This window comes from Magnolia sinica, chromosome 6 (genome assembly GCF_029962835.1).
Source record: "Magnolia sinica isolate HGM2019 chromosome 6, MsV1, whole genome shotgun sequence".
NCBI lineage: Eukaryota > Viridiplantae > Streptophyta > Magnoliopsida > Magnoliales > Magnoliaceae > Magnolia > Magnolia sinica.
This window is the reverse complement of record NC_080578.1, coordinates 7,241,024-7,313,112: the sequence shown is the minus strand read 5'-3', so window position 1 is coordinate 7,313,112 and position 72,089 is coordinate 7,241,024. Positions and strand designations below refer to the sequence as shown.

At 40.4% G+C, this 72,089-nt stretch overlaps 3 protein-coding genes across 6 annotated transcripts; all 3 read right to left on the bottom strand.

Moving 5' to 3' along the window:
* Positions 1-15,128: 15,128 nt before the first annotated feature.
* Positions 15,129-27,685, bottom strand: LOC131248124 (probable purine permease 11). 3 transcript variants are annotated; one of them, XM_058248190.1, is made up of 3 exons: positions 27,557-27,685; positions 16,485-16,666; positions 15,129-16,395 (listed from the first exon to the last, which is right to left on the bottom strand). In XM_058248190.1, exons 2-3 carry the CDS (start codon positions 16,500-16,502, stop codon positions 15,229-15,231), a joined length of 1,185 nt encoding a protein of 394 aa, XP_058104173.1. In that variant the 5' UTR covers positions 16,503-16,666; positions 27,557-27,685; the 3' UTR covers positions 15,129-15,228. The 3 variants fall into 3 exon arrangements, with proteins under 3 accessions (XP_058104173.1, XP_058104175.1, XP_058104174.1); XM_058248192.1 differs by having other exon boundaries at positions 16,485-16,711; positions 27,557-27,634; XM_058248191.1 differs by lacking the exon at positions 27,557-27,685 and having other exon boundaries at positions 16,485-17,288.
* Positions 27,686-29,155: 1,470 nt separating this feature from the next.
* On the bottom strand, positions 29,156-39,058 carry LOC131248123 (probable purine permease 11). Of its 2 annotated transcripts, XM_058248188.1 has the most exons (4): positions 38,938-39,058; positions 38,169-38,244; positions 37,878-38,011; positions 29,156-30,449 (listed from the first exon to the last, which is right to left on the bottom strand). In XM_058248188.1, the coding sequence occupies exons 2-4, from the start codon at positions 38,183-38,185 to the stop codon at positions 29,362-29,364; spliced, it is 1,239 nt and encodes a 412-aa protein (XP_058104171.1). In that variant the 5' UTR covers positions 38,186-38,244; positions 38,938-39,058; the 3' UTR covers positions 29,156-29,361. The 2 variants fall into 2 exon arrangements, with proteins under 2 accessions (XP_058104171.1, XP_058104172.1); XM_058248189.1 differs by lacking the exons at positions 37,878-38,011; positions 38,938-39,058 and having other exon boundaries at positions 38,169-38,241.
* Positions 39,059-43,540: 4,482 nt separating this feature from the next.
* On the bottom strand, positions 43,541-58,809 carry LOC131248122 (ras-related protein RABH1b). Its single transcript, XM_058248187.1, has 6 exons — positions 58,451-58,809; positions 57,545-57,615; positions 55,994-56,082; positions 55,009-55,120; positions 44,091-44,181; positions 43,541-43,978 (listed from the first exon to the last, which is right to left on the bottom strand). The coding sequence occupies exons 1-6, from the start codon at positions 58,568-58,570 to the stop codon at positions 43,832-43,834; spliced, it is 630 nt and encodes a 209-aa protein (XP_058104170.1). The 5' UTR covers positions 58,571-58,809; the 3' UTR covers positions 43,541-43,831.
* Positions 58,810-72,089: the final 13,280 nt, after the last annotated feature.

The window sequence follows — 72,089 nt, the reverse complement described above, 5'->3', positions numbered from 1 at the left end:
GGCCACTGATCAGTTTTTAAGTACAGAGGCCTAACCCCACAGGATCAACAGTCCAAATCAGCGTACCTGTTTGCTACCACGAATGTTTGGGTTGTGTAGGGTGTGGAACCAGTTGTTTTTTTTCTTTTTCTTTTTCTTTTTTTCCACACACCCAAACACCCCCCACATGCCCGTGCACTCACATCACAATGGGTGCCCGAACCTGTGACCTCAGGTTGAAACTCATGTGAGTCTACCACCGAGCCATAGGGTCGCAGGCAACACCCGTGACCTCATGTTGAAACTCATGTTCATAGAACTATGATGTGAGCTGCATGATAGCACTAATCTTTGGAATGAGGGCCCCAGGTGGCGGAACACTTGTTGGATATCTTAGCCATTCATCAGATAGAGTACATTGTGAACATTCCATGGGCCAAAATTAACGGTGATCCATGCATCAGAAAGGTCTTTCTTGTCCGAGAAAAATGGATGTTTAGATATTTAAAAAAATAAATAAAAAGCCCAATGGAACATGTGCGGCTGAGTTGCCGCTGTGTTACTATCCTCATTTTTGGTTTATGGCATATTCACATTGCCAACTACAGTTCTCTGAAAATCTTCTGTCTAGGTGGCAAGTCGTTTTGCTTCAGCTACTTAGTAATTGAACTTGTTACTAATTCAGTATATGAGTATGTTTGATAAATAACATGGTTACTAACTGATACTTAGATAAAATCATTTAAAAATAAAAATCTTAAAACTTGGGTTTGTTTTTTTTTTTTAACTCTAAATTGAAATCCTAATCCTAGAATCATTGTTACAATCTTAAAATATTTCCCCATAGAGCCACAATCACTATAGTAACTATTCAGTCATCTACTTTCTTCAATCAAAACCACTAAAATAAATTGAAAAGTCCACGTAAGAAAGGAAAGAGGGGAGGAAAGAGAGGAGAGAGATTATAGAGGGATGCATTTGGTTACAATGGCAGAGGAAGCCTTTCCTCAGTAGAAAAGCAATTTTTGTTTACTTAATTTATTGCTTATGTTAATCAAATCAATAGGTTATCATGTCAATCAAATCAATAGCTCATCAACGTATATCCAAACACGACATTTTTCATTGTACTACACATTATTATTTATCTATTATGTGGACCTTTTTCTCTGATGAGGAGTTATTTGATGCTCTGCCTTTACTGTTGTTGTTAATATGCATGCACTTTAAAAGTATTCACGTGGCTTACAGTCACTTCAATTATGCATTTCATAGTCACAAATAACCCCAAAATCTAGACATCTGATTTCTGATTGATTGACATTTTCCGGTGGAATCAGGACACTTGATACGCATGGATTGGCAAGTTTGGACGCCATTGTTGTTGTCTTTTGTTCTATTCCCCATCTAAAGAGAGGTCCATAATTTCAACGGTCTTATTTTAGCCACATGCATGCCTTTGTGCAATTGGTTAATGCACACGTATGAGCCACCATATTCTGCCAGAGTATGAAGTTCTTAATCCATTTTAACTTCATTTTTTTTTTGCCGATTGCTGCAATCTTCCTCCAGTTGTATGACAGCTATACATACTGTTTCTATTTTTTTAGATACTTTAGTTGCAAAATCTTCCAGAGTTGTCTATTAGCACTATTATGTACGAGCAAATGACCATTTTAGCCCTATCTTCCATACAGCTACCTGTGTTATGCCATCCATCCTATTGTGATTCTGGATATAGAGGAAAAAAAGGGGAGGAGGAGAGAAGGAAGTTTCAATATAGAGGATTTGTTTTTTTTTTTTAAAGAAGGACAATAAACATAAAGAAGATGAAAACATGAAAAATAAAGTTTTTGTTTTATTGAATCCCATTAGAGCTTTTTTGTTTTGATCACTAAAATAGGACTAAATCTAATATAAAATGATTTTGTAAGATTTCTCCTTAGCTTAAATGCAAAATGAGTGAAAATTGAAAAAGTATAAAATTGGGCATTGTAAGCATATTGTCAATCGGACACTTGTCAAAGCCGATGCACCCCAAATTGACTAATACAGGTGACCTGGCTCCTCTCTTTTCTTTTTTTCTTTTTTTAGGGTGGGTCGATTCGGCTTGTGTCACCTGATTCTGTGGCTGTATTGATAATATAATCCTAATATTCAAAACTAGCTTCACATCCCTCTGGGTCATCCGCCATGAAAATGGGACATTGTAAAATTCGGGCTGATCCAAATGTTAGTCAGGCCACAGTGAGAAATCAGAAGCTTTTGGGTGGTTGTCCATTGTTATCTATAGTGCAGCTCTCGTAATGAATTTTTGGAATAGTTTGCTGAGATACAATGATATAAAAGGGGTGTCAATGGTCCACGCCCAGCCAAGCAAAATGGAAATTTTGAGTGGTCTTGGTCTAAAAGTCCTGCTTTAGCAGTTTCAAAAAAACCAAAATGGAATTTTTTTTGAATAAGCCTGGTCCAAAAGGCCCGCCTAAGTCGCTTAAAATCTGAGCCAAAGCCAAAGATCGGCCTAGCCCATTGACAGCCCTACATATAACTGAGACTAAGTAGATGCGAATAATTTTTATTTTTATTTTTTCACTTTGTTGCTGCACAACTATAATGCATGTCATGTTTAAAGCAAAAGGAAGAAAGAAAGAAAGGTATTTATGTCTGCTAAGTTTGGAAATCTGTCGACATGGCATCTTTTTGAATTAGTGGCCTTTTTCTATTGTGTTTTCCTTGTCATTCATATCTTCTGAGTGGAAGCGCTGAGGCTTGACGTGGCGAGCTTTGATTGGTCAGCACCATATAAACTACTTTCAAACATATTTTGCATATCTTCATCTTTAACAGCAGCACATGACACAATCAAATCTCACCGCATTAGAGCTCACCCGCCTCAACTCCCCTCCCACATGTGCAGTGGGTCAATAACAAAAATGGTTGGGTTGGTTGAAAAATACCCTCATAATTACAATTATGATCCTGTAGATGACATGGAAATTTTCAACGTGAGAGAGGGAGCTGTTAGTGGACTAAGGAGGTGGCTGGCCTATTCAAAGCTCTTACAATGATTAGAGATATGCTTGGGTTACGAGGCATACATAATCTAAGAGGAGTTATATGATGCTCTGGCTCCATACTACGCTCGATACACATGCACTGAGAAATTGTATACGTGTGGCATATATTTAGCTCAAGTTCAACCGACTATATTGTCGAACCCGTTGTTGCTAACTCATGGTTGCAAAATCAGAACAGCTCAAATATCCTAACCTCTGATTCGTAGACGCTTATTCAAGGAAATAGGACCATTGGATGTCTTTCATTTTTGACCCTCTAATGAATGTCCAACAACCCGCCATTAAAATAATAAAATAAGTGTAGCTTCTGGAGCATGGTACTTCTGAACTTTGTAAGCAAATTCCAAGTGCCTGTGTATCATCCATGACAGTCTGCCAGAGTATCAAAGTTGTTCTCATAGTTTAATCTGGAAGAGTCGGAAGAAAAGTATGCCTTTTAAAGACAAAGTCAACATTAGATAAAATAACGAACCTATGAAGAGTTATTTGATACGATAAGCAGCGTACGAAGGTTGATACTCCGGCACTCAAAAATTGTACACGTGGCATACCCAATAAACTGTGGAGCCCACTCTAGCTAAGTCACAATCCCAAAATCAGATTTGTTGAGCAAAAAAAAAAAGAAAAAAAAAAGGATTTGTTGAGCAATCCTAACTCTGATTTGTGGACACTAGTTTATTGAAACAGGATCATTGGATATTTTTCACTTTGAACCGTTCAACCCACGTCAGCTATCACACTCTGCTACTAGAGTGTCAAAGTTCTCCTCTTATAATTTTTATGCTATAAGTGGGCCCACATGGTTCAATAATCTAAACAGTTCGTACAATGGGCACCCGTTTGGATGGACTATGCAACAGATATCCTGGACATGAAGACCCTGAATCTCCATTCCCATCCGTTTACTCGTTGACCACCTATTGAAGGGTTAGGATTTCTTTGACTGTCTAATTCTTTTGGTGCATTGGACGTCCATTGGGGTGGCTGGATCAGTGATACATGGGTCCCACTTCCTAGCAAAATGCAAATATTAAATGATGAGTGCTATGGTAAGCTTTGAGCCGTGCATCAGATCATGGGACCCTCCTTGTAGATGACCTGGTCCAATAATAATCAGGCCAGTCAACTGACCAAGTTGGCCCAGATATTTTAGAAAATAATGGCTGTTTTAAAGGACTGCCAACGGTCCATATTTGGAGTGCGCACGTTAGACTGGGTCATTTAGATGGTGGGGCCCACTTGATGCATTTCTCAGACATCTCTGACACATGTTTAGCGGCACGTGCAGCTTTTATCAAGAGATGCACGTGGAGAAGCACGTTTGGCTTTGGATGCCACTATATTTGCTTTTTGGGCCGTGTGGCCCATTCATTAATCATTACTATGATGCTATTCCAACGACTCTCTGCACGCCTCATGCAAGCGGCACACGTGCTAACTAGCACATGTGCGGGACATATGTAAGGTGGACATTGTCATAAATGGTATGACTCAAAAATCAAGCTTTGTGCGAAAACAATAGATAATTTAAAAGACGCTAACACGTGGGGCTGATGTACACCGTTCAGGTTTTCCATTCGTACGATTTTGGGCACGCTTGAGTGATCCAAACCGTTAATATTATAGGATCTTTAGGGATGGCTGATGTACCAACATTTCTCCTGTGGGAAAGTAGGGATGCCTCAATAGATGATGGTCAAGAAATGGATGGTTGAGAAAGAAGAATGTACTGGTGGTGAATATTTCGGCCCGATTTTTGGGCCTGACGATCTTCAAGATGGGGCCCACCTTTTTAAACGGCCGGGGTTTCTTATGCACACCACACGTAGGTTGTACGCCCTCAGTGGATGTAACCTGGTGGGCCTGAAATGGAAGCGGATTGGCTGGTGTACCACACATCAGCTATATGGCTGGTGTAGGTACGTGTCGTGCGAAGACGAGCGCTGACGCTCCTCGGGCTCCGAGTTGTACGAACAGTTCAAAGGAGATCAAAGTTACGTGGGCCCCAATGACGTATTTATTATATCCATACCGTTCATTCATTTTTCGAGATCATTTTAGAATAATAAAAAAAAAATGAGTCATATCCAAATATCAAATGGACCACACCACAAATACAAGCCGAGATAATGATTTTCACCATTAAAATTTTCGTAGGGCCCATCATAACGTTTATTTTCCATCCAATCTGTTCATAACGTCAAAAATACCTGGATGAAGAGGAAAAACAAATTTTATATTGATCCAAAACTTCTGTGAACCCAAAAATGGTTTCAATGGCAGACGTTCAATCCCCTACTGCTTTTTTCAGTGTTGTCCACTTGATCGTTAGATCTTTTATCTTTTTTTGAAAGCCTTATGACGAGCTCGCAAAATGCATGGACGGTTTGGATATAACACATACCTCATGATGGGATCCACAGAACTTGCTGACGTCAAGTTCTGGGAACATTGCTGGTGTGGTACACCAGCAATCCGCTTCCGACTGAAATGGTGGGAACATTTCTCAAGGAAGAATGATAAGTCTTTGCATAGTGTACATGGCTTTTTAAATCTAACCAGTGCGCCGACGGTTCAGTAATCCAGACCGTTGGTCTATAGATCCGACCGTGGATGGAGAATGTTTGGTGGGCCATTGGTCTATAGGAATGAGGAAGATCTTTTGCTTTTAAAAATTTTAAAAAAATTTTTAAAAAAAAGGAAAATAAACGTAAGTGCTTACTCAATTTCCTATTTTCCCATAATGGTCAATTCTGCCTTGGTTCATTGAATCCGATTCGGTGCTTTTGCTTGGATCACTAAAATAAGCTTGAATCTAGTATAAAATGTTTTTTTTATATAACCTTTCTCTTTAGTTTAAATGAAAAGGAAAAATAAAATTGAGTGAAATTTGAAAAAAAAAATTCAAAATTAGGCATTATAGGCCGTACTTTTCTAGGATGGACCGATTTGGCTTGTGTCGCTGATATAATATGGCTGTATTGATCAATATAACACCGATATTCAAAAATAGCATCACATCCCACTGTGTCATCCGCCGTGAAAATGGGACGTCTCAAAAGTCAGGTAGATGCAGATGTTTGGTGGGCCACAGCGCTAATTCGGAAGCTTTTGGGTGGTTATCAATTGTTCTACAATGATATATGCTCTACAGTGGACCCCATACTTAGCTAATGTTTTTGTATTTAAAGCAGGGTATGTTGGAGTGATAAAATCCCTTAGGGGTGTTTAGAGCATGGGATAAGATGGGTTTAAGTGGGATGGAATTACCCAAATATAATGATTACACTGTGCTTGGGATTGTCGCCTAATCCCGTGGCTTGGAAGCAATCCCACTTCATGTTTGGGAAACGAATTAGCTACTCATCTTCTTCACTACCAGTCAGTGCTCTGTGGGCCCCACCATGATGTTTGTGTTTCATCCATGCTGTCCACCCATTCTTCCATGTCATTTTATGGTATGAGCCTAAAATTGAGTTTGATCCAAATCTCAAGTGGACTGCATTGTTGGCCCTAGGAGGTTTTAATGGTGTGATTCAATCACTATTGTTTGCCCATGGTGTGGTCCACCTGAGATTTATATCTACCTCAATTTTGGGATCATGCCCTGAAATTATATTTTAAAATGGATTGACGGCATGGATAAAACACATACATCATAGTGAGGTCCACGTGGCACTGACCACTAGTCACTCGAAACCCAAAGTAAGATTGCATAAACCCTTGCCCCGGTGCTGATTCCAAGAAGGGGCTTTACAACCCATACCTTATGTGAGTCCCAAACAAGACATATGTGAGTCTCGAACTAGACATCACAACTATCCATAGGATTTTAAAACCCACTCTCACCTAATACCATTTAAACTGGTGTGCCAAACACCCCCTTAATATACATTAATACACCACACTCTAACAGCTTAAACTTTTAGGGCATGTTTGAATTTCCAAACCAATGGTAAATACAGGGAAAATGGGTAATAATGATTTCCTCAAGTAATTACAGCAGCAGTACCGATACTTGATTTGACACTAGCTTTTTTGGCACAAAAACTACTGGTGTTGTGAAATATACGTGGGGCCCACAATGATATATGTGACTTATCCACACCGTCCATCCATTATCCCAACTGAAATTAGGGCATCATCTAAAAAGATGAGGAAGATCCAAAGCTCAAGTGGGCCACACCACAGGATTTTAGGAAATCAAATACCTACCTTTAAAAAAAATTTGGGGCCACTGTTTCCTTTGGTGTGGGTCACTTGAGTGTTGGATTGGCCTCATTTTTTGTCTCACACCTTAAAATGTTATGCTAGAATGGATGGACAGCACAAATACATCATATATATCACAACAGGCCCACAAATTTAAACTAGTCCATTTGGACCGGTTTTCCAAGCAAAATTACACATGAATTTTCAAACGGATGTAAAGAGTAATCATTACTCCCTATAATTGAAAAATCAAACATGCCCTTACGGTCAATGGTTGTTTGACATAATATCAGAGCAAAATGTATTGTATTCAAGGTGAAGAGAGAGAGCTGAACGAAAATGTACCGAAGGCATACACAATCGGCATACAACAAGGGCTGTCAATGGTCCACACCCATCCAAGCAAAGTGGAAATTTTGAATAGGCCTGGTCCAAAAGGCCTTCCTGGGGCAATTATAGTATATGTCATGTTTAAAGCGAAAGGAAGGAAGAAAGAAAGGTATTTATGTCTGCTAAGTTTGGAAATCTGGCAACATGGTATATTTTTGAATTATTGCCTTTTGCACTATGGTCATCTTTCAGTGATCCAAACCGTTTATATGATGGGCCTTAATATAGATGGTGTATGAACAAAAATAAAAGCTCTGAATAGTCATTTGGTTCTTTCCCTTAAACGTGGGCGGTCTCATTGAGCTTTGAATAATTAAAGGATGAAAACATTTCCGTTGTGCTTTCTTTGTCATCTCCTATCCAAGAGTTGATTCGGTGAAAACCAGACATGGCCAGCTTTGATTGGTCCAGCCCCATGTGAACTACTTTCAAACAGGAGCGGATTAGCTGTACGTTGCTGGGTAACAGCTTGGTGGGTGTTACCCTTAGTCTGTTAGGCCTACAATGATTTTATTTTTTTTCATATCCAAGCTGCCCACCTGTTTTTTCAGCTCATTTAAGGACATTATTCTAGAATGTAAGTGGACCACATCACTGGAAAAAGTAATTAACGACAATTAAAAGTTTTTTGTAGGCTACAAAGATTTTGGATCATGTTAATCTTTGTATTTTCCCATCATCCCGTTCTAGTTGACATTATCAATGGGTTGGATGGCAAATAAACATTACTACTCTGCTTATAGTGTGCCCTGGAAATTTTTTAATGTTGAGTATTCAATTATCATTGTTTCTTGTGGTGTGGTCCATCTGAAGTTTGGATAGGCTTAATTTTTTGGAAAATGTCTTAAAATTAGTTGTGAAAAAATAGATGAACAGAATGGATATATAACATATAATCAAGGTGGGCCATGCGGCAAATGTTAGTAAAACTTAATCCATGCCCCATTCAAACATGATAGGCATACTTTCATCTTTAACAGCGGCACATTACCTAATCAAATCTCACTTTACACCACACGTTGGCCTCATCCCCTCTCCCATCTACGATGAGGCCTATCACCAAAACCAAAGAGTTGGTTGAAAATTGCCTTAATAATTACAATTATAAGAAGTAGACGACATGGAAATTTTCAACAGAGAGAGGGAGCTGTTAGTGGATTAAGGAGGGGGCTGGCCGATTCAAGGCTTTTATAATGATCAGAGATTTGCTTGGGCTCCAAGGCATGCATATTCTAAGAGGAGTTATATGATGCTCTGGCTGCATATCACACTTGATACACAGGCACTCAAAAATTATATATGCAGTATACATTTAGCTCAAGTTCAACCACCTATGTTGTAGAACCTGCTGTTGCTAACTCAATGGTTGCCAAATCAGAATAGCTGAACAATCCTAACCAATTTGATTCATGGACACTTATTTGAAGAATTTGGACCATTGGATGTCTTTCATTTTTTACCCTCCAAAAAATGCTGAACAATCCGACAGTAAAACAATAAAATAAGTGCAGTTTTTGGAGCATGGTAAAACTTTTTACGCAATTTCTAAGTGCCTGTGTATCATCCACAACAGTCTACCAGAGTATCAAAGTTGTTCTCCGATTTTCACGAGGAAGACTGGAAAGAAAAGTATTCGTTTTAAAGACAAAGTCAACATTAGGAGAACCTCCTACTTTATCATCATTTGGGGAGTTATTTGATATGATTAGCAGAGTATGAAGCTTGATACTTGGGCGCTCATAAATTGTACACGTGGCATACCCACTGGCTCGAATCAAACCGACTAAACTGTGGAGCCCACACTGGCTAAGTGACAGTCCCAAAATCAGATTCGTTGGGCAATCTTAACCTCTGATTTGTGGACACTTGTTTGTTGAAATAGGATCGTTGGATATTTTTCAAGGCTTGAGCCGTGCATCAGATGGGACCCACCTTGTAGATGACGTGGTCCAATAATCAGGTCAGTCCATTAATCAAGTTGGCCAAGACATTTTAGAAAACAATGGCTGTTTTAAAGAACTGCCAACCGTCCATATTTGGAGTGCGCAATCTCAGATGGTGGGGCCCACTTGATGTATTTTTCAGACATCCCTGTCACGTATATGCTCAGCGGCACGTGCAGCTTTTATCTAGAGATGCACGTGGAGAAGCACGTTTGGCTTTGGATGCCACTATATTTGCTTTTAAGGCCGTGTGGCCCATCCATTGCTATGATGCCATCCCGGCGCCTCTGCACGCCTCTTTGCAGGTGATACACATGCCAACTAGCACGTGTGTACATTGTTATAAATGGTATGACTCAAAAATCAATCCTGTCCACTCATCAGGCGCCCAGCTTGTGCGAAAATAATAGAAATTTAACAGACATTAACACATGGGCTGATGTCACAACACGGCCTGATAGAGGAAAATCGGCCAGCAGCATGACCTTGCACGGCTGTCAGGCTCGGCACGGTAAAATAGTCGGCCGTGTTGGGGTGATTGACAGTCGGTTCAGCACAGCCCTTAAACGACTACTTTCGTGAAATTGATAATTTTGTCCTTTTACCGAATTGATTTTGCATTCGCATAGGTATGTTGGAAAATTTTCATTTGAAATCCATTAGGCCCAAGGGCTTTGAATCGGGTGTTGTTTCTTCTTTTGATGAAAACTTTATATAATGGCATGAACACTTGTTCTTCTGTTCGTTGAAAAACGATTATTATGTCAAAGGCGCTAGCACATTTTACATAATAAGTGCGGAAGGTATCCGTAGCGGACTCTGCCAACGAAGGATTGATTTTCCTCCGGCAACATGAAAGCCCTTGTTTCAAAGAGAGTAGGATAGGTTATTCACATTTCATTTAATGGTTAGAGACAAATTGAAAGCTAAGCACTACCTAAATTGACTGAATTGGTTGCCTATGTTAGTTTCCGGATAGATGGATAGAGACTGATCCCTTTCTACATACATAGCCCCCACGTCTGAGTTTCCCAACAAACATAGACATAAAACAGTTAGCTTTGAGGCAAAAATGATCATTTGGCATTTATAAAAAACTATAAAAAGAGACTAAGATGCACTAATAAATGAAATTAATAATGTATAAATTTATGGTTTCTTTAATTCGGTATTATATATAATACTTTCTTCTTAGTTATATTTTTTTAAAATTTTTTCATACAAATAAAAAAAAAAAAGGATGTAGCTATTATTATCAAGTAATCTTTCTTTTTTTCCTGTCAATGGTAATAATTGAGTGTATGCCAACCTAATTGAAATGTACTCAACCAATGATAAATTTTGTATCATTTATTTTAACATTTGATTCATATATTAAATAAAGCGTAATTTTTCGGTATATCAATATGTTTGCCTTCATTTTGAATGGACAAATAACAACAGCCCATCAAATACAGTCCGGCATGACACAGCCCATTACGAATGTTAGGTCCATTAGGCACCTTAGCAAGTTGGGCACGTGGGCTGTGCCGGGCCTTATTTTCCCAAAAAAAGGTACGGCAAGTCATTCGGCATGGCACCCTACGAGGCATAAGGCACGGTCGGGCCCAAACTATTTAGGCTCTACATGGCCCATTTACACCCTTAACCACACTTGAGTGATCCAAACCATTAATATTATAGGATGTCTAGGGATGGATGATTTACCAACGTTTCTATCGAGGCAAAGTAGGGATCTCTCAATAGATGGTGGTCAAGAGATGGATGGTTGAGAAAGAAGAATCTACTAGTGGTGAATGTTTCGGCCCGACTTTTGGGCCTGATGATCTTCAAGATGGGGCCCACCTTTTTCAGCGGCTGGGGGTGTCTTATACACATCACACGTAGGTTGTATCCTCAATGGAATGTAACCTGGTGGGCCACTGAAATGCTGGGAACATTCATCAAGGAAGAACGATACCTCTTTGCATAGTGTACATGGCTTACTAAATTCTAACCAGTGGGCCCATGGTTTAGTAATCCAGACCATTGGCTTAGTAATCCCACCACCGTAGATGGAGAATGGCCCAAAAGTAATTCAGATCATTATTCCATGTGGAATTTGAGAGGAAGCCCCACATGCAGGAATCGCAGGATAAAAGCATACCAAAAGAAAAGAAGAACTGCCAGTTCCTCCTCTGCACATGTGGGGCCCACTGGGGTGTGTTTCAGTCCACTTGGTTGTGTTTCTCTATCCAATTAGTACAGCAAGTTCACATTCTCGTACTCCTATTGGGTACTACCCTGCCTGTACCGAGCTCAGCACAAGCAGGGGCTCTAAGGGGCTATTGTGATGTATGGGTTTCATCTACACCGTCCATCTATTTTGGAATATCAATTTAGGGTATAAGCCTAAAAAATGATGCAGATCCAAGTCTAAAGTGGACAACACCGTGCGGATTAAATGCATACCGTTGAAAACTTCATGGGGCAGAGGAGTTTTGGATCTAGCTGATATTTGTGGTGTCCCTTCATCAAGATCTATATGACCTTATGAACAGGTTGGATAGTAAATAAACATTACGGTGGCCCCAACAAGGTTTTAATAGTGAGTGTGGTCATTATCACAGTTATTTTCTATGATTTAGTCAACTTGAGCATTGCATCTACCTCATTTTTAGACTTATATCCAACAAAATGAATAGATGGTGTGGATAAAACCACACATCAAGGTGGGCCCCCCGGAGCCCAAGCCTACGCCCAGCTAAGGACTGGCGGGGTAGTACCCAACCCACTTTATCATGAAAGTTGGATGTCCAAAATTGAAGTCCAACATAATTCTCATAGGCTAAATTGAATTTAGAGCTTTTTTTTTTTTTATGGTTGTTCACAATCTTCCATGTTACGGCCCTATTAATGATTGTATACTATTGATTTTATGGGCACTAATGATCATTGTGTCCATGTCGATCCCTTAATGCATAATAAGATGGCATAAACACTGTTAGCTAAGTCTCATAATATAGATTTAGCATTTTGTTTTTTTTTTTTTGGATTCTTACTTATATCTCAAGGGTAGACTCACATGAGTTTCAATACAGAGGTCATGGGTTTGAGTGCCCTTTGAGATAAGTTTTTTTATTAATTAATTATAAGTTGTTTTTTTTAAATTTAAAATTACTTAATTATCTCAATATAATAAGTAAAAATCAAGATTAGTTATTTGAGGCATAAGTAACTTATTTTAAATAACTTATGATCCAAACATACTCTTGAAGACTAGTTTCTCTAAGAAAAGAACTTTTAATAATAATAGTTTGCTGACATTTTGACTTTTTTTTTTCTTTCTAATTTCAGTCATGCACTTTCACATTTGAATAACACGAAAATCATACTACTCTTGTTGCTCTCCCCATTAATTTTTGGATGGCGGTCATGAATGTGGACATTAGGGGAAGCTGATTGCATCCTACTCCAACCCTGGGAGCCCACTGTGATATATGAATTCCATCCATACCATTCATTATTTTTTTTTTTCAAATCATTTTAGGATGTGAACCCAAAAATGAGGTAGATCCAAGGCTCAAGTGGACCACACTACCGGAAGCAGCATTGACAATGACCCCATCATTGAAACCTTCCTAGGGTCTACAGTCATGTTTATTTGCCATCTAACCTGTTTATAAGGTCACATAGACATGAGGGAAAACATAAATTTCAGCTTGATCCAAAATTCATGTCTCCTCTGAGAAATTTTCAATGGTGGGCATTCAATCTCCACCGTGTGTTCCCCTTGAGCCTTGGATCTATCTCTTTTTGGGCTCATTGCCTAAAATGATCAGAAAAAATAAAAATTAAAAAAAGAATAACAGCACAGATAAACCCATACATCAAGGTGGGCCCCACTTGACCCCTGCCTGGATGGCTGGATTGATTCCATCCACGCCGGGGCAGGACGCAATCGGCTTCCGACATCAGGGCTTCCCAGTCTGATGTAAGTTATGATGACTCTAGAGATTTACCAATCTTTTGTTTGGTTGAGATCTTCGTTGGGAGTTTCCAATTCTGACATTTGTTTCTTTTGTTTGGTTGACAGATATACTGAGCAAGAGTACTAGGCATGGGAAGCGGATTGCATCCTGCATCTGATCATTTTGAGACAGATCTACATCTCAAATGGACGACACAGTAGGGATTGGATGCCTTTGAAAACTTCTTAGGGCCAAAGAAGTTTTCGTTTCAAAGCTGACATTTGCATTTTCACTCCATACATGTTTGTGTGACCTTATGAACAGGTTTGATGGCAAATAAACATTACAGTGGGCCGTAGAAAGGTTTCAACAGTGGGCATCCTTATCACCGCTATTTCCTGTGGTGTGGTCCATTTGACGAGCTCACTGAATGAATGGACGGTTTGGATATAACTCATACCTCATGATCAGACCCACCGAACTTGTACTTGCTGACGTTCAATACAGCAGCTATATAGCCGGTGTGAGGTACACCAGCCAATCTGCTTCCCCCAACGTCCATGCATGGGCCTGTTTGGATTGTGGAATATATAGAATTGCATTTGATGGAATTGTCAACATTATTACATAATGATTAGATGTCCGGAAATACCAAGGTTTTTTGGCTGTCCAATCCCACATCTGGAATAAATTCTTAGACAAAAACACTATATTGAGTGAAACTTATGTTTGGTACACTATGGAATTATAATCAATGGGGCAGATTTCATAACTGATAATGGTCGCCTATATGAATATACAACTTGATTGTCATGTGTAAAGGGTGCGTATGGATTATGCACGTGCATAAAAAACATGCATCAATCTGTGTTTGGTAGACTGAAATTATAATTAACGGACGAAATTTCACAACTGATGACCATCACCTATATAAATAAACAACTCAAGTGTCATATGTAAAGGGCTCATATGAATGGACAGTGTGGAGAAAACACATTCATCAATGTAAGGTCCACAAATTTATTGAATTTAAAAATTCATCAGTATCTGTCATTGGGATTGGATTATACTATACCTAAATTAATCTAATCATTCCTATCATTTCCAAACGGTGTATGGCATATACATTAGACCAAATGAAATTCCACCCCACCTAATCCCACCTACCAAACAGGACGATGTTGACCTGATTGGGATCAAGGAAATGAGAATGTGAATTTGGTAAATTCATGAACTCGGATTAGGCAAATTCCAAAGTGAACAGTCTAGAATCAAACTACATATCCATGATTTGGAAAGCATTAATTGCAATGAAATAACTTTCTTTCTTTTAGCTTTTAAAAGAGTCATGCAGAGGATTTGCTGGTATTTAGTTGTTATTAAGATTTTAATTTGCGTCAAATTCATAGATTTTTTGTGTGATGAGAAATCCACGAGCTTTGAAATCCATGGATTTCGAAAATCCTGCCTCATGTCCCTCGCCCAAATTAAAAAAGAAAATAAAACTAGAAAATTAGCACATTTAGAAATTAAACAGTCAATACAAGAAATCTAAAGCAGAGAGAGAGAGAGAGAGAGAGAGTAAAAATCCAAGTTCTTCAGAAGCTTGTTTGTCTTGTTCTTGCACTGCAACCCCAGGATTCAAGCAAAACCCAGGAATTCATACGACTACGAAGCTCATGGACTGACCTCTTTCAAGCCAGACCCATCAGGGATTTCATTGACAACTGCTCTTGCTGTCTCCTTGGATGACACATCAGGGATTTCAATGACAACTGTTCTTGCTGTCTCCTTCAACTCGGAATCATCAACGTATTGCTGATAGATATAAGAAATGAATCCCCAAATAGCCAAAAACATAGCTACAATCTTCACTCCATCCATTTTCTCATGGAACAAGATCACACCAGCAACTGGTGTTATAGGCAAAGCTACTGTGCCAATGACATTGCAAAAGAGAGATGACACCACAAAAATCAACCCCAAAGAACCAATGGCAGAGATCTGCCAAGCCACCGCGGTCCACGCCAGATTCATCACATACGACACCCTCCCAGTCCTGAACCCCTCCATCTCACCCTCCAAGTGCTTCCACTCACCACTGGCGAAGAGGCCCACCACACAAACCAAACTGGCCACAGCAGCTGGGTAGATTTGAATTTCCAACACCACAGAGAGGTTCTCCTTCTTGAGAATTTTCTCAAAGGAGAGTTGTGTGAGAGAAAGCAATAGAGAATATGCCGCTGAAGCTCCCAACGTGCATAGGAATCCAGCTGCATACTTCCCCGTCGAGGTTTTCATGGGGCCCTTTGAATCAGCGCGGACGGCGATGAGGGATGAAGAGAAGGTGAGTAGGACTACAGAATTGAGGATCAATGGCGTCAGCTTCTGTGAATTGAGGAAGTAGGAGAAGAGCACGTTGAAGGCCAGCTGAGAGGCACAGATGAGTGAATACGTCGAGACGGGAAGGTATAAGAGGCCATAAGAATACAACATGTTATCCGCGGCGAAGAGAAGTCCAAGGGAAGTGTAGAGGAATGCAAGGGTGGTGAATGAAGGTGGGGTATTGTTGGTGGAAGAGGTTGGTGAGGAAGGAAAGAGGATGAGAGGGAGGATGAGAATTGGAAAGCCGGCGGATTGCACTAGTGTCTCCATCCATTTGCTATTTCCTCCTTTGTTGAAGTAGACCCGTCCAAGGAGAGTGCCTACAGATTGGCCGGAGAGGAGAAAGATAGTGCTAAGAATCACCAGGAGCCACCAATGGCGGCGTTTGAACCTTGGAGACGGCAGTAATTGAGTGGCGGCAGCTGCATCTTTCGGTGAGTTTGGCTCTTGGGCTGCTACCTGAAGTGAATAGAACATAGAAAGGTGATGAGGATTAGTGACTTCTGCAATTTCTCTGCTGTTTTGCACAATGTTAATAAATTTCTTACTTCCATCGCTGTCTCCATGCCGTTGAAATCAGATGGATTGCTATTCGTTGCAAATCGATGGCTGAATTCAATTGGGTTTTCTAAGAAGATTAGGACGACGTCCCTATATTTGTTTGCAGTCTTCAAAAGTATCAGCTTTCAGGCTGCTGATTTTCTAGCTGAATTCGACTCGTGGATTGGACCTGAGATCTCGAGGTAGATCGAGAGAAGAGAACGAATACGACAATCTTCGGAAGATAAAACAGAACGAATGATTCATTCGGCATTTCAGCAAACATCACATGAGCATTCATCAGAGGGAATTTAAGAATTATTTAATAGATAAGAAGGAGAGAAATCTATTAATTTATAGATAGTAACTAAACATTGTGGTGAGCTAATCAAGATCATGGATCTCTTCTATAGTTCCTATATGAAAGAAGCTAGGCTGGGTCCACACGTGTCGTGGTGAAGCTCTCCATCCATCATGAGGGTCCCACTATTGTGATGCCCTGACCCAGGAATCAGGGAAACGGATTGGCTACTCCCCCTGCCACCAGCCCGGTGGCTGGTGGTCGGTGCTCTGTGTGCCCCATCATGATGTTTGTGTGTCATCCATTCTGTTCATCCATTTTTAAATATCATTTTAGAATCTAATACCAAAAATGAGAGGGATATAAATCGCAGGTGGACCACACCACAGGAAAACAATATTTATTGGATATCCACCATTAAAATCCTCCTAAGGCCCACTGTACTGTTTATTTGACATCTAATCTGTTGATTAGGTCATACAGACACAGATGAAGGGAAAAAACAAAGATCAGCTTGATCCAAAACTTTTATGGCCCCCAGAAAGTTTTTAATGGTCGAAGTTCGTTCAACATTGTTTCCTGTAATGTGGTCCACATGAGATTGGGCTATACTCATTTTCAGTCTCATGCTATAAAATGATCTAGAAAAATATATGGATGGCATAGATGAAATACATACATCATGGTGAGGCTCACAGAGCACCGACCATCAGCCATTGGATATAAATATCCAGGGAACTAGGATCAAGCTGATATTTACTTTTCCCCTTCGTAGTGGTCTATGTGACCTGATGAACAGGTTGGATATAAATATCACGGTGGGCCCTAGGAAGTTTTCAACCGCAGGAATTCAATCCCTACTGCTTCCATAGGTGTGGTCCACTTGAGCCTTCAATCTGCCCCTTTTTGGGGCTAATGCCCTATAATGCTATGTAAAAATGGATGGATGATGTGGGTAAAATATGTACATAACGGTGGGCCCCATGTGGGGGTAGTACCCAATCCACACCCGAGAAAAACATAGTCGGAGTTTCACTTAATTAGTGGACCAATCTGATTTTATTTTTTTATTTTTTTTTTGTGGAGAACATCTAGAATTTTCATATCCACCATATGGATGGCTTGGATGTTGCACGCTTATGACATGTTTGCACACGTGGTAACGTGTGGTTGGTGTTGCCTTGTACACACCTATGGGATTAGGTGGCCTCATCTTAGAGCGCACTGCGCAGCCGAGGAAGGCTGTCATCAAACGGAGCACCGTATACAACATTGTGGGGCCCACATAGCACCGTATTCGTGAAAATGCGGACGTGGGATAAGGCCAAAAAGGGGGAGTGGATTGCCTGTGACTGGGGGCCTGGAGCTATGTGGGGCAATAGATATGTCCGTGACAAATCCACACCGTCCATCTGTTTTGAAAGACCATAATAAGATAGGATTCTAAAAACCAGGCATATCCAATACTCATGTGGGCCATACCTTACGAAACAGTGGGGATTAAACCCTTTGTATCAGGATGATATTAGTTCCTAGAGTTTATCTGAGTGTTAATAATTCTATGAACGGTTTGGATGGCATATATACATAATGGTCAACTCCAGGAATGTTTCAACAGTGGACGTTGATACTGTTTTGTTGATGTGGCCACCTCAGTTTTGGATCTGCCCAATTTTTTTACTCCTGTACTATTGTCTTTCAAAACAGATGGATGGAGTGGATTTGTCACAGACGTATCTGTGGGTCCCACACAGGCCCAGGCAAAGAGAGATACAGGGTCATAGAGATATTCCTGTGCGCAGGGCTGTGGGGCCCATAGAGCTGTCCGTGACTACTCCACTCTGTCTATCTGTTTTGAAATACCACAGTTGGTAGGCACTGAATACCTCGTGTGACACAAGCTTTGTAGCAGGATGATATTTGTTTCTATAATTTATCTGTGTGTTAATGACCAATGAACGGTTTGGATGGGATATAAATATCATGTTCAGCTCTAAAAAGGTCTTAACGATGGATGTGAGTGTGGCCCACCTGAGTTTTAGATCTGCCTAATTTTTAGAATAATCTCCTATTATAGTCTTCCAAAACAGATGGATGGAGTGGATTTGTCACGGACATCTCTGCGGGCCCATATGCAGCCTCGGGCACAGGTATATCTCTGTGCTCGGGGTCACACAGGCAATCGGCTTTCCCAAAAATGGCCGGTTTCTTTAAAAATATAATAATAATAATAATAATAATAATAATAATAAGCGGAAAGGAAATACGTCCGTTGAAAGAAAAAAGTAAATGATTCAGATTTAATAAGATTACTAATCGGATGGCTAGGACTGTTGGATGAGTGTGACTTGAGATTATACTCTATTGGCACTGGGTTCTGTGAATGGGAAGGTTTGAATCGAAGCGAGTGCCTGCCACGTGAAAGTTGACCGGCTGCATGCACATGGGAGTGGATTTTGTGAGGCACAAGTACCCAATCCGAACCTTATTAGCACGTTCCCGATCAAATGTCACCACGTCAGGGCAGTACCGTGCCGGACGCGGATTAGCTACGGAACTGACAGTAGCGATACTTGCCACTGAAGTGATGTCACTACGTTGTGGGCCTATCATAATGTATGTGTTGTATCCACACCGCCCATCCATTTTGAGAGGTCATTTTAGAGTACGATAGAAAGAATGAGGTAGATACAAAGCTCAAGTGGACCACAACAGAAAAAAGTGAGGATTGAACACCTACCCTTACAAACATCTCGAGGCCATGGAGGTTTTAGATCCCACTGTTTTCTGTGGTGGGATCCACTTGAGCTTTGTATCTACTTAATTCTTTGGCTCATGTTCTAAGATAATCTCTCCAAATTGATAAACGGTGTGCACACAACACATATATTATTATGGACCCACATACTGTGGTGACATCACTACAGTAGCAAAACGGGCGCAGATTAGCTACCAAAGGGTTGAGTAGCGAGTCTGGCTACTGAAGTAACTTCACCAGTTCTATAGAGCCCACCATAATGTATGTGTTATATTCACACTGTCCACACATTTGGAGAGATCATTTTAGGGTATTATCCAAAGAATGAAGCAGATCCAACGCTGGAGTGGACCACACCACAGAAAACAAAGGGGAGAGTGACACCGACGGTTGAAACCTTCGTAAGGTCTACGATGATGTTTATTTGAGATCTAAATTGTTCATATGTTAACTCGGACATGAAAGAAGGGATAACACAAATATCAGGTTGATCGAAAACATTAGTGGCCCTTGCAACCTTGTAATGCTGGGTGTCACTCTCCCCACTGTTTTCTGTGGTGGGGTCCCCTCGAGCTTGGATGTGACTCATTCTTTGGATAATGCCCTAATATGATCTCTGCAAATGGATAAACAGTACGGATACAAAATATACATCATAATGGGGCCCACAAAACTTGGTGACGTAACTTCGGCAGCGTGTCTTGCTACTCAACCAGTAGCTAATCCGTCCCAGCAAAACTCGCCACCGTCGGGTTCAGCAGCCATCCCGCGTCCTTGGGTACTACCCCGCCGGGACGGAAACGGATCGGCTACTCCCGCTACCACCAGCCAATGGCTGTGGTCGGTGCTTTTTGGACCCCACCATGATGTATGTGTTTCATCCATGCCGTCTATCTATTTTTCTAGATCATTTTATGGTATGTGACGAAAAATGAAGTATATCCTAATCTCAACTGGCCCACATTGTTGAATGAGCTTAGACCATTAAAAACTTTTTGGGGGCCATAAAAGTTTTGGATCAAGCTGATCTTTGTTTTTTTCCCTTCATCTGGGTCTGTATGAAATAATTAACAGATTGGATGTCAAATAAACAGTACAGTGAACCTTAGGAGGATTTAAATGGTGGATATCCAATCACTATTATTTTCCTGTGGTGTGGTCGACCCGAGATTTGTATCCCTCTAAATTTTGGAATAAAGTCATAAAATGATATGTAAAAATGGATGAAGGGAATGGATGAGACACATACATCACAGTAGGGCCCACAGAGCACCAACCACCAACCACCAACCACGGGGCTGGTGGCTGGGGGAGTAGCCAATCCGTTTCCTAGCTAGAGATGGAAGGTCCTGTCAAGCAATTTGTGAGGCCCATCCATGATATATATATTTTATCCACACTGTCCATCCATTTTGACAGCTCATTTTAGTGCACGAGCCCCAAAAAAAAGGCAGATTGAAGGTTCAAGTGGACCACACCATAGGAAGGATTGAAAGCATATCGCTGATAACTTCTTTGAGGGAAGTTTTGGATGAAGCTGATATTTATGTTTTACCTCTGCGGTTGGATAGAAATAAACATCACAATGGGCCCCGGGAAACTTCTAAAGGCAAGAATACAATCCACACTGCTTGCTGTGGTGTGGTCCACTTAGAACTTCAATCTGGCTATTTTTTAGGCTCATATGCTAAAATGATCTTTTCAAAATGAATAGATGGAGTTATATGCCGTCACATTAGTTCCTTGTGTTGGATGAGGAAGCGGATTGGCTTATGTGGGTTTGATCATAAGTTATGTGTTATATCCAAACCATTCATCCATTTGGTGAGCTATTCTTAAGGGTTGAGATGAAAAATAAGACAGATCTAACTATCAAGTAGACCACGCTGATAAAAACAGTGGGGGATTGAACGTCTACCATTGAAACCCTTTTTGGGGTCACAGAAGTTTTGGATCAATATGAAATTTGTTTTCCCTCTTCATTCATATCTTTGTGACCTTATAAACAGATTGAATGGAAAATAAATGTTATGGTGAGCCTTATGAATTTTTTAACGGTGAAAATCATTATCTCCAGTGCTATTTGTGGTGTGGTCCAAATGATCTTTGGATATGATTCATTTTTTTGGATAATGCTCTAAAATGATCTCTAAAAATAGATGAACGATGTAGATGTTGAGGGTCAAATATTGCATATTAGACCCCAGTTATTACCTGGATCTACCAGCATAATACTGTTTAATAGCTGATTTAATTGTGTTTGTGATGCAGAGTATACCTATGAGCTTAGACTGAAAAAAGGATGATAAAGCATAGATTTAACGCGCTAATGACACCAAGGGCAAGGGACGGACTCCAGGGGACCAAGATCAACGGAATTACACACCAGGGGTCCGCAAAAATTGGGAAACTAAAGCTCAAGTGGCCTGAAAGTCAGCCAAAATGCAAGATCATTGGGTTTTCATTATTTGTTTGGCTCGAAAATTCATACATGGCTTGAGGGCCATAAATTAACCGTACACGTAAAATTTCAGCCATTGGATGCCTCTGGAAGTGGCACAACTGTCAGATCAGCCCATAAACAGTTGATTCTGGGCCCACCTGCTATCTGGATATGCTTCAATTTTGGTCTCAACCCTTTAAATTATATGGAAAACAGGTTGGATGGAGCAGATTTTCTGAATACATCTCAGTGGACCCATGCTTGAAGCACATGTACACAGTGCACGTGGTCCTGCTGTGCACCGAATTTCATAAAGTCGGTCAGCGCAAGCTGACCGACTCAAATCTTCTTCCTGCGCAAAAACACTAGCGGACAGACCGGGTTTTGATTGTGGGCCACCATCATGGTCCATATGATGAATCTGAACCGTCCATTAGAATCCCAAGGTCCATTTTATCATCGCCTAGGTGACGAAATTTAAAGAGGACAGCTTGATCAGTTTTCAATCGTCCAAACGCAAGACGGACGGTAGGGAGAAAATTCTGTGGGCCACACCAAAATCGGTCCAAAACTGACCATTCCTGACTGGTTTTTCGAGGGGAAACCGGTGGACGGCTTGAATTTCTCATTTGAAACTGACAGTGGACCCCACCATCGTCACAGCGTAACGGTTACGCACCCTGTTTCGCGTCCGGGAAATCCAGAAATTCTAGATGGCTGTGGCCCATCATCCTTGATCAGATGAACGATTTGAACCATTCATGTGGAGCCCACGCCAGCCAAGACCCCAGCCATGAAGAAATTTTGAAGCCAAGCCCATTCGTTGTCCCGAAAATTCGAGCCAAACTCAATTGCGTTGCGCTTTCGCTATGTAACCGTAAGCTGCGCACACTGCTGCATAAGAAGCCCACCAACAGTAGCAGCGTGAGGGCCTTCCAGCCGACTTCTCCAGGGCCCTTCACATGTATAAAATACAGGAGAAAAGAGAGAGGGAGGATATTCAATTGGCAGGGGGAATCGGAGGAGGCTTTGGAACGTGAGCAGAGAAAGAGAATTTCTATTTGTTTTTCTCCTTTTCCTTTCTTCTTCTTTTTTGTTTATTTGGATTTAGCCTAATCATAGTCAGCTAAACCTCTTAGCTAGGGCTAAGAAGTGAAGCTTGCAGCGTGATGGGAAGAACTCTGTGCTTATGCTTGTTATGGAATTGAACTTGATATTTGTCTGATTATGGGAATGTTTTTAGTTTTTAACGGTCTGTTGTGACTAAAATTACAATGGGTCTGCGATGGCTTTGAACATGTTCTTTCCTTTTATGTTTATGACGTCAGGAAGCCATGTTGTTCATCATTGTTTCCTGAGCATGGTCGGATGACGGTATTCTTCCTAACCTTTATAGCATGATGATTGGTTGGTAATTAGTTTAATTCTATTGTTTGCTTTGTCTCCTGGGCATGGTTTGGTGATGGAATCCATTCTAATTCATATACCTTTCATCTCTTTAAAAATTATATCAGAGGAAGTTCAGTTTACTTTCCATGATTCTTGAAGCAGGCCTAAGATCTCCCTGATCTCTACAAGTGAATCCTCTGAATCCCTAGTTTCATTCTTCTGAATTCCTTAAGTTTTAGATTAATATTTCACCATTATTCATCAATTTATATTTGATTTAGATTTCATCTTAGGCTAGTTCTATTTCTACCTAGTTTCAGATAACGTACAGGTTTCAGTCCCTTGGGATTTGACCTCGGTCTCACCGAGTTTATTACTACATCACAACCCTATACTTGGGGAGTGAACAGTAGATATAATAAATACATCATTGTGTGACCCATGTAACTTTGATCTCCTTTGAACCGTTGTACAACTCGGAGCTCGAGGAGCGTCAGTGCCCGTCTTCGCACGACACGTACCTACAGCAACTATTAGAGTTGGGAAAAATTGATCCGATCCGGTTGATCCGACCCGATCAGACCCAATCCGACACGATCCTAACCGAACCGACGGCCTGGATCGGTGAGGATCGGGTTAGTCATTTCAGATCCGAATGGTTTTCGGATCTGGCTCGGATCGTGGTCAATCTGGACAGATTCGATCCGAAACCCGATCGGAATGGACCCGATCCGATCAAATTCGACCCGATCTGGAGCCTGGGGAGGATTTTAATAGAGGATATACAATCATTATTATTTTCATATGGTGTGGTCCACCTGAGATTTTTACTCCTCTAATATTTTTTATCAAACCTTAAAATGATCCATAAAAATAGATGAACGGCATCGATGAAAGACATACATCATGGTGGGGCTCACATATCACGAACACAGCGAGTAGCCCATCCATTTCTGTCAGCACCACTAACATTGTTTTATGGCAAAGATGACGTATTCAGTATGCTTTTACGTCATTGAGTAAACTCAGTGGGGCCTACCATGAATGTGTGTGGGTTATCCACGTTGTACATCCGTTTTTCCAGCTAATTTTAGTGGTTGAGCCGAAAACTGAAGAATGGACAAAGCTCAAGTGGACCACACCACAGGAAACGGTGGGAATAATGACTTCCACCATTAAAACCTTGGTAGGCCCCACGGTGATGTTTATTTGTCATCCAACCTGTTCATAAGATCACAAAGGCATGGATGAAAGGATAACACAAATAAAAGATTGACCCAAAACTATTGTGGCCCCTAAGAAATTTTCAACGGTATAATTTCATTTCACACTATTTCTAATGGTGTGGCCCACTTGACATTTAGATATATTTTGTTTTTGGTCTAGGGCACTCAAATTATCTTTTAAAATGGATGGACGGAGTGGATAAAATAATTAAATCATTGTGGACCCCACAGAGGCTGGCGTGCAGAGTTACTCGGTAAGCAGTCCGCGTCCAGACTCCCAATACAAGCACTAGCCACCAGCTGTGCCGTAGGCTGTAGCCTAGGCCAACTGGCTGTGGCGTGTGAAGACGAGCGGACGCTCCTCGAGCTCCGAGTTGTACGAACGATTCAAAGGAGATCAAGTTATATGGGCCCACAGTGATGTATTTATTACATCTACACCGTTCATATATTTTTAGAGATCATGTATTAGCATTATTCAAAAAATAAATAATATCCAAAGATCATCTGGACCACACCACAAATAGCAGCAAAGAATGATTTTCACTGTTAAATCATTCGTGTGGTCCACTTGATAGTTAGATCTACCTTATTTTTCGTCCCAGGCCTTAAGAGAAGCTTGCCAAATCGATGAACAGTTTGGATAGAACATCTACCCCATCATCAGATGTACAAACCTCGATAACGTGAACACACAATTCACCCAGTCGAATTCACCTGGGCGTGCTTGCATGAAAAGCAAGCAAACAGTTTAACTTTAAAAGTTAAATAAAACCCTATGCATGGAGATTACAAGTTCTTACAGAGCCATGCGGGGCCCACCTTGATGTATATATTTCATCTAAGCCGTTTATCCATTTTGAAATATTATTTTAGTCATTAAGCATAAAAATGAGATATATTAAAGGTTAACTTAGACCACACTATATGAAACAATTTGATTTAATTTATACTATTCGAATCGTACCTAATCCGATCCGGCTTGGTTTTCCTGACCGAGGCGGACTCGGTTTGGGTAAAGTCAACCAGGCATCGGGTCTGTCCGAATCAGGTGACCCGAATCCGGTCTTGGATCGAGTCGAGTTCAGATCTGACCATTGAAAATTCGAATCTGATCGGGTTATACCTAATCTGATCCGATCAGGACCGATGCCCAGCTCTAGCCACTATGTAGCTGGTGTGTGGTCAATCTGCTTTCGTTGGATGAGGTCCGGGCCTCACCCAGCGCGCTCCCCATGCATCTGGCTTCTAAGAACGCGGACGGGATGATGAGGCGCTCACCACCCTTGTGCAACCGAGCTTTTAGAGTTTTGTTACTTTCACTATATTGTATTTCCCTTTCATATGCATTGTACTCAAAAAAATTTTATCATAGTGGATTTTGTAATAGTGTTCTTGTGGTTATTGTTCGTGGGTTATGCTTATGGTTATGCTCATTACTAATCAAATCATACTTGAAATCCTCCTTGTGGGATTCCAGGATCAGAACCTGGTAATTGGGTGCCGGGAGCCGAGAATGGGGTTCTACGGAGGCTGTCGGCACCTGATTCGGCGATCGAAAATTTTGTGAGTCTGGTTTCCGAGTTTGGGGTGTGACAGAAGTTGCTCAGCGGTGGTGTGATTACATGGCGAGATTTGTTTAGTGGAGCTGCCTACTGTCACTTGTCAGAGATGGACGCTGGGCCTTAATATGTATTCGGTGTATCCAGATCCTCTTTTTGTCACATGCAGCGAACCCGGATTCTTTGTTTGCCACGTGCAGAAATTTTCTTTTTTTTATTTTTTTGCTAGCTTGTTATTACACCCACTGTCAGAACACACTTCACTGTTACATTTCTACTTATTCAATTATATTTGGACACATCACCACATGCAAAATAGTGCTGACAATGTAGAAAATCCGAAAGTGAATTGGCATATTCACCGGTGTAGATAAGTATCTTGCAAAGACGAATCACAATGTAGAAAATCCGAAAGTGGATTGGCTGATTCACCAGTGTAGATAAGTGTCGTGCAAAGACGAGCGCCGCGCCTCGAATTGGAGTCGTACGTTCAAAGAAGATCAAAATTACATGGGCCACACAATGATGTATTTATTATATTTACACAGTTCATCAAATTTTTCAGATGGTTTTAGAGCATTAGCCAAAAAGTGAATCATATCCAAAACTCAAATGGAGCACACCAAAAATAGCAGCTGGGAGAATGATTTTCACTGTTAAAAAATTCGCAGGGCCCACCCTAACGTTTATTTTTCATCTAATCTGCTCACGAGGTCACAAATACCTGGACGAAGGGTAAAAACAAATTTCATATTGATCTGAAACTTCTGTGAACCCCAAAAGGCTTTCCGCGGTAAAGGCTCAATCCCCCATTGCTTTTTGCAGCGTGCTCTACTTGATCTTTAGATCTGTCTTACTTTTCGGCTCAAGCCTTAAGATGAGCTTGCCAAATGAATGGACCGTTTGGATATAATACATACCTCATGATGGGATCCACGGAACATCCTGACGTCAATACACCAGCCATACAGCCAGTGTGTGGTACACCAGCCAATCCGGTTATCCATCCATAGCACATTGGTCAAACGTGTGCCACATGCGTACAACATCCCAACCGTGCAAAAAGCGGGCCCACAGCAAAGATCACCCAGTGCAAAAATCAGGTCGGTCTACCCATAGGCAAGCCACACCGCAGTTAGAGACAGTAGACGGTTCAAATTGGACTAACCTATGGTCTGATCCGGAGCACCCATTGGCCCACCTGATGATCATACAGGCCTAATTACAGTCCCAGATGACCTTAATCGCTCAAACCCGCTCTTCACAGACCTCGGATGCCGTACACATGTGACACTGTGGCATGTGTGCTAATGAGGTGTGTGTGCGTGTGCGTGTTTTTGTGTGTGTGTGTGTGAGATCGTTCCTTCATCTCCTTGAAAGGACGAGAGGTTGGATACTGACCGTTGACGTGGAGTTGCAGCTCCTCCTCAAAGTAGCCTATGGAGAAGAAGCCGGGAAGAAGAGAGACTAAGACTTCGATTGGGAGCGCAAGCGCACTCGCAGGGGAGAAATCATATATCAAGTCCACTATTGATTGGAGTCGCTTGTCTTTTCCTTTTGTTTTCGTATCACATATCTACCATACACGTGGCAAACATACAGCAATCGAAATCATCCAAATCATGGGATGCAGTGTTTGTAATGGAGAAGCTGATGAGTGATTCGGATTTTCAAACACGTGGCACATATGAACTAATAGGCAATCATTGGTCCTTGGGATCTCCACATGGTTAAGATCCTAGGTAATAATCTAACTCCCCCACCCCTGCCACCACATAGCGCACGTGTGCAAGATCTGGACCAGTGATAACCATGGCCACACAAGGGATGTACCTTGGCTCAAATTTCAGGCCGGTTGGATGATCTTAACATCTGGATTTGGACACTGTGGATCACCAGACCATCGATCAACCATTTTTCGACATTTCCCCTTGAATCCTGCAGCTCGGATCATCTGACTAGCCTGATCATTGATGGACCTATCACGATAGGAGGTTGATGGATGGTTTAGAAGAATGAGCAGATACCAACCATTGAACTACTCAACAATATTGTACTATCGTCGGTCACGTGTGATATCTGCGTGTATCAGGACCAAATGTGCAACTTTATTCCAGCCAAACAACCAAGATAGAATTGACAATATATGACTGAAATCTGAAAAGACCGGTTGCCTGTTCAGCTACTCACAAGATGTTTAAAATGATGAAGATTATCAAAGGATATGGCTCGTCCTCCACAAACGATCAGATGATTAGCGAAGGATACGGTTCATCCTCTAAGAATGGGTTGCACCTTTCCATCCGTACGAAAGTACTTTCAAATACAGAAGCAAACGAAAAAAAAAACACTTACAATCAACCGCCGGAGTAATTGCAAAAGCGCCTTTCTGAAAGGGGAACCGCTTGTATTGCAATGGAAATTCATCCAGCGTATGAGTGTAAACTTATCTTACAAGTAAGGATTACAACTATTGGATTACTGCTACTCTTAATGTAATATTAGGCTATTGGTTACACTAAGGAACGTAAAGGATTGACTATGCTAAGGAATATAAATGATAATTAAAAGATAGATTTGATTTGTTTGATTGCGGTGGTACGAGACATTTTGCTTCGTTAAAATCCTTTGCAATTTATAGATCCTTTTTTTTATTTTTTCGGATTAGCTTATTAGTACACACCCATGTCAGTACACACACTCCATGTTAGCCACCCCCACTAGGGATCGATACCAAGACCTCAAGTGTTGAAACGAGGTATCTCCACTCAGTCTGCCAGTTGAGCTATGGATCTGGGTGTATCTCTTTGTTATCTCTTTGTGATAGTCATGTAGAATCTTCTTTCCCACGTTCAATAGATAATAGCAATCGCTTCGGCACTTCTTTCCGAATAGATAATAGCAATTGCTTCGGCACTAACGTGGTTGGGTCCAAAAGCACCCTGAATCAAATTGATTGAAAACCAAATGATTCTAAATCCTAATTCAATTTCAATAGCGTATCCAAACACACCCATATCAAATTGATTGGAAACCAAGTACATACATAGAGAGTTAGCAATTTCTACAAGAAAAGGTAGGAGATTCCTCCAAACTTTATGCATGCACGTCATTCTTTCTAATGGAAATCCAAAGCACCAAACAAATTCTCAGACACCATTTTGACTACATTTAAAAAGAAAAAGAAAAATTAGTGTAGCAACCTCTCAAGCAGCAGAGTAAGAAACTTCACCAACATCAGTTGCTGTCTTGGACTCGCAATCATCAAGATAATGCTGATATATATACGAAATAAAGCCCCAAACAGCCAACAGCATGGCCAATATCTTCACCCCATCCATCTTGTCATGGAAGAAGATCACGGCAAAGATAGGAACGACGGGCAACGAAAAGGTGCTAATGACATTTGAGAAGAGAGATGACACAACAAAGATCAACCCCACAACACCCACAGAGCAGACCTGCCATCCCACAGCCGTCCAAGCCAGTGTCATAACATACGACGTTTTCCCCTTCTCAAACCCATGCATCTCTCCCTTGAGGCTCCTCCACTCCCCGCTGGCGAAGAGGCCAATCACGCACACACATGTGGCGACGACTGATGTGTACATTTGCATCTCCAAGACCACAGAGAAGGTCTCCTTCTTAAGGACCTTCTGGAATGAAAGCTGCATCAAAGAGAGTATTAAGGAGTATGTGGCAGACGCGCCCAGCGTGCAAAGGAACCCAACTGCATACTTCCCTGCAGACACACGGTTGGGGCCCTCAGAATCTGCACGGACCCCAAGCAGGGCAGCAGAGAAGGTGAGAAGGATGACAGAATTGAGTATGAACGGGGTGAACTTCTGAGAATTGAGGAAGTATGAGAAGACGGCATTGAAGGCCAGCTGGGTCGCACAAATGAGAGAGTATGTAGAGACTGGGAGATATAAGAGCCCATATGAATACATCATGTTGTCACCCGCAATGAGAAGGCCAAGGGAAATGTAGATAAATGCGAGCATTTTGACAGAAGGTGGGGGAGTGGTGGTGGAAGGAGAAGGTGAGGAAGGGAAGAGGAAGAGAGGGATGAGGAGGAACGGAAATGCTGCAGTTTGTACAAGCGTCGCCATCCATTTGCTATTTCCGCCTTTGTCATAGTAGAATCTTCCAAGTAGAGTGGCTACAGATTGGCCAGAGAGAAGGAAGAAGATGTTGAGGATCACCAAAAACCACCATTGCCAGTGTCTGAGTATGGAGGGCATCTTTTGCATAATGGAAGTTGCATCTTTGGGTGTGTTTGGTTCTTGGGCTTCTACCAATAGGGAGAAACGTAAAAATAAAGAGAGGATTAGTGCCTTTGTTTTGAAATGGATTGTGTTGAGTTCAAAGAACAAACACAATGGCAAACAAGAATTGCACATAAAAAATAAAAAAAATAAAAAAGATTGCACAAGGATAGAGTATCAGTAGAATGGAAGTTATAAACCAATTCAATAGTCATTCACATATCATTTTGAAGATCATAATGTTTTCCGTGCATTTTATATGGTGCTGTTAGGTTTCTTAATTTATTGACCAGGGCAGGAAACCCATGAATTAAACATTAGGCCATGTTTGGATGCAATGATGTTTACTAGTATTCACAATGCTCTCTTCTTCTTTTTCCTTTTTTTCTTTTTTTTCTTTTTTGAAAGATGGTATTCACAATGCTCTCAAACTATAGTTGTGTTAATTTAAGTCCAACATGATTCTAAATTACAATTCAATTTCAATAGTGTGTCCAAATGCACTCTAAATTGATCGACAACCGCATATATACATGAAAATGTAAGCAATTTCTACAAGGAAGAAGAGAATTCTCCAAGCTTGTATACCATTCTTTCTAACTGAAATCCAAAGCACCAAGCAAACTCTCAAACACCATTTCACTGTATATACAGAGCTAGCAGCTTCTCTCAACCAGCGGAGGAAGAAACTTCGCTGAAATCGGTTGATATTCTCGTCTTGGACTTGGAATCATCAAGATAGTGCTGACATATATACGAAACAAACCCCCGAAATAGCCAACAAAAAACATAGGTTCGAATCATCAAGATAGTGCTGGCATATATACGAAACAAACCCCCAGATAGCCAAAAACATAGCTACTATCTTCACCCCATCCATCTTGTCATGGAAGAATACCACGGCAAAAACAGGAACGACAGGCAATGCCAAGGTGCTAGTGACATTGGAGAACAATGAAGGACAATTAACCACTTGTTCTAAAAGCTCGAACTGATAGAGCATGGCGAATCAATCCATTTATCTCATAGCCCACGTCCCAAATCCATGGGTTTCGCACCCTTGTGGGCCCCAAATTACATGGGTTCCGCCTCACATGAGCCACCCGCCTCTCACGAGACCACCCCACTCGAGCCCGGTGTGAAAATGCCCCTGCATTAATCACCCCCGGTGAGGAGTCTCGAACACGAGACATCCCGCTCTAATACCAATTTGACACAGGACAATTAACCACTTGCTCTAAAAGCCCAAACTGATAGAGCATGGCGAATTAATCCATTTATCTCATAGCCCAGGCCCCACATCCATGGGTTAGGTCCTCAGCCGAACCCTCCTCATGGGCCCCAAATCACATGGGTTCAGCCTCACACAAGCTACCCACCCCGAGTGTGCCCCCTGCATCCCACAAGTTACCCCACTCGAGCCCTGGTGTGAAAATGCCCATGCATTAGAGAAGAGAGATGACACCACACCCCACAACGCCCACAGAGCAGGCCTGCCAGCCCACAACCATGCATGAAGCGACGGAAGACGTATAAATTGCATCTCCAAGACCACAGAGTAAGGCCTCCTTAAGGACCTTCTAGAAGGAAAGCTGCAACAGGGAAAGTAGTAGGGACTATGTGGCAGACGGGCCCAGCATGCAAAGGAACCCAACTACATACTTCCCTGTGGAGACACCCGTCAGACCCTCAGATTCAGTAAAAACACCAAGGAAGGTGGCAGAGATGAGGAGGACCACAGAGTTGAATATGAAAGGGGTGAACTTACTGTGAATTGAGGGAGTAGGAGAAGACACAGTATTGAAGGCTCACACAGACTAGCGAGTCTGTAGAGGCTAGGAGGTATGGGAGCCCATGCGAATACATCAGGTTGTTTCCTGCAACGAGAAGACCAAGGGAAACATAGATGAATGCGAAAGTTTTGGCGGAAGGTAGGAGAGTGGTGGTGGACAAAGTGGGAGAGGAAGGGAAGTGGAAGAGGGGGACGAGGACAATTGGAAAGCCTGCATTTTGTACAAGCGCTGCCATCCATCTTCTATTTCCACATTTGTAATAGTAGAATCTCTCAAGTAGAGTGCCTACGGATTGGCCAGAGAGAACAAAGACAACATTGAGGATAACCAGAAGCCACCATTGCCAGTGTCTGAGAATGGAGGGTGATGATCAGTTAGCAAAAGTTTCATCTTTGGGGGCATTTGTTTCTTGGGCTTCTAGCAGTGGAGAGAACATATAAAAATAGAAGAGAGGATTAGTGTTTTTGCTTTGAGATAGGTTGTGTTGAGATCAAAGAAAAAACTGGACGGCATACAAGAAGCACAAAGAAAAGAATTATGGAAGGTTATAGGATCAGTACGTAAATTAATGGGTTATAAACCAATTCAAGTGAGTCATTGACAGATTATTTTTTAAGCTTTTGATGCTTTCTGTGCATTTTATATTTTTATGAGAGGAGTGGGGACGGTCTCCTCAGTTTAGTTAACCATACAGCTAGACCCAAATTGCTAAGAGATCGGCAGGCCTTCGAACAGGGATAATTGATCTATTTCTTCTCTTGGGAAAACTTGCAGTTGGGACTAATGATCTGATAGAACCAGATTAAGATGCAAACCAAATAGAATAATATTTCAAAATAAAGGGAAAATATTCAATGCTGGACACCAATATCAAAGGTTAGATATTGTTGGACCTTATAAAGACTGACCAAAAACAAAACAACAGGATCCAAACTTCATACTTACCTATTGGGGAAAAAGGATCAGACAGTTATAAGCAGGACCCACTTGATCCAACCTCCTGAAATGTGAGGTTAAATCAAGTGGTGAAGCTTCCTATCACCATCCGATCAAATATGCAACAGTGGTAAAATTCACCGACAGTGAAGACTTACTGTTAGCGTCCAACAGTGGATCATTTTCTCAAATTATATCAAAACAAATAAGATGAGAGGGTTTTAGCAAGGGGAGAGATATGGGAGACGCTTCCACAGCATTAGTCACAGCTTGGAATGGGTTTTAGAAAAGGCCAAGTGTTTGTTTCGGAATGGGGTATGTGTGATGGTGAGGACAGGGGGTGGTCTATGTCAATGAAATTGGGGGGAGGAGGGGGAGGTGATTTTTTTGTTTTTCTTTTGGTGGGGTTTTTCGGTTGTGCTATCGTTGTATTCTTTGTTGCCTTTTTGGCGCTTGCTTAATAAAGAATCCATTATCTTTAAAAAAATAATAATAATAAATATATAAATAAGATAAAGGAAGCTACTAGGCATGCTTCACTACACTGTATTCACAAAAATCCTATAATAACAAAGCTGATGTGCAACCTTTCAAATGTGTCGCTTCTTGCTATATGGGTACTCTCATAATCTGATTAGTCACAAATTCAAAATACAGGAAACATAATACTTGTATTATACTATTGATGGTCCATGAAACTATAATCCTCTCATTGGTGAAGCCATGAGACACATCTAAGAAGTGACAAACACTATTTACCTAATGTAACAATTGGCACGGGGTACCCCTCAACAAGAATTTGCAAGCGGTGTGTAGACTGTCTTCTTGCAGGTTTATGGACAATTTGGGGCGAAAGGTAAGGAAGATGCTTTCGTAACATTTTTCATAGCATCGTTTGGGTAGCCAATCATGTTTGGTATATTGTCTTAGAGTAGGGTGCAGCCTTGGGTCGCTTGTGTTAGTTTCATTTTTCTTTGTTTCTCCTTTTGCTTTTGTTTTTCCCTTGTGTTGTTTCAGATTTTCACGCCATCTCAGCGCCCTTTTAATGAATTTTCAGTTATCACTCAAAAAAAAAAAAAAAACTAATGTAACAATTCAATTCAAACACAGCCTTAGGAAATACCTAAGTTATGATGAGTTTGCATGAAAACCTCTATCTATACACTAAAATAACTGTGAATGGAAAGCCTAGTCCCTCGATATGATTATTGGCAAATATATTTGCAATTTCGTCATTTCCACTTCATTCAACTAATGTTGCAATTCAATTCAAATGCAGCCTTAGAAAATGACTGAGTTATGATGAGATTGCATGAAAACCTCAATCTTTACTCTTTGACAAATGGATGTGAACACGTGGCGTGAAAATGATGAAGAGCCAGAATAGTCCATGCAGTAGCTTAAGATTAGTGCGACAAATATAACCAAGATTCTGAAAATCTTGTGATATTTTCATATCAAACTAATGAAATGATACTATCGCGATAACATAGCAAGATTTTAAAATAACATCACTTTTTCAATTTTCGCGATTTTATCACAGAAATTTGCCAATATTAATGCTGAAATTATTCAGAATTTTAACTAAATTCACTAATAATTGTATGTTAAGATTTAAGTATTTAGTAGTTTATATTTATAGCAAGATTTTCCTGATCATATCCCAAAAGTAACCTCAAATTTTGAAGATCTCCCAAGAATTCCCAAGAATGAGATTTGTCACTATGCCTAGCAGGTGTTTGATTTTTGGTAAATAGGTGTAAAATCTTAATAATAACTATTAACAAGTGCTTGGAATAGAGGGAAATAAAAGAGTAAGTTCACCTTGATTTTTAGATTTGCATGTAGCGAATTCAGCGTGCTTGCGTACTGTGTAAAAACTCCGTGATGTATGTTTTATCGAAGCCATCCATCCATTTTACCAGCTTGTTCTAGTGCATGAGCCAAAAATGAGGCAGAACCAAAGCTCAAGTGAAACACACCATAGGAAACAATGATCCTTCTAACGTCCACCATTGAAAGCAGAAACCTTTGTAGGGCCCACAATGACGTTTATTTGTCATCCAATCTGTTCATAAGGTCATACAGACATGGATAAAGGTAAAACACAAATATCAACTTGACCCAAAACTTCTATGGCCCCCAAGATGTTTTCAATGGTAGGCATTCAATTCCCACTGTTTCCTTTGGTGTGGTCCACTTGAGCTTTGGATCAGTCTCATTTTTGGGCTCATACCCTAAAATGAGCTGGCGAAACAGATGAACAGCGTGGATAAGACACATACATCATGGTGGGCACCATAGTTATAGCATAGGCAAAGTTTTCCCACCTCAGTTTTAGAGCCAGAATCTGTCCAAACAAGGTAGCTGTAAATATCGACCTTGGGGTGGCTGCCATAATTACAATGGTAAGTATTTATTATTTATTTACAATGACTTTCCATGGTAATTTAAAAACCAAAACAGACCCTTAAGATAGCAATGAGATGCAACTGTTTGGTTTCCTAAGGAGCCAAATTCCATACACGTGGTCCATAGTCTGGTAATCCATACCACCGATCTGGTGGGACCCATAACAAATGGAGGACACCCCCAATAATCCCACAGATTGGATGATCCTCATTCTTAAACCTTTCGCCTTTTTTTTTTTGCTGAGCGTGGACCTTAGATGCATTTTTCGTAACTATCTATCGCTAGGCCACCAGTCAAATGTGGGAACTTCTGGGGCTTCCCATCCACAGCAGGCATTAGATGAATGGTCTGGAAGTCCAAAACATGGGCCCCAGACTAAAATAATTCAGTACCTCAGAGAACTCTAGATTTTCAGGCTTGCATTACAATATGAAGGGAATGGAAAGATGCAATGTTTTTGTTTTTGTTTTTTTTTTTTTTTTTTTTTTTTAAACTGGCATTGAAAATTATGAAGAAGAAAAAAAAAAACCATGTGTTGTCTTATGTTGTTGTTTTTAGTGAGTAGTAACCTCCAATAGAAGAAGCAAAGTTACTTAAGTGTCTTGATTCGCTGGTTCGTAAATGTGGGGCTACGGTTCGGGGATCCAGACTGTTCATCTGAAGGACCCATAATAGATAGACTACAGTTCGCGGATCCAGACTGTTCATCTGAAGGACCCCACAATGGATAGGCTACGGGTTTGGGGATCCAGACTGTTCATCTGAAGGACCCCACAATGGATAGGCGATGCCTGGAATATCTAAGATATTAGGATATTCTAACCATTGAATCAGCTGCCTAGGAATTAAGTGATTAGAGAGGAAACGCAACTAATGGTCCAGATAAATAGGCATAGATCAGATGAATATAATCATCCATGCAGAAAATTTTGGGCACATCCTCTTCGCACGATGGGGCAAATCAACGGTCTGGGCCAGCAAAAAATGGGCCCACTTGAGAGAGAGAGTGAGTGATTTAATGCGGAAACGTAGATTGTAGACGGCTCAAATAAAATATTAACTAGATTCATGAATCCAGGACCTATGCTTCCAAATTGAAGAGGAAATGCCCTGGGCACATCACCTGGGGAACACCATTTTAAAATTCTATCAATGTCAGATTGCTGCAGATCTAGCTTTCTACAAATACAATCTCGAGGAAAAGAAAGAAGCTAAAGTAGTGTTGTGAAATAAATTAATCACAATGACTTACAAGATTGAACAGCTTCCTATAAACCATAGCACAAGCTAGCACTTGATGCCACATTCTTTGCAACAGACGCTTCTCCAGACCATACAAATGCACTGGGAGCCCATGCAAACAGACGGTTTTGGATAAGATATGCCAGGTTCCTCCAAGTTTACAAATGGAACCTAACCATATGTATCCCCTAACTACATCTCGTAAATTGCCCAAACTAATAATGCATCCTTCTCCCCATTGGGAAGAGGGATTTCAGCAAATAACCAAATATAACACGTTGGGCTGACCAGTCAACATTGGTCATTATTCTGACATCAGCAGAATTTATTTTTTTTTCCAAGACAGACATCAGCAGAGAATACACATTTTGAGAGTAACCTGGACCAATCCATTTTTATTTTTTTGAAACATGGGTGTGAAAGAAAAAGATACCTATTGATAGTGTGGCTGGGGCTGTGGAATCCGCAGCTCTAGAGGCAGATTGAGAAAATGGGGACCTTGGAAGCATAGTGACAAATCTTGTTCTCGGCACTGGAAATTTCTCGGTAGATTTTCAAATTTTGAGGTTTTTCTTGAGGTATTATCAGGAAAATCTTGCCAAAAATAAAAATATTTATTGTAAATTATTAAATAATTTAAAATCTAACTATATAATTATATAACAAATTCCTTGACGGTTATACCATTTTTTTAGTAAACATAGTGATAATAATGCAATATTTTAAAATCCACCAGGATTTTGAAAATCTCACGATAAAATCGTTTAGTGTATTTGTCCCAATAATTTCAGAACAACAGCTATATTTTTGTCAGGACCTGGAAACCTTTTGGAACCGCCGAATCAACAGGCTTAGTGACTCCAAATCCTGGAGCATCTGATGCTCCAATAGAAACCCCCAATATAAGAAATGAATGAGAAATGAAAGAGAATCCCAACAAAATTCAAAGTTCCTCAGTCCTATCCAATCCAAACCAACCTAGAAAACCCCAAAAACATCTTTCTAAAAGAGAGAAAAAAAAAACAGAGAGAGAGAGAGAGAGAGAGAGAGAGAGAGGAGTTGATATCATACCGTGCAATTGGGATTGAACATGCGCACCATTCTGCACGGCGACTGAAGCAGCCATAGCAATGCTTGATTCAGAATCCGGGCTTGTGGACCCCACCCTATACTGCCCTCCTTGCCCGTTACTAGACTTCTTAAAGCTTTAAATTTTATATTTAAAAATAAAAATTTTAAAAAAAAAAAAAAAAAAGACACCAGCAACAACCCAAACAATCACAACAGCAATCTGACCATGGCGACTCGATAATCAGATCAAAACACGGAAAAAGAAGAGAAAAAATAGATAAAAAGAGGCACCTTCTGTTCGTTGACATGGACAGCGAAAACGAAGAAGAAACCGGAGGAGCAGTCACACCACCACCCTTTAGGGCCTGTTTGGATGCCTGTAAGTAGGGTAAGTGGGAAGTTACTTACAGGGAAGTCACTTACAGGTGGTGTTTGGGGGAGAAAAATCACCTGTAAGTCACTTACAGGCAAATCTACTAAAAAACTGCAGGGGGATGGGGGTGGGAAGTCACTTACAGGCTCCACGGTCAGATTTTTAAAAAGAGAGGAAGAGGGAGAAACGCACCAACCCACCAAATCTCTCTCCGTCTCTGCAATCTCTCGCTGCAGTTACTGCCTTCCGTCTCTTCTCCTCCTAAAACGGTAGGGTTTCATCTACCCTTTTTCTCTCCTTTGAAAATGGGAGTTATTACTCCATATTATAGATTTTTTGAATTCGTGGGCCCACTTTTATAGCTCACTTGATGATTGTTTTAACTTAATAATTATCTCAAATATTCATTTTGATGGGCTTAACAAAATAACATATTTGATCTCATGTTTTTTTATATGATTATAACATTTTAGAACGATTCTCCAATTGCTCGATGTGAATATACAGCTTTCTACCTGTAAGTAATTTACAGGTTATCCAAATAGAAAAAGTAACTTACCTGTAAGTGACTTACAACTTACATCCAAACAGGTTACCTGTAAGTAACTTTCACCAGTAAGTCACTTACAGGTAAGTCACTTACAACTTAAAAGAACTTACAGGCATCCAAACAGGCCCTTAGGGAAGGGCTGCCGCGAAGCTCCTTTGGTGAGAAGAGCTCTCGGATCGACCAGGTTTCCTCAACTACGCTTCGCTCTTCTCAGCCCGAGATAGATTGAGTGGCATAAATCCAAGCCATCGTTCCCCCTCCTTTCCTGCAGAAATACCCAGAAAACGAACAGACCCATCAATAAAACCATCTAAAACGGTAATAATAATAAAAATACCCGCTAGAAATCAGCATCTAAGGGTTAGAGAGGAGGAATTCAAAATTTGAGAGACAAGGGAGAGAGTGAATCCAGATGGGATTTCAATCGAAGGAGAGGATTTCTGTGATCCTTACGTGAAAAGCGCTTCAGAGAGAGAGAGAGACAGAGACAGAGAGAGAGAGAGAGAGAGAGAGAGGGTGAGGAGGATTAGAGTTTTAAAGAGTGAGAAAGCGACGGAAGAGAATGGCAGGAGTCATGGCAGGAGAATAGAATCGGGCGTTTGGGAGAGAGATGAGAAGTGATGAAAGCGGATTGCGTCCTGCCTCCGAACTGGACGATAATCCGTCCATGCACGGCCATGTGGATCCCACCGTGATGTATGTGTTTTATCTACGCCGTTCATCCATTTTTACATATCATTTTAAGATTTGAACATAAAAATGTGGCAGATCTAAATGCAAGTGTGCCACATAGTTGGGATTGAACTCCCACCATTGAAATCTTCTCGAGAGCACTATAAAGGGTCGTTTGGCACCATGGATTCGGGGGATTCGAGGAAATTCGAGGGGATTTGTTTGGCATCGTAAAAGTAAACGGGGGTTTCAAATCCGAGGTCCCACCTTGGATTACATCTAAAATCATTCCCGCATGTGTACCATTTGTATCACTAAATTATTAATCTATTAGACACATGGCCCACTAATGATATCCTAAAAAAATTAGATTATCAATTGCATCATTATAATTATTTTAATATGATGATCAATACTGTCTAAACATTGTCCATGTAAATTAATAGTTAAAAATTGCTGGTTGGTAACTCAGACTTGATCTCGGGCTTGTGGCTCATCTGAGACTTAGAATTTTATCATATTTTAACAAAGTATATATTACACTGGGATTATTACAACCATTCTATCAAAAGTTACATAAATTTACTAATTAAAGATATTAAAGTTGATTTAAGAATTAATTTCAAACCCCTATAAATATACTATAAATAGCTACTTTTGGATTGAAGTTGATTCTTAATATAGGTGCAAACACACCGAGAGGATTTCAAATCCTTAAGGAATCCACGTTCCCAAACAAGCCCTAAGACACTTGTTTGTGAAAACAGGAGTGTTAGATATTTTTCATTTTAAACTATTTAATATTCGGAGATCAAATGAGCTTATTTTTCAATGTATGATAGATGTGATCTAGGTACCATATTTTTTATACTTTCATTTATGCCACGAGTGCATTTTTTAAGGCTTACTATCACCCATCACACTCCACATCAGAATATCAAACTTCTTCTGTCAAGTCGAGTGTTGAAATGAACACGGCCAGACGGTGGGGCCTATTTTTAAGTAGAATAGACGAAACTCGCAATTATTGGAATATATATATCCCATGGGCCTCGCCACGATATATGTCTTATAGCAATGCTATCCATCCATTTTGCCATATCATTTTATAAAACTGAGACAAATTTAAAAATCAAGTGGACCACACCACAAAAATACCAGGATATTTGTGTTTTTCCTTTATCTAAGTTCATGTGCCCGTACAAATGGGTTGGATGGCAAATGAAAATCATGATAAGCCTTAAAAAGGTTTCGATAGCGGGCACCATTGTCTCTATTACTTTTTGACTAATGGCCAAAATGATTTGGAAAAATAAATGCATAGTGTGGATATAACACATGGGGGCACAACACACCTCTAAAGCTGGCATAGAGGATTTCGGAAGATTCCTTCAACAGTAAGCTCATGGGCCCATGGCACCTTTCTATGATATTAGTGTTGGTTGTTTGTTTAGCCATATCATTTTAAGACATGAGCCCAAACACGAGATAGGTCAAAATCTTAAATTAACCACATCATAGTAAAGAGTGAGAAACTTAAATTGACCACATTACAATAAACAGTGGAGATTAAATGTCTACCATTAAAAACTTTTTAAGAGCCACATAAGTTTCATATTAAATAGATATTTGTATTTTACAAGTTAGAGTGACTTTATGTTCAGGTTGGAAGGCAAATAAGTATCATAGTGGGCCCAGGGAAGGTTTTCTATGGCTGGCATTATCATCGCCCATGAATTCCTATAGTGTGCTTGAATTGATCTTCCAATCTACCTATGTTTGGGTTCATGTCCTAAAATAAGCTAACAAAATTATTAATGGCATGAATATCACATACATACATCATGGTGTGTCCTGCTTTCGGAATACCTATCCATAGGTTTCAACATTTGGTGTGAATTGCCTACCGCATCTCTCAAGGGATATTCCTGATCTTCTTGTAGGACATGGCCAGAGCTCCGTGGGGCCTACCATGATGTATGTGTTATATTCACGTCATCCGTCCATTTTATGCCTACTAATGAGTGCAAGAATAGGCAGAGCAAAAGCTAAAGTAAACCACAACACAGGCAAATCCAAAGCTGGGGATTGAACTGCCATTGAAAACTTTTCTTAGGCACATGGAATTTTAGTATCATGCTGATATTTGTGTTTTTCACATTATCTCAGGTTGGGTTGATGTACATATTCAAGAAGTTTCCTGCATTATGTTTCGCATTCTGTGGTCCACTTCAGTGTTTTCCTACAACCATTTTCTCGTGTCATAAGATGAGTTAACAAAATGGATGGACGGTTGATAAACACATGCATTAGGTGGCCCACTGAGCTTTCCACCAGCTCGCAGGGGGTGCTGGGTCACCCACCAACCCAAGACCTATAAGGGGGCATTTGGCAGTCCCGTGCAATTCCATCCCACAATTGGAGAAGAGGGGAATAGGTGGGATGGAATGGCGTCCCATGCAGGATTTTCATGGATTTTGAAATCCACTACACATGTGGGCCTCATATCGATGCATGCATTTATCTATATCAACCATCCATATACACCGTTTAGACGTGACATTCTAGTTTTATATATATATATATAAACGGCATCAATTGTAAATCTGGTCCATTGATTACAAGTTCATGGTCCACCAAACATGATTTTGCTTAATCCAGTATTTTTCCCTAGCAAAAATATTATCTCAAGCATGGGATTGAATGGCTATAATACCATGGTATTTTTAGACGTACAATTATTATGTAATAATGATGTTAATCCCATCTAATATAATTCAATACCATTCAATTCCATGGACCAAACACGCCCTCAGCACTCGCCCTACGGACGGGAGTTGGTAAGTGTGGGGCCCAAGTTGACGAATGGTGGGTGTTACACCACTGGACATTCAGGCGCACGCGTCTGTGGTGGGCATGTCACCACCGTTTTGAAAACAATGCCAAACTATCACCCTTGGTACCGAAGCGGATTGGCTGGTGTTCCACACAGCAGTTATATAGTTGGTGTGTCGTACGCCAGCCAATCCGCTTCCCCCTGGGTTCATTGTCACGATTCAGTCTACATTTTCTGAGACGCGGCGCGAGAGTTCATCGCAAAAGTCAACATTCCACTTTCTACTCCATCATTAGGTTTTGTCTTTACGTTTTACGTTTTCAAACGCTTCGGCTACCCGCACGTGTCAATGTGTCAAGTGTTCTCAAGATCGGTTCGTTCATCATATGGATCTAAACATTCCCTGAAGCCCTAAGCCCATATGGTCATAGGGTGGGCCACATACAGAGACAAGATGTGAACACTGATTGGTTGTTCGCAACGGTCCATTTTCTTCACACATGGCCCACCTGATGGACTGAATAGCGAGAGCGGATTAGGTGAGACCCCCGAGGTGGGTGGGACCCCTGACTATGGGGCCACCGTGATGTATGTGACTACATCCACGCCGTCCATTCATATTGAAAGATCATTTTAGGGCATGACACAAAAAATGAAGCATATCCAAATCTCAAGTGGACCATAATACAGGAATTAGTGGTAACCGACCCTTAAAAACTTACCGTGGGCCCCAAAAGTTTTGGATCAAGTTGATATTCGATAGTTGTCTGGTCTCTTCATCCAGATCTTTGCGACCTTATCAACAGTTTAGATGGCAAATAAACATTCCGGTGGACCCCATGAAGTTTTTAATGGTGGGGATTAAATCCTCACGCTCTCGGCCCACTTTCTAATCCGGATCATCACCACTTTCCTTCCAACCATGACGTATAGGTCTAGCATAATCCAATCAGTGCAATTTTGGGCCATGGTCCATCCGCAGTTGGGCCACAATCCGGTTCGTCTTGAATTACCACAATTTTGGACCGCATGATGCCTGTCCGAAGAAGGTCAACTGTTATGTGGGATTTAGAGCTGAAGACAAGGACACCTTTGCCGGTTGGATATTTGAAGTTGGAACTGCAACTCAAACAATGGTTACAAACGACATACACCTAATCCTTGCTCTGTTTCTCATTGCTCAGAAGCTGCGACTGGATTTGAAATCAGCCACCATCGTCCTCTAGAGAACCTGAAAAACATTTGCATCCTGAAGATCATTTGCATCAGATTGTTAAGGTTTCTTCAAAAAATGCTTTTAAGAATTTTAGTTCAACACAAATATAAGGGCTCCGGCTGCAGCAAACCCTGCCAAATCTTTCATATCAAATAGGTTCTTGTTCTATAACTTCAAATATACATTTCCAAGGTAAATCTCGCCAACTGCCTAGATGGGTGCCAAAAGCTGAAATAACAAACTCTGCACAGATGGGAATGTGAAAATGAAGCAAGAAACGAGCGGGTGATGAAGATGTTAACCGGCATTAACATGAGCAACCTCCCGTCTGTTGCTGTGACTGAGATGCATTTGAACTGGTTGCCTTCAGATTGACGTCAACCATGTCTTCTTGCTTTGTTGAGGAAAGAGTCTCCATTCCTGGCAGTGCCGCGGCAATCTTCCGAAAGAGTGCCTGAAGAAGAACATTTGTTTGTTTCTTATTTCCGGCTTTAAATCCGAGTGAATTTCTTGTTGGGATGAAATAAATAAATATGTGAAGGGAAGATTTAAGGGACAGTCTGCACCTTAATATTGAAGCCTGCTTTGGCACTTGTCTCGATGAACATGACGTTGAGATCACGGCCTTTGGCTTCTCCCTCCTCTATTGAGACTTGCCTGTTGCATCATTCATATGAGATGATAGGCACAACAAATAGGACCTTGCTAAATACCAAATTGAAAGTTTTCCTTTTCCATCATGACAACAAGAAAAGGCGTGACAGAGGAATTCAGTAATGGAAAGGGAATTAACCTTAAGAAAGGATTCTAGAATTAAGAAAATGTGGAAAAGATGGGACCTGTCATGCCACAGGAACCTTGTTTTTAATTCCACAACTGTTGGGTTTAGGAGCTCCAATTCTTACGAAGGATTAGTTATGGTAATTGTTTTTAAGCGTTTCTAAGAGTTTGATCTCTTAATCAAACACTATATATATATATATATATATATATATATATATATCTGTGTGTGTGTGTGTAACAGTTACTCCTTTGGGTTTGACACTGTCCATTACCACAGTGGAGAAGAAGAAAGTATACTGGGGAGAGATGGAAAAGAAAAAAAAAAAAAGAGCATTTTTTGTGAGATTCTCTCTCTCATCCTCTAAATCTCTTATTTACAATCACTTAAAACCCTAAAACATAAAAACGTAATGGAAGGACCCTGTGGAAGTTGATAAAATAACGTGATCCACAGACCCCCTAAGTATGCATTCCCTTACTCCATAACAAACCCATAACGATTGCTTCCTGATAGTAATGAAGAAACCAAGCAATAGCAGAGATGAAGAAACACCAAACTAAACAATGTTTTGCATACAAAGTGCATCTAGAAAGGAGGAAAAAGATGTAAGTGCCTATTTATTGTTGGAAGATGAAGACTCATATTTCCAATAAAACTAAAACAAATCTTGAAGAGAACTAATAAAGCTTCAACATTTTGACCAAAATGCTTGCACCACAACAATATCTAAGATTAAGAAGTGTAAACATAAATGAATCATCATATTTCCCTGAAACAAAGAAATTATGTGCCAACATCAATAGTGAATGAAATGATATAAGCTGGATGTGAATAGTGGAATTATGTGCCAACATCAATAGTGAATGAAATGGGAAGCTGGATATGAATAGGCACTAATGAAAGCTTAATATCATAATACTAGTACAAACTTGCAAATATCCATTGTAACAACAACATTCCATTTTTCGAAAGAAAACATTCAGGCAAGATATGCATATGCCCAATACGTGTGCAAGACAACAGTGACTGCATATCATCATCATGGCCTTGTCCCAGTAATATGGGGGGCTATGACAAAGACACAGGTATTATGGGAGGGGACCTTTGATTTATAACTTTTTATTTTAAACTATGCACATCCTACTGATAGTTTTTTTGAGGTTTTTTTTATAGAGCAGGCCCTGTAGTTTCTGAGATTTATAAATACCTCTTGCGGTTTCTGATATTTATAAAATCCCTACTAACATTTGCTTATATTTAAAAATACCTCCCACACTATCTTGCTGTTAACATCTTTTGGATGCCCCTTGTGACAACAGGAAAAACTAAAATTCCATCCACTTTTCCCACTTCCCCACAAGCAACCCACTAAATTCAATATCTCCTTATTCTCTATGTGAAAGAGAAGAACAAGTATCAAAGATGTGTGCATGCATTGCACAGGTAACAGATTCTGAACATTTATCAGGCAAATAAATGACCCTGGGATCCAAACCAAGTATCTGGTGGGCCAGACCATGGATAACCATACAAAGGTAATTCTTGTGTTGGAGATCCTATTCATGTGGTCTTCGGACCATCGCTATATATTGTCATTAACATCTATTTTCAGGCCAGAAATTTCATCGTTAAGAATCTATCATTTTGGAGATCTTCATGGGGCTTCGGACCATCGCTATATATTGTCATTAACATCTATTTTCAGGCCAGAAATTTCATCGTTAAGAATCTATCATTTTGGAGATCTTCATGGGGCTTCTTCCACTATTCATGTGGTCTTTGGACCATCGCTATAAAGATCTTCATGGGGCTACTTCCACTATTCATGTGGTCTTTGGACCATCACTATAAGATCTTCATGGGGCTTCTTCCGCTATTCATGTGGTCTTTGGACCATCACTATAAGATCTTCATGGGGCTTCTTCCACTATTCATGTGGTCTTTGGAACATCGCTATAGTGTCATTAACCTCTATTTTCAGGCCAGCAATTTTATGGTTAAGAATCTATCATTTTGGAGATCTTCATGGGCCTTCTTCCACTGTGGAACCCATCAATTCAATACCGGATCACCTAAACATAGGTCACTCGTACAATATGAGGCACGTATTTTCTGTGTGTGTCCTCAGGTGACAGCCCCAGTGTCTGCAATTTGGGGATATGACTAGTGCTGATACTCGGTACCTTCTTGTAGTGAGAATTTATACCCACTAAATGGAGCATGTTCAATGTTACTCTTGATAATCCTCTTTCATTTGACTTTTCAGTCCAAAAATCAGTTCACATCAACTCCCTACCAACCCCATTTTTCAGACTCCTACCCAATGTTAGAGTAAGTGATGAGGACATCAGACCCTTCAAAGTTTATCAAAGACGAAGGCGACCAACGAATACATTTTGGAGATCTTCATGGGCCTTCTTCCACTGTGGAACCCATCAATTCAATACCAGATCACCTAACCATAGGTCACTCATACAATATGAGGCACGTATTTTCTGTGTGTGTCCTCAGGTGACAGCCCCAGTGTCTGCAATCTGGGGATATGACCAGTGTTGATACTCGGTACCTTCTTGCAGTGAGAATTTATACCCACTAAATGGAGCATGTTCAATGTTACTCTTGATAATCCTCTTTCATTTGACTTTTCAGTCCAAAAATCAGTTCACATCAATTCCCTACTAACCCCATTTTTCAGACTCCTACCCAATGTTAGAGTAAGTGATGAGGACATGAGACCCTTCAAAGTTTATCAAAGACAAAGGCGACCGACGAATACATCTTTATGGCTCGATGATGGTTCGTATCACAACCAAGGGGGATTTTGAAGACCATATACGTGTCCCTGGATTAATTGAAGGCCCCACATTAGGAGGACATACGTGTAGGATGAGTTCGAAGACTGATCTATTACGCATGATTTTTTTTTATTTTTTTAAGAAAGCTTTGTTTTGTACATTTTTTTTCTTTTGTTATAGGGGTAGTTTAGTCATTTTCTTTTAAATCCGAATTTTATAAATAGGGTGCTTTCTACCATAAACCTAATAATGGTTTTTTAATGAAAGCTTGGTGCCTCCTTCCCCTCTCTATCTGTAGTAAGTTCTTCTCTTCCCATAATCTTTTCTCTTCTTCTAACTTCTATTTCTAGCCCTCCAACCTTCTTCTTCTCTTTCTATGTCTAGTCTTTTTCTTTATTGCTATTAACCCTGAAAATCTGAGAATTGATCCCAACCCTCTCAGATTTTCCAACCATCTCTATTCCAGAAATCATTTGATTTTCTGGACTAGAGAAGCTGCATTGATTATTGGATTAAAACCATGCAAGAACGGGAGGTCTCATCCCTCGCCGAATCCAATCCATACATGATTTGAATACAGTACTGCAGGATTATGATGATGGTTTGCAATTATTGCATGTTCCCTTTATTATCATCTTTACTATGATGTGGAATGTGAAAATTTCAATTGATTTGCTTAGTTTATTTCACTGGATAATTTTTGCGCTCACACATGCATTCTAGTTTAGACCGTCCTACATCAAATTTGGTATCAAAGCAAGACATCAAAATGCTAATAGAAATGAGATGTATATGAAAGATGAATGTAATGCAGCTAATTATTCAACCCATGAAAAAGGACCCCACGATATGAGATCTCTCATGGATTTCCTATTTCCTGTTTACAGCCATGCATACAGAGACAACAAACTTGTCTCTAATTCGTCAAAAACTATCAGCTGTTTAAATTGCAGTTTAGAGAAACACTATGGTGATTCTCTCAAGGAGAGATTCAAGAGGCAATTACTGAAACGTGTGATCTCGGCCGCTCATCAGGCAAGGCCCTATGTGACCACAACCTAGCCAAAAAATCAAGATGGTCCACTCATCAAGTGGGGCTAAAAATCAGGCAAGGCCCTATGTGACCACAACACACAAGGTGGTGATGAAAAGAGTTTGACACTAGTAAGCAAACAAAGAAGGGATCGGCCTTGCGAAGAACAGAGGCTTGTCTATTGATAAGGCGGCATGCAATGAGCACCGCATAACTCCAGAAACATTTGGGACCATTCATGTGTATTGCAATTCTTCCATTTAGCCGCTCCATTATGTGGTGAGATGTATGTGCATGAGGTTTGGTGTGTAATTCTACGTGGGGATAGATGTCTAGAAAAGAGGATGACATATTCAACAACATTATTTGTTCTAAAACAACGTATTTCCCTTTGATATTGATTACAAATTTCTATATGAAAACACTCAAATATATAAAATAATTTCGAACGATCATGCATCATGTAAACCCATGTCATGCAAGAAAAATCATCAATGAAAGCAACAAAGTATTGGAATCTATGTAGATTAGAAATCCGAAGGAGACCCCAAATATCAGTATGTACCAACTCAAAAGGGAAAGAATTGGGTTTCAATGTATGAGGAAAAAATCTTGAATGACTATATTTGGACAACTTACAAACTTCAAGATTTTAACACTAGATAAAGAAGGAACTAACTTATGTAGTGATTCAAGAGAAGCATGACCAAGATGGATATGTCATTGTGAAGGAGTTAGAGAACCAGTTGAGAAAAGAACAAAATCCACGCTTCTTAGTTCAAAGTAGTAGCGGTCATGCAACTCACGTCCCCCACCAATCACCGTCTTTGTTTTGAAGTCCCGAAAACACGGTGAGATAGGATAAATAAATAAAATTTGATCAAGCAATTCAATGATTTAGTAAGCTTACTAAGAGATGGGAGATTCATTGAGAATTTGGAAACGAATAAAATGGAACCTTAGAAAAGGTAAGACGGTCCTTTTGTCGAAGATGGGTGAAAGGGATAAATTGGCCAAAGAGACTAGTAAATATGAAAGTGAAGAGTCTGAGGATGAAAGAAGTAGAGTACCTATCATGTAATCTGCAGCCCCCGAATCAATCACGCAAGGGGGCTAGAGATGACTACCAGGTGATGAGCTAGCTCTTCAATAGTATGGAAGAGCAAATCTATCATAATGTGTTGTATAAAGATAGTGCAAGGACATATGGGATAGTCTCCAACAACTTTCTTCCACAGAGAAAAAAATCCAACATCTATATGACATCTTTCACAAGTTTCAACCCATTAAACAAGGAGAAAACTTACATGAGCACTGTGCTCATTTTCGCGGATTGGCCAAAAATGAATGGACTCTGCATCATCCCTTCACACAAGATTTGGGCCAGCGGAAGCGACAATGTGAAGAAATTCTATTAGATTTATTTCTTGCAAGTGCCATACCATATTTAGATCCTGTCAAGGCTCAGACTCTCGACAGGTGCGAACACTAACTGATGTGTTCACTATAGTTCTATGCATCATAACCCCCACCTCCACTCCTGTTCTATCTTTACCCTCTAACAATGTTGCCCTCTATTCTAATGTAGACAATAGCATTAGGGGGGTCACCCACCATTTAGGGGTGGTCGTGATCGCGCAAATGGACAACAATGCTATTGTATATACGACAAAAAGAACAACCATACCATCAACTAATTATAGGAGTTGATGAAGAAGACTGACACTACTATGCCTCCTCAAGCCAACCCTACAGTATTTCAAGATGAGAACTCACCTCTAGGCACCTCTATGACTCTCTCCCTTGTAGACTTAGAGAAGCTACTCGGCCATGCCTCTATCGTGGACTCCACCACTGGTGCATCCACCTCTCTTGCAACATCAGGTAATGCATCTGCTGGATCATTCCCTCGGGCAATTGATTCGGGAGCCACAAATCACATGATAGGTACACCTTCACTCTCTCCTCAAACTCTTCAGTTTCATGTTTCTCAGTCTCTTTGGATGGATTCATTTCATTCGTCCTTGAAAAAAAAGAATGCCTCACCTTGTGCACAGTTCAATTTACATACTGTTTTATTCGTTCACAAATTCTCAATGAATCTCTTATCTGTTAGCAAACTTACTAAATTAGTGAACTGTTCAATTTACATACTGTTTTATTCGTTCACAAATTCTCAATGAATCTCTTCTCTGTTAGCAAACTTACTAAATTATTAAACTGTTCCATCTTTCATCTCATTGTGTTTTTCAGGACCTCACAACAAAGGCAATGATTGGTAAGGGGCATGAGCTACATGGCCTCGACTTCTTAGAACTCAAAAGCATAGATTTTGCTCTTTTCTCAGCAGATTCTTCAACTCTTTCACAATGACACATCAGTCTTAATCATACTTTTCTTGATTCAGTATATAAATTAGTTCCTTCTTTATTTTGTGTTAAGTCAATAAATTGTGAAGCCTGTCAATCGTCCAAACATAGTATTTCGACCTTTTTACCTTGTACATTGAAACATAGTTCTTTATCTTTTGAATTAGTACATTATGATATTTTGGGTCCTCTTCGAATTTTTAATCTACATAAATTTCAATACTTTGTTACATTTATTGATAATTTTTCTCGCATGACATGAATTTATATGATGCATAATTTGATATATTTATGTGTTTTTGTACGAAAAATTGTAATTAATCTCAAAGGGAAATACATTTTTTTAGAACAGATAGTGTTGTTGAATATATGTCATCCTATTTTACATACTATCTGTCTTCATGTCAAATCATAACCAAATCCCGTGCACATACATCACACACCAAACCTCTGTGGAATGTCCTACTTCGGGAAAGCGAACCGTTGGTTGTCAAAGGGTCTACACTATCAAACACTAACCAGATGACTTAATTTAGTGACTTAAAGCAAGCCTTGTTCTCAAGGGATACACTCAAACTGCAAACTTTCTCTTCTATGATGAAACTGAACTATATTCGAGTGTTGATTTTCAATGCAGCTAACAGGTCCTACCCACTTTATCAACTTGATGCGAACAATGCTTTCCTCAATAGCGATCTTTTTGAAGAGGTGTACTTGGAGCAACCTCGATTTGTTGCTCAAGAAAAGATCGGAAAAGTTTGCAAGCTGAGGAAAGCAATCCATGGGCTGAAATAATATGCCCATGCGTGGTTCAAAAAATTTAGCTATGCTATTTGAACTTTGGGTTCCTTCGATGCATGGTCAATCATTTGGTTTTTGTAAAACATAAATTCAATGGAGTAGTGGTCTTAATTGTTTATGTCGACGATATTATCATCTCAAGCAGCAACGAAGATAGAATCATTGATGTTAGACGTCACATTCATAAACAGTTCCAGACCAAAGACCTCAGTCCCTTGAAATGCTTCCTACAAATTAAGGTAGTGAAATCCAACTCTGGAATCCTGGTATCCCAAAGAAAATATATACTTAACCTAGTTGAATGAGACGGGGTTGATTTGGGGTGTAAGCATTGTGACACTCCAATTGATCCAAATGTGATATTGGCTAAGAGCCAGGGGGAGCTTCTTGAAGATGAGTAGTAGAAGTACGGTAGGCAAGCTCATATAGATGACCGTTACGTGTCCAGATATCTCCTTTGCATTAGGAATGGCCAACAAATTTATGCACCAGCCATACACTCATCACTGGGATATCGTTCTTCATATTTTATGCTACTTGAAGGTTGTAACCGGACAGTGTCTTCTCTATAGAATGAATGGACACCTCCAAGTCATGGCTTATGCATATGCAAACTAGCCTGGGTCCACGACAAACAGGTCTACCTCCAATTACTACCATGTTCATAGTGGGCCCTGCTTGATCAATGGTACTAATTTTACAGATATGTGCCACATCTCGTGCATGAGATATGACTATTGATACCTCTCAATCCATGTTTTAGCCTAACCATAGGATTTAGGACACCTATAGCTAAACTTTAGATTTATGACACAATAAGAATGTAAATGAAGATGGATCGTCTCCATCATGCTAATCAATGACATTGACCATCTAATTTCATTTGTTGAATTTAGATAGCAACATGATCTTTACCATCGATTTAATGGCCACGAATTGGATAGGATTTATTCAATTAACATGAAATTGGAGCGTGCATTGTCCACAACAGAGCTTACAACTGGATGTTGTGGATTGATGTAAGTGTCGTGTATGGTGGATGAGTAACCTCTATTATGAGGTGGGGAACAATCATTATAGTCTTTGTTCTTTCCTCATCTCCTTACGTGAGCTATGATGCAGTGCTAATTCTTAGCACTCACTAGAGTGTGAATTCTTACAGGCCCAATGGATCACCTGTGATCACAAAGATCAAGGAATAGGAAGGTCCACCTTGGATTGAACATGATGCAAGAATAACCATGATACGATAATCAAATGCATATAATTAGAGGCACGCAATCTTACCATCCATTTTGCAAATCCTTATTTGAATGGCTATGATCCCTAGATCAGAGTGATATTAAGGCCATGAGCAATTGATGGTGGATGCCTCCTATCCAATGGGCTGCCACCATAATTCAGGACCACATGGACCAAATATTTGGGCCTCAAATTGTACAAGTGGCCTACATTTGGGTGATCTAGGCAATTAAAATAATGGGTTCCATGGTGTACGGATCCTCCCACAAAGATCTCCACAATGGTACAAACTTAGAATCGTTGGCCTGCAAATAGAGATTAAGACAAATGCAATGAAAGTTCGAAGATGATGAATAGGTTCTATAATACAGGAATTCTCTTAAATGGTGTTGTCCACGGTGTGGTCCATCAGATGCACAGTTGGATCTCAGGGTCATTGTCCAACCTGATGGATGGTCAGGATCTCTGACACGTGATGTATGCACACATCTAATGGTCAGGATCTCTGACACGTGATGTATGCACGCATCTCTAACACCTGTTTTGCCCTTTCACCTAGGGTATGTGGAGACTTTGAATTTAGTTGGTTGCTAGCAACAAAGTGGAGGGCACTTTTTCTTTACAGTGGTCATTTCCCATGTCTAATACAATGGCATCCAATGGAAAGCTGCAGTTGTTAGCAGAAAATTAGTGTGGGGGGTATTTATAAATGTCACCAAATGTTAGGAGGCTATCTATAAATATCTGAAACTACAGGGAGGTATTTGTAAATGTCAGCAACTGCAGCAGCCATTTTTTAAAAAAAGCCTCTTTTATAGATAAAAACTATAAATAGTAATCCGTTTCTATCCGCATACATCCATCGTATGCCATACATCAGGATGTCATCTTGAGTCATACCACTAAACCTATACAGTGGTTCTATCCTAGTACGCTGCTGCAAACGTATTAAACCACATAATGATCTTTTTAAGGACAAAATGACAGAAGAGTTCCATGCAGGATAGCTGGAGCAAACTACCAAATGCATTTCATCAGAAAGAAGCAACAGACTATACATGTATCCTGCCCATCTTAAAAGGCATTCTGAAAAAAGAAGCTTTCATCAGCAAACAGTACCACTGAAAAGATCCCTCCCGCCTAACCATGCCCTCACCCCAATCAAATAATAATCACAAAAGAAACAGAAGGTGGAGCAGTAGAGCCTTCCCTTGCATTTAAGTTTTCAGCATGCACCGTAAACAACATCAGCAAAAATAAAATAAAATTGGGAGATATATAATGCAGGGGCATTTTCACACTGGGCTCGAGTGGGGTCGCCTGTTGGATGCAGGGGCACACTCGGGGTGGGTGACTCATGCGATTTAGGGCCCACGGGGAAGGTCTCGTGTTCAAGACTCTTTACCAGGGGTGATTAATGCGCATTTCACACCGGGCTCAAGTGGGGTAGTCTGTGGGATGCGGGGACACACTCGGGGAAGGCGGCCCATGTGTTTGGGGCCCACGAAGGGGCTTCGGCCGAGGTCCTAACGCATGAGATGTGGGGCCTGGGCTATGAGATAAAGGGATTAATTGGCCATACTCTAACAATTCAAACTTTTAGAGCAAGTGGTTAATTGTCCTGCATCAAATTGGTATCAAAGTGGGAGGTCTCGTGTTCAAGACTCCTCACCGGGGCTGATTAATGCAGGGGCATTTTCACACTGGGCTCGAGTGGGGTCGCCTGTTGGATGCAGGGGCACACTCGGGGTGGGTGACTCATGCGATTTGGGAGCCACGGGGGAGGTCTCGTGTTCAAGACTCCTTACCAGGGGTGATTAATGCGCATTTCACACTGGGCTCAAGTGGGGTAGCCCGTGGGATGCAGGGACAAGCTCGGGGTGGGCGGCCCATGTGATTTGGGGCCAACGAAGGGGCTTCGGCCAAGGTCCTAACCCATGAGATGTGAGGCCTGGGCTATGAGATAAAGGGATTAATTGGCCATACTCTAACAGTTCGAGCTTTTAGAGCAAGTAGTTAATTGTCCTGGATCAACATACTTTCTATTCGACAAGCTAAATAGATAAGGCAGATGATTGAAAGGAAAATCCAGTAGTAAAACAACATTGGTGCCTAGCCACTGCTACCCACTCATATTCATAAAAGACCCGCATCAGAGGGCAGTTGCATAAAATTTTCTGGCAGCAACTGGAAATAGTATCATCCATATATACTTTCATATCACTTCCTAGAACAACTACGCGATCCTTGGGAATGGAGAAAATGAAAAGAAATGGAAACTTGGGAAAATGGTACCTTCACATTCTCATTTTAACTAAGCAGGCTGAGATGCCTGAAAGTCTAGTATTCTTGTTATTTCTTGTCCAGTTGCATACTAATAAAAACTTAGAGAGAGAGAGAGAGAGAGAGAGAGAATGCAGCAGGTGACCCAGTCAGCAAATTGCAGACCTTATTACTTACCTTTTGTCCACAAGGTCGGTTTTGTTCCCAACAAGAACGATGATGACGTCACTGCCACGCTCGGTGCGAACCTCTTCAATCCACTTCGAAGTGTTTAGGAAAGATTGACGGCCTGAACCACAAAAGAAAAGGCCCAAGGTAATCAGCAAAACTTCCTCAGGAATAAAAGTCTGATACCCAACCAACGAACTGGAATATTGTCGACAAAGCAAATTACATGAGAAACTTGGAAAACCAGAAGTGAAAATGTATTGTGTAGAATAAGAGCTAAAGGCATGAATTTACAGAAAATGAACTAGTATGACAGGAACATCCAGCACAGTTTCTTTGCAAACAGCTGTGGAGCTGACCATCTTTGCAAACAACTATATGATGTGGGGTGACCATAGGGAGGGACACAGAGCCACTAGCGAACACAAGCATCCAAGTATTCAATCAAGTGCATATCACAAGCATGCCTGCCGTTTCTATTTAGGAATATCAGCTTGAAAATATAGAAGCCAATGGGCTTTATCATCATCTTCTTCTTTGTTTCTCCCGGCAATTTGTGGTTGGATATTAAATGGTAGATTGGCAATTTTTTTACTTACCTGCTGCCCACCAGACATCAACCTTCCTCTTAAATTTAGATGAGATTTGCTTCTTCTTTTTAATCCTCTCAGTGCGGAAGCATTATTTTATGAAAATGTTCAAAGAAAAAGAAATAAGAAGAAGTGTTCTTTTATGATTGGTAAAGAGTAAATTTTATTCAAGAAAAGGCAAAGGAGGTTTACGCAAGGGGAAAGGAATCCCCACACACAAGGGAAGCTCTTGAAACACCAATTCTGCCTCAGGATCCACTTCCCACTCAAGGTGGGAAATTTTTTTGGGTCAGAGTAGAAGCTTTTGGCTATTAAAGGTTCAAACTGTCACACGGATGAGCACCTTAAAGAAATAGATGAACTGACACATGAAACTTCCGAACTGAAAACAAAAGGTTACTTACTTGCAACATCGTAGACGATGACTGCAACAGAGGAGTCCCTAATGTAGCTTGGAATGAGGCTCCTGAATCTCTCCTGTCCAGCTGTGTCCCTGATGAAAGTTAAAATGTAAATATAGTGTACAACTACTGTAATAAGTTAAAACATTTCCAAAAAGAAATTTATAATTAAATACTTGATCAAGTTAACTACAGATGGTAACCATTCTGCTCATAGGTGAAGCCTCGAGAACCTAGGGACTTGTGCTAAATTACCCATTTGTTTCACAACTCAATGGGGACGAATAATTGTTTATGCCTCCAGTCTCCTACATTATACGTCATCACTATCCTTTAGAAATATGCCGCCACAATTGGCCAAGAACTGATGCAATCATATCACCAGCCTAACGTGTGGGCCCCTCATGATCACAGATGCACACCCCATGTGGCCACATGTGTGAGGAGATTCAAGTGTCAAATCACTTGATTCTTGAGTAAGTGATTTTTGTCATTCTTAAGGGAACTGGCCAATACAATACAGATAGTATGAACCATGAAATCTACATCAATAATGACTCAGATTCAGCCCAGCTACCCCCAGGTTCGTCAACAATGCATATTCAAGGTTTGCATGCCTGTTTCAACACGACCACTAAATCCATTTTATTATTTAAACTCACTCTCTCAAGGGAATATTGGTAGAAATACAATCGTTTTTATCACTCTACGATCCAGATTGCAGCACCCCATGATATCACAGCTACAACAACGTTGGTGAGTTTACGCCTAGGCATGCCTCGAACTAGAAAGAAGAGGCAACTCCCATTTCACCATTTCTAACCAAGCAAAATCCTCTCCTTACCAAGTCCACTACTTAACCAGAAAACATCTGATAACAGGATGTCATAATAGCAAAATTAAACTTAGAATGAACAACTCAATACTTTATCAATCCAACTTCCCCCTAATTAATTGATGTTATCACAACACACTTGGCCTTTTCACAAATCAATGTTTGTCAGGTGATTCCTCCAATCAGGACACTGAAACACTTGAGGAAGCAGGCTTGACCAATGAAAGAAAATGCATAAATGTCTACGATGGCACATATCCATTCAACTGAGCAGGACATGGTCTGTGGTTCAATAAAATCATGTTTACTTGAACCCTTTAGTTACGCATAAACTCAGCAAGTCACTGTATCTGTTACAAAAAATCATGCAGCGATAGATATATGTTTGCAGAAAAGAGCTGCTAGTAAAGAGAAATGATGATGAACACGCATGAAGTAATTCATGGGAAAATGCCATCAGGGTACAAATGTTCCAGGCCGCCCATCAGGTAGGTGCAAGTTGCCTCTCCAATCTCTCCTCTCACGAATTTCCCTCACTACTCACTTGTACAATAAATAGTGCCTTATACTTTGCATGTACAACATATACCATCATAAAATTGATAGTAAGAGGCTAAATAAAGCATATCAATAGTCATGAGATGAAAAATAATGTACATCAATGTATCATGAGCGACTTGATAAAATATATCAACAAATCATGAAATTGATAATCTCACCAGAGTTGCAATCGAACAGTCCGATCCTCAAGATACATGGTCTTTGATAGAAAATCAATGCCAATTGTAGCCTGCCCATCAAATTTAGCAATGCATGAGCTGGAGACCATATAGCTATTATCAAATCAATCACATGAGCATAGCTACATGTAGCACAAAGGAAGAAATGAATACCATAGATTGCACTTGCCACATATTTCATCTCACTTTAGTTTAATATCAATTACATATTAGAGATCTATATTTAATCCCTACAACAACAACAACAACAAAATGGCATCTAATACATAATTATGATTCAATAAAATAAGATGAATTCATTTTTAAGTGGCAACCCAACAAGCCTTTGGATTTGAAAAATCCCCACAATTGTCATAACTGCTCTCTCCTCCTGTCTAAGAAGTGGCCTTTTTGAAAATCCAGGTTGCCAAACACAGTTACTAGATTCCACAGCATTGAAAATCCAGGCCGCCAAATACCTCTGACAAAATGAAAATCTCACGGACTGAAAATCCTGGATTTGGATTCTTAAGTTAAAATTCAATTTAAAGGTGCCAACCGACCCTCAAGCCACCATAAACACATTCAGGAAATATCTCAAATGCGTCCAAATCAAAGAAAAGGAACGTTCTGATTCCGAAATTCCTAAAGTGCAACATTACAACTAGACGAACGCCAGGAAATTCAAGATCCAGATCCGCCGCAATCCAATCATTCCAGAAACCCTAATAAAAATTTTTGTCCCCGAAAACGAGGAATGCAGGAAAAGGAAAGCCGTACGAAATTCTAAAACAACAGATCGAACTCTCTAGAAGAAAGTAGAACCAGATCTCGTCTACAAGACTCAAAGATCGAGAATACACCGAAGGATGGTGTATATTCGATTCTTGAAGGGGAGATATATACCTGATAGGTGTTGTCGAACTTGTCGTACATGAAACGAGTGATGATGCTGGTTTTTCCGACGGACTGATCGCCCAAGAAAACCAGCTTGTATTTCGCCAGAGGAGAAACCGAAGGAGCCATTTTCACACAGAGAGAGAGCGATCGACGATGTACGATTACAGGCGGAGGATCAAAGAAGCGCCGTAGAACGAACGGAAATCTCGCCGGAGAATTCGAGAAGCTGCCGTCGCTGCGAGAAGACGCGCAGGCTCCAGAAGAGTGGATCTATTTCGGAGATTGGACTCCTGTGGAAACTCGCTCTTTGGAGATTGACGGAGGTCTTTGTGGCACGTGTGCTTAAGTTGATGCGTGCGTGGAATCTGCGGTGTGCGGCCCACCAGCCGTTACACTCTTCCGTAGGTTCACGCTCGTACTTTAAATTTGAGCGCCTGGTCGACATTTTTCAACCGTCCATGTTTTCATACACTGCGGCCCACCTGAGGGGAGCGGATAAGGTGTTACCCGGAAGTGGGTGTTACCCTTACCGTGGGGCCCACACTAATGATGTGTTGTAAATCCACGCCGTCCATCCGTTTTCCAGGCTAGTTTAGGACCTATTTCAAAAAATTAAGCAGATCCAAATATCATGTGGAACACGCGAAAGGAAACAGCGGTGAATGGACACCCACCACTAAAAACTTCCTGGGGTCTACAGTAATGATCAGCTTAATGTTTCTTTTACATCCAAGCCGTTGATAAGGTCAACCAGACCCGGATGAAGGGAAAATGTAAATTTCAGCTTGATTGAAAACTTTCATGTCCCACAAAAAGCTTTTAATGGTCATGGACAACTGTTTCCAGTGGTGTAGTCCACCTGAGATTTGGGTCTTCTTGAGTAACGGCTTAAGATGATATGGGAAAATATATGGACGGTGTGGATATGCAAAAAAGCTCATAAATATGGACCCCACACCGTAATGGTGTTGAGTGTCGTTCTGGTAACACCTATCCACTCCCAACGAGGAGACGGAACAGGATCATCGACTCCAGCAGCTACTTTGTTTTACTAGCGCGTAATAATACTCCAGCACTGCAGGACCCAACATGTTGAATATCTAAAATCCACTCCATCCATCAGGTCGTGTCTTCGATTTTAAGGTTCAAAGGAAGAAACATCAGAGAGATATTCACCTCAGGTGGGCCACACCACAGGGAAAAATGTGGATGGATGCCAATGCGTATGAGACTACACGGTGTGTATCTTTCATCAAACCGGTTAATCATGTGTAACACATTAGGATGCAGTAAAGAGGCAAAAATCAGCATGGTCAAAGACTCAGCAGGCCACACGGTGTCAACTTAGAGGTTTTAGGAGCAATGTTACATTGTTTCCATTGGTGTTGCCCTGTATAGTTTTTAATCGAGCTGATTTTCTACATGTACAGTTAAAATAAGTGTCCTCACGTGATGGACGAAATAGATTTACATGAACAATATGGTGGGCCCACAGATCTTGGGTGTTTTCCCCGCTGCGAAAAGCATGTGTCGTGAGCACACCTTACTGATTTCCTGGCCGACCAATCTGTGGGTCCCGCCCGAACAGCTGGATCTCGCTCACATGTTCAGTGCCGGCCGGCACGCAGAGGAGCGTGTGGGCTTGGAAGAACTTCGAGAAATACGGTAAAATATATCCTGACGTATTTCACGTCTAGCCAATGGATCTACGGTCATGTTCATGTACACGTGGACCGTTGATCGGATGAAATTCGCGAAAAAAATAGGTGGTTGCCGGGAAATTTTGGCTGGCGTGTCAAAGCTATGCGGTATCCACCGTTGCGTGTGTTTTGATCCACGCCGTCCATTCATTTTTTTCTGCTCTTTTTGGCCTTACCCCAAAAATGAGGCAGATCAAGATCAGGTGGACCATACCACATGAAGACAGACTTGATTCAATGCCTACCATTAAAAACTTACTAAGGCCCACTCTAATGTTTATTTGTCATCCAACCGGTTAATAAGGCCACACGAACAACAATGAAGAAAAAAGAGCAATATTGATCCAAAACTTTGGTAGCCTCTAATAAATTTTCAATTATCCAATCCTCACTGTTTCCTATGGCATGAGAATTGAATCGTAATTTTTAGCCCATATCTTAAAATAAACAGAAAAACTAGATGAATGGAATGGGTTGAACACATACATTATAGTGGTTCCCACGGGATGCCGATTGAGTCCTACCCCTGCCCACCATTGTATTTCTCTTTATCCATGCCTTTCATCCCTTCTCCTGTATCATTTCAAAGCATATCATTTTAAGGCATGAATACAAAAATGAGGCAGATCCAACGTTTAGAAGGTATTTGGCCATGCAGATTGAATGGTATTAGGGTAGATGGGATCGTAAAATCCCTCCTAATCTCATCCCTTGCCTGTTTGGACGGTGATGGATTTCATTGAGTCCAAATCTATCGACGGATTGGAGGAGGATATGGAAGGATTGCGAAATCCCTCTTAATCTCGTCTCTTACCTTTGCTCTCTCTCTATGTGTGTGTGCCTTGTCAGATTTGAGGGTTTTGATTATTCTTGGCTTTTGTAACTGGATCTCGTAGATTCACGGGTTATGCAAGTGGGTTTTCAAAATATAGTCAAATCATTCGGAATCCAGCTCAAAAGTTGTTCACTCCCCAAGTATAGGGTTGTGATGTAGTAATAAACTCGGTGAGACCGAGGTCGAATCCACAGGGACTGAAACTTATACATGATCTGAAACTAACTAGATATAGAACTAGCAAAAAAAAAAAAGATGTAATCTAAATCCAATGTAAATTGATGAGTAATGGTGAGAGATTAAACTTGAGGAATTCAGAGGAAGGGAAACTGGGGATTCAGAGGATCCACTTGTAGAGATTAGGGAGATCTTATGTCATCATCACGTAAACTAAATTGAACTTCTTTTAATATAGTTTTTTTTTAAAGAGATGAAAAGTATATGAATTAGAATGGATTCCATCAGCAATCCATACCCAGGAGGCAAAGCAAACAACAGAATTAAACTAATTACCAACCAGTCAACAATGCATGAAAGTTAGGAAGGGTATCATCATCCGACCATGCCCAGGAGGCGATGGTGAACAACAAGGCTTCCTGACGTCATATACATCAAAAGGGAAAAGGAGATATTCAAGGCTATTGCAGATCCATTGCAATTTCAGTCACAACAGACCATTAAAGACAGAAAAACATTCCTTTAATTTAACTAAGAACAACATCAGTTCAGTTTAAATGAAAAAAAAACATAAGTAAGAAAAAACTCCTATCAGGCTACAAGCTTCACCTCTTAGCCCCAGCTAAGAGGTTTAGCCTAAGATAGACATAATTAGGCTGATTCTTTAAAATAAATAAAAATAAAAGAAAACAAACTCTTCACTATTCTATCTCTAACTGCTCCACATCCAGCCGAGTGCCCCAAACCGAGTCTCCGACGGCTGCCTCTGCCCACGTCCCTGCCAAACTCTTGCTCACCTCCCCCTCCTCCTCTCTCTCTCTCTGTTTTATATTATCTACGTCAGGGGTCACTTGCGTGCGTAGCCTTTACGCACAGAAGAAACAGGTGCGGAGGTTTTACGCATTGCAAAACAGAAAGTGCGTAAAAGACTTACGCTGGATATTTGGTGGGGCCCACTTTAGCTGTTATTTGATAGATCCATACTGTTCATCATCTTCTCCTCGGAGTTTCGTCTGGAGATGGTCTATTTTGATTGTCCGTTGATGTGGCCCAAGAGGGAACTACTGCTGTAACGGCATTTGAATGGTCCCCTTAAGATCACTGTAGCGGACATGTATGCGTGTACAGCTAAAAACAGTCAGAATGGTTCTGACCAGAAAGGGCGCCTCTATATGATGGACGGTTCAGATCGGACCTCCGATCATCACTAGTGGGCCAGGACGACTTGGAACCTCCGGTATTTTCGCATCGCAAAACAGAGCATCGCAATTGATGTTGTGACGATGGTGGGTCCATTTATCGGACTCGACAGAGAAATCCACTCCGTTAATTGCAATATTCTCGAAAAACTAGGTGGGAATCACTGTTTTTTGATCGAATTCGGTGTGGCCCATGAGATTATCTACTCCGTCGTCCATCTTGTGTTTGAACGGTAATCTGTTTGTCCGTACGTTCATGGGTCGAAAAGGACACCTAGGTGACGATTACATCTATCCAAGAGATTCAATGGATGGTCTGGATCATCCATTTAGATGATGAGTGGGCCGTATTACTGAAAAACGGACGAACAGCGTCCGTCCGCTGTTATTTTGCAAGGAGGAGACGGTCCCTGTGTTGCCATGCACGTCTTAGTGCAAAAAGTGTACTATGTACACTGTATGATGATTATGAGAAATCCACACCATCCATCTTGTTCCCCATTTCATTTAAGCCGTGGGGGCCGAAGTTAAAGAGTATCTAGACAGCGGGTGGGCCCCAAATCAGGGTTTTATTGACTGATCAGTTAGTTCAGCCACTTTCATGAGGATCCAATGGCTGAAATTTGACGTGTACGGTTAGTTTTTGGTCCTCGAGCTATGTATAAAGTTTCGAGCTAAACAGATGATGGAAACCTAGTGATCTTGCATTCTGGCTGACTTTCAGGCCGCTTGAGCTTCAGTTTCTCAATTTTCGCGGATCCCTGGCATGTAATTTCGTCGATCTTGGTCCCCTGGAGTCCGTCCCTTGCCTTGGTGCATTCTCGAACGTTAAATCCGTGCTTTTAGCATCCCGATCCAATCCCACTTAAATTCGCAACACAAACATGATTAAAATGAGCTATTCAACGGTACCATGTTCATAAATCCAGGCAATAACTGGGTCTGATATGCAATATTTAACCCTCAACAAAAGTCTCGACAATTCAGACCCAGGTGGAAGAAATGAATAGATTCTTCCATTGATGTATCTGTTAAAATCTGCAACTGAGTTTTAAAGATTTACAGATTTTGCAATTGGGTCCTTAAAATCTCATAGCACTATTCGAAATCAAGTCGGAGAAAATCGAACAAAATTTTGAACTGATTTCCTGGTTAAAATCAAACAGATTTTTGAACCGATTTCCTGGTTTTTTAATTTATGTCAATTCTGAAGCTGGGCCTTGTAGATTCGAGGTTTCAGCAAGTGGGTTTTGAAATATCTACAAACTGTTTGAAATATATTTCGAAATGCATGAATTCAGAACCCTACAGTGTAATGCTCTAAAAATCGGCACCCGAATACAGAGATTCCTATCCTGAGTTTCGGGATGTTAACCCAATGAGAATGCGCATGTAACGTCATTCAGATTCACGTTCATTCCACACACGGATAATGAGAGTAACGCAATTTACTTAACGTATCCAAAGCGATGAATAGGTAACAAAAGATTCAAAAATATGAAGCTAACAGTCAAAAATTCAGTTTCAATAGTGGTTATCGCTCAAAATGAGGATTAATCTTATCTCTTACCTTTGCTCTCTCTCTATATGTGTGTGCCTTGTCAGATTTGAGGGTTTTGAATATCCTTGGCTTTTGTAACTGGATCTTGTAGATTCACGGGTTCTGCAAGTGGGTTTTCAAAATATAGTCAAATCATTCAAAATCCAGCGCCAAAAACTTGTTCACTTCCCAAGTATAGGGTTGTGATGTAGTAATAAACTCGGTGAGACCGAGGTCGAATCCACAGGGACTGAAACTTGTACGTGACCTGAAACTAACTAAATATAGAACTAGCAAAAAAGATGTAATCTAAATCCAATGCAAATTGATGAGTAATGGTGAGAGATTAAACTTAAGGAATTCAGAGGAAGGGAAACTGGGGATTCAGAGGATCTACTTGTAGAGATCAGGGAGATTTTATGCCATCATCATGTAAACTAAAATGAACTTCTTTTAATATAGTTTTTAAAGAGATGAAAAGTATATGAATTAGAATGGATTCCATCATCAATCCATGCCTAGGAGGCAAAGCAAACAACAGAATTAAACTAATTACCAACCAATCAACAATGCATGAAAGTTAGGAAGGGTATCATCATCCGACCATGCCCAGGAGGCGATGGTGAACAACAGGGCTTCCTGTCGTCATATACATCAAAAGGGAAAAGGAGATATTCAAGGCCATTGCAGATCCATTGTAATTTCAGTCACAACAGACCATTAAAGACAAAGAAAAACATTCCTTTAATTTAACTAAGAACAACATCAGTTCAGTTTAAATAAAAAAAACATAAGTAAAAAAAAACTCCCATCAGGCTACAAGCTTCACCTCTTAGCCCCAACTAAGAGGTTTAGCCTAAGATAGACATAATTAGGCTGATTCTTTAAAATAAATAAAAATAACAGAAAACAAACTCTTCAATACTCTGTCTCTGACTGCTCCACATCCAGCCGAGCGCCCCAAACCGAGTCTCCCACGGCTGCCTCTGCCCACGTCCCTGCCAAACTGTTGCTCACGTCCCCCTCCCTCTCTCTCTCTCTCTGTTTATATTATATACGTCAGGGGCCACTTGCGTGCATAGCCTTTACGCACAGAAGAAACAGGTGCGGAGGTTTTATGCACTGCGAAACAGAAAGTGCGTAATAGACTTACGCTGGATATTTGGTGGGGCCCACTTTAGCTGTTATTTGATAGATCCATACTGTTCATCATCTTCTCCTCGGAGTTTCGTCTGGAGATGGTCTACTTTGATTGTCCGTTGATGTGGCCCAAGAGGGAACTACTGCTGTAACAACATTTGAATGGTCCCCTTAAGATCATTATAGCGGACATGTATGCGTGTACAGCTGAAAACAGTCAGAATGGTTCTGACCAGAAAGGGCGCCTCTATATGATGGACGGTTCAGATCGGACCTCCGATCATCACTAGTGGGCTAGGACGACTTGGAACCTCCGGTATTTTCGCATCGCAAAACAGAGCATCGCAATTGATGTTGTGACGATGGTGGGTCCATTTATCGGACTCGACAGAGAAATCCACTCCGTTAATTGCAATATTCTCGAAAAACTAGGTGGGAATCACTGTTTTTTGATCGAATTCGGTGTGGCCCATGAGATTATCTACTCCGTCGTCCATCTTGTGTTTGAACGGTAATCTGTTTGTCCGTACGTTCATGGGTCGAAAAGGACACCTAGGTGACGATTACATCTATCCAAGAGATTCAATGGATGGTCTGGATCATCCATTTAGATGATGAGTGGGCCGTATTACTGAAAAACGGACGAACAGCGTCCGTCCGCTGTTATTTTGCAAGGAGGAGACGGTCCCTGTGTTGCCATGCACGTCTTAGTGCAAAAAGTGTACTATGTACACTGTATGATGATTATGAGAAATCCACACCATCCATCTTGTTCCCCATTTCATTTAAGCCGTGGGGGCCGAAGTTAAAGCAGCGGGTGGGCCCCAAATCAGGGTTTTATTGACTGATCAGTTAGTTCAGCCACTTTCATGAGGATCCAATGGCTGAAATTTGACGTGTACGGTTAGTTTTTGGTCCTCGAGCTATGTATAAAGTTTCGAGCTAAACAGATGATGGAAACCTAGTGATCTTGCATTCTGGCTGACTTTCAGGCCGCTTGAGCTTCAGTTTCTCAATTTTCGCGGATCCCTGGCATGTAATTTCGTCGATCTTGGTCCCCTGGAGTCCGTCCCTTGCCTTGGTGCATTCTGAACGTTAAATCCGTGCTTTTAGCATCCCGATCCAGTATCAGCTCGCAATTCCACCTTGCAACACAAACATGATTAAAATGAGCTATTCAACGGTACCATGTTCATAAATCCAGGCAATAACTGGGTCTGATATGCAATATTTAACCCTCAACAAAAGTCTCGACAATTCAGACCCAGGTGGAAGAAATGAATAGATTTCCATTGATGTCTCTGCTAAAATCTGCAACTGGGTTTTGAAGATTTACAGATTTTGCAATTGGATCCTTAAAATCTCCTAGCACTATTCGAAATCGAGCTCGGAGAAAATCGAACAGAGTTTTGAACTGATTTCCTAGTTAAAATCGAACAGATTTTTGAACTAATTTCCTAGTTTTTCAATTTACGTCGATTCTGAAGCTGGGCCTTGTAGATTTGAGGTTTCAGTAAGTGGGTTTTGAAATATCTACAAACTGTTTGAAATCTATCTCGAAATGCATGATTTCAGAACCCCACGGTGTAATGCTCTAAAAAATGGCACCCGAATACAGAGACTCCGATCCTGAGTTTCGGGATGTTAACCCAATGAGAATGCACATGTGACTTCATTCACATTCACATTCATTCCACATACGAATAATCAGAGTAACGTAATTCACTTAGCATATCCAAAGCGATGTAGAGGTACCAAAAGATTCAAAAATATGAAGCTAACAGTCAGAAATTCAATTTCAATAGTGGTTATCGCCCAAAATGGGGATTGTACAGGTCATGATATACATACCCAAGACGGTTAAAGTATAGAGCTTTCAATTTACGCCCAATTCTCTAGAACATAATGACGGTGGCACAAGCCGATCTAAGTCTACCAGTCTGAGGTCTCACTAGTACCTGCATCAATGATATGCCTAGTTGGTGTTCTAAAACACCATCCCAAGTGGGAGTGAATAACTAATTCAGTGGTTCTATTAGTTCTAAGTTACACATATTATCGACTCAATCAGCGCAGTTAATGATAAATATGAAATCAAGCATTTCCTAAATACTATTTTTAAATGCACGAATGAGATTATGGAATAATGCATGCGCCTTACAATCCAACACTCCCTCACAAGCGACCCAAATGCCTATTTCGTAAATGCCAACACTCCCTCAACACGCGACCATAACGCTTAAGTCGCAAAATTATATCTAATGCAATGTGGTGAATGCGTATGTTAGTCGAGTAATTATTAAGTTTCACTCATCCAGCATATTGGTGAAACTATGATACCAACGTTATATCACGAGTCCTTATTCGGATCACGTGGCTTGTTGTGGCATATAGCGGCTCCTCACCAGTATCCATTGATCCAATTTTAGGTATCACCCATTTATATCACTAATTAATAATTTCAAAGGTACGACATGATACCCCAAAGGTATGAGGATCAACCCAATATAGGTTGTCACCCAAACACCGAGTATGATCACTCAATTCTGAAGTGCGGGTTTGTCATGTAAAATGAAATCATCACAAAGGAAATGGCTCGTTATCAAATTCCATTCATGCTCGGGTTGTTTGCACAGTACTCTAGCACGGGTAATTTGACAGGGACCATTTGAACAACAATCTTTCACGTCTATCAGTGCTCACTGGTCACTATGAGGAGACTCGTCATCCCAAATAAGCCGACAGCTCGGATACGGTATCTCATACCGATATGCCCGGCTCATGACTCTTAGTAATATCGTATCGCACTAACAGTTATGAATGAACCCATCCATTGTAAACAGGATATCTTAAATTCTATTTGGTCGTGTCACATATTGTGAACACATATGATCAGTCGGTTAGTGGATTAATTTGATTGACCTTGGAGAATCTTGGCACAGCCGGCATTGGGTGCAAGCATCCCGTGTAGTCCAGCTACTGTCGCTCGTTTGTGTTCAACCTGAGCGATCCAACAAGCCTAAAGTGGTCACTCCCAACTTGGGCCACCCCTTTAGTTCAGGCAGTTAGCCAACTGACCTAACATCGTAGCAATCCTAAGTATCACTATGGATTAAACACTACATCATGCAATTATAGTATATGTTCTACCATACAACCACCTAGGCATAATCATCAAACACATGAGCATCCATATGGTACTACATTCACCGAAGCATTAAATCAAACATATGAGCATGCATAAAGCAATACAACCAATTAAGCATTAAATCAAGTATGTGAGCATCAATAAAACAATACATTTCACCACTCAGACATTTCATCAAACACGTGAGCATCTATATCCAAACAATAGCACATGTTGTGATCAAATCAAAATATGAACATGTTAACACATACCAAGTTATCTATAAATAATAAATCATTAACTGAAACCCTCAAGGGTCGATAAATGGAAACTTAGAAAAAATAGTCCATGCCTTTTAGAAGCAATCTCTGATTTTGGGCTTATAGGGTTAGAGATTTGGGAGAAAACGATTCCTAAGCTACATTCAAAGGAATTGGGTGAAAATCATGCAAATCATAGAAAACTTAGGTTAGGAAGTATGGTTCATTTATTGGCTCGATCGAAGAAAACTCATCAGGAATACTCCAAGATCTCCCTCCTTCTCTCTTTATCTCTTTCCCTATTTTTTTAAAAATAAAAAATAAAAAATAAAAATAAAGAGAGGGGGTATGGCATTTATAGTGCCAGATGTTGCACAAATAGCCCCAATGACCCTTTATTCATTATATTAACCCTGGATAGGGTTGTTTCCAACCAATGGGACCCACCGGGAGATGTACGGGTCAATTTAAACCATGAGATAAGTGTCTCAATAAGCGATCTATATTTGGACATAACCATCTGATGACTGGACGTGCCAATTAACTGGAAAAGCCCTAACTTAGATCGACGGTCATTAATGATCAATCGGGACCATGGCTATATGGATATGTGTGGGGAAATGTCTTTAATCAGTACCGCGAATTTGGTCGTAAATTGACGATTCAAAAGTTACAACTTTGCGAAAGAACAAATGGATTAATTTCACTTTAAGTTCCAGATTTTCATATAAGGTACTCACATAACTCAAGCACTCGCCTTGCGAGTCTAAGTTGAACGATTCAAGATACGAACCCGGCCCGATGTCCCGCAATGAACGTTAAGCCTATTAAGACGAAAGTATTTCTATAGCCTCGAGTTTAGTGGCTCACTAACGAGTAGTCTAGAGCTTGTTTGGATAATCAGGGCATTTTTTAAATGAATTGGATAGCGAGATTTCTTACGCACAATGATAAGAGTTTGGATTAGCTAAGTTCATAATGCGGCATATTCGCAATTAGCGAAAAGTGATATGATTATAATCACCATAAACCGTTGATTCTTAGGCTAAAAGGATAATCGGGTCAGTTTAGTTTGTTAATTAAAATCTGACCTCTACTTAAATCTACTTTTGGTATGTCTTTATTTAGTTACAGTCGTCTTGATTATTTAGTGATAGGTCAGCTAAATTTGGGTCATAGATGAACAAATCACATGATTAAACTCGATGTTTAAATGATCGGGTGGATTCGTTGGCTTCCTACGGTTGACTAGTTGGATTTATGCGGTTCTTTACCAGTATCACTCACGTATAAGCTCACCTCGAGTGTTAATGGTCAGTAGGTGACAACATAAGTTAATTCTAATGAAAATTTTCAAGGATTATTTTACATCGAAAATCTGAGACGTTACACACGAACATGGATTAGGGCAAAACACAAATATGAGCTTGATCCAAAACTTCTAGGGCCCCAAGAAGTTTTTAACGGTAGTCATTTAATTCCCACTGTTTCATGTGGTTTGGTCCACTTAAGCTTTGGATTTATCTCATTTTTGGGCTCACATCCTAAATTCAGTTATCATAACAAATGGACAATGCGGATAAGCCACATATATCACAGTGGGCCCCACATTTATTTTGTAAATTTCTTAATTTTAGTGTTAAAAAAGTAAGTTGTTACTGTCTGCATTGGAAAAGATGTAATAATTACCTAAGTAAATAATTATTACTCATCTACAAGGTAATTATAGTTGAGCTGGAAAAATCAAGCATGCCATAAACTTATTCTTTTACTAGACGTCAGCTTAGAAAATTGAAAATTTTACATCTAAACACACTTTTGAAATGGACACCTTTAACTTTTTGATTGTTACAAATTGTCCTTGATGTTTTTCTATTTACAATTTAACCCTCAAAAAAATAATAATTTCTATAATTATTTAGAAACGACCCAAGATTAAAAATGGAAAAGAAAAAATGATGAAGAGGAGATTGCTAGAGTTGTTGTATTTGGATTGACTCAAAAATGAGTTTTTATAAAGTAGTAAATGTTATTTTGTCCCTTTTCATAAAAAAAAAATAAATGTTTTGATGCTTTTTCATTAATGGCATTTCTCCACCATGACTTTTGAGTTCAAAATCATGAAAAGAACCACATTCATTTACTAAGAGTCACTATGACTCATGATCCATTAGTCACCAAGTTTTGCCACAAAGCCCATTCATCCTCTTATTCCTTTTTTTTTTCTATATTTGAAAAAACCTAACCCTTTAAATTTTTATTTTGAAAAATCCCAATATCAAGCTTGCCCATGCCTTTTAAGTTATGCCATGTTGCTTACTAGGCACCTAAAAAAATGAAGGTTTATTTAGCATATGCAATGCATGAGCACATTGAAAACTTAGAACGTGTTGCACATGTGAGGTGCATGAAAATGTAAAATAATGATGTACAAATGTAGTACTTGAAATTTTACAGTGCTGCATGTGGTGTATGTAGACATTTGATAACATATAATGTATATGTGGCACATGCATTACATGCATGGCTTACAAATGTGTCAAATGCAGCAAGTGAATGGCATCGAAGGTTGAATGCGACAATGGCACTTGAATATAGTGACATTTGTGGCATATTGTCATGTGAGGCCCCCGTGACAATGTGTATCATGAGAAAAAGTTCAATCTTACACCAAAAATTGGACCAGATGATATATGTTTTTCTTTTTCTTCTTTTTTTCTTTCTTCCTTTTCGTTTGAATGAGTGATAGAAGCCTCCCAACAACAAAAGTAATCTTATAATTTTGGGTTCTCTATAAACGATCAATAAAGAGACCATGGATAAAATATTGGTCCCTAACAATGGATAGTAGATTGGTTAGTTAAGATAACAGTTTTGCTACTAGCAAATTGCTCCTCATAGTTTTATTATTGTTAGGTATCCTCCGTTTTATGCAAAAACCTATAAAGTGGATGAGGCGGACTATTGAATATGGCCCTGGTCAGAAAGCGAGTTAAACTCGAACTTTTCATATGAGTTGAACTCCAGCAAGCACATTGTATGTTACCCTCACGTACCTACATCAACTATGTATTTAACTAGAGCTGTACATGAGTCGAGTTAGCTCGTTCGGCTCACTCGACTCAACTTGGAAAAGCTTGACTCGCTGCAACTTGAAATTGGATTCTGACCAAGTTGAGTTGGTTTTTGGGGCTCGAAAAAATTTCGAGCTGAGTTCAAGCTTGCTTGAGCTCAACTCACTTGGCTCGAAACTCAACTCGAATCAACTCGATGACCTAGTTATTTTTATCTTGATGTCACCTGCCAAGTGTTTGATGAAATGACTCAACGAAGTGTTGTTTTGAATGCGTACATTCTCTGCAGAATCAGCTGATGGGGAAGAAATAATGGATATAAAACAAATCACTATTATTAAAAAAAAAAAAAAAACTCTACACCATGGAACTGCCCTCATATCTTGTTTTTTATGTTGCTCACCGAGTGTTTGATGAAATACCTGTAAAATGTTGTTACTGTTTTGCATTATGTGAGAGATTAAAGATGCATTATATGTGCTCGAGAAAATGCCTCACAGGCTCAAACTGGCCCGAGCTGCTGACCAAATTGAGCCGAGCCAAGTTCAAGATGGGGTTACTTGCTAGCCGAGCCGAGCCGAGCCGAGCCGTCC

Coding starts and splice junctions, on each gene's coding strand:
- LOC131248123 (XM_058248188.1), bottom strand. Junction 30,450..37,877: donor TGTTCAATCCCAATTGCACG/GTATGATATCAA, acceptor CCCTATTGGTAG/AAGCCCAAGAACCAAACACA.
- LOC131248122 (XM_058248187.1), bottom strand. CDS start 58,570: ATGGCTCCTTCGGTTTCTCCTCTGGCGAAATACAAGCTGGTTTTCTTG. Junction 57,616..58,450: donor AGTTCGACAACACCTATCAG/GTATATATCTCC, acceptor TTTGATGGGCAG/GCTACAATTGGCATTGATTT. Junction 44,182..55,008: donor ACCGACCTTGTGGACAAAAG/GTAAGTAATAAG, acceptor ATGATGCAACAG/GCAAGTCTCAATAGAGGAGG.